This window comes from Papaver somniferum, chromosome 9, assembly GCF_003573695.1.
Source record: "Papaver somniferum cultivar HN1 chromosome 9, ASM357369v1, whole genome shotgun sequence".
NCBI lineage: Eukaryota > Viridiplantae > Streptophyta > Magnoliopsida > Ranunculales > Papaveraceae > Papaver > Papaver somniferum.
The window spans coordinates 80,611,095-80,683,183 of NC_039366.1; the positions used below are offsets into that span (position 1 = coordinate 80,611,095).

The window sequence follows — 72,089 nt, forward strand, 5'->3', positions numbered from 1 at the left end:
GTCGATCAGGCACCTTTGGCTTTCCTGAGACCTTTTGTAGATTTGTCAGTCGATCAGGCGCCTTTGGCTTTCCTGAGACCTTTTGTAGATTTGTCAGTCGATCAGGCGCCTATGGATTTCCTGAGCCCTTTTGTAGATTTGTCAGTCGATCAGGCGCCTCTGGCTTTCCTGAGACCTTTTGTAGATTTGTCAGTCGATCAGGCGCCTTTGGCTTTACTGAGACCTTTTGTAGATTTGTCAGTCGATCAGGCGCCTTCGGCTTTCCTGAGACCTTTTGTAGATTTCTCAGTCGATCAGGCGCCTTTGGATTTCCTGAAACCTTTTGTATATTTGTCAGTCGATCGGGCGCCTCTGGCTTTCCTGAGACCTTTTGTAGATTTTTCAGTCAATCGGGCGCCTTTGGCTTCCCTGAGACCTTTTGTAGATTCGTCAGTCAATCAAGCACCTTTGGCTTTCCTGAGACCTTTTGTAGATTTGTCAGTCAATCAGGCGCCTTTGGATTTCCTGAGACTTTTTGTAGATTCACACCATTTTTGATAACTTACTTTTATTACTTAGGGAAGATTTTTATACATTGAGTGACTTAAGCGTGAAACTTTTTCAGCCATTTGCCGTTGATGGGCGATTTGACCTTGGTTCCATTCATTCGCCTGAGCTTGTAGTATCCGTTGTATGCTATCTTCCTTATCTTGAATGGGCCCTCCCAATTTGCTGCTAACTTACCGGCACTTGCATTCCTCTGCACATGAGGGGCAATTTTTAGGACCAAGTCGTCCACTTTAAAGGTTCTCTCCTCCACGCTTTGGTTGTAGTAATTGGCAGTGCGCTTCCTATAGGCTTCTGCAAATCGTTCTGCTCGTGCTCTTCTTTCTTATATTGTATCTAGGTGGGGGAAACGACTTATTTCATCCGGTGTTGTATGGCTGGCCATCGCCACTCTCGCAGATGGGACTGCTATTTCTGCTGGTAGTATCGCATCTTCTCTATAGACTAGGGAATATGATGATTCTCCTGTAGAAATGCGCTTCGAGATTCTATATGCCCATAATGCCAATGGTAACTGCTCATGTCATTCTCTCTGATGATCATGCACGATTCTGCTGACGATTCGGATGAGTGTTTTGTTCGTTGCTTCAGCCTTCCCGTTCCTCTGAGGGTAGTAGGGAGTCGATGTGTGCAATATTATGTTGTACTGGCCGAGTAGATCGATCACATCTTTGTTTACGAACGACCTAGCATTATCTGCTCTAATTATCATAGGCGCGCCGAACCTATAAATGATGTGCTCTTTGATGAATGCGGCTACGGTTACTTCGGCGTAGTCTCTGAGAGGTATCGCTTCGACCCACTTTAATGCATACTCGGTAGATGTTATGATGTATTTATGGCGCTTTGAGGACGTGGGGTTGATTGGTCCTATAAGGTCAAGCCCCCAACTATGGAATGGGCACGGGGTTACTATGCTGCGTAGTTGAGTGTGGGGAGCCCGAATCAGGGTTCCGTGTGTCTGGCAGCTTAGGAATTTTCGGACATGTTCTGCGGTGTCACTTTCCATGGTTGGCCAATAGAATCCTCCCTCGTAAAGTTGTAGGAATAGATTTCGCATCCCTTGATGCTCCGCACCGTGAGACCGAGTCATTACTTCTATTGCTTATTGGTCAGACAGGCATCGTAACATAGCATTGTTGTAGCTTCGTCGATAGAGGACACCCTCGTGCATGAATAAACATCCCCCTTTATTTTGGATTTTTAGATCCGCTTTCCTTTCGTTGGGTAGCTTTTCATGTTGGATGAAATCTATGTAGGGTTGTCTCCAATCCACCTCCTCGATGGTACAGACTTCTGCGAGTTGTGCCGGAGCTTGGCAGTCGATACAGCTGTCTTGGAGGGCTTCTGCTTGCGCTGACATGCTTGGCCAATATACTCCTAACCTCTAGAGTTTTCTGTAAAGATGGACGGCGCCATCCTGCCCGCATGTCTCCTCGTGCAACTCCTGGAGTATTTTTTCTGCTTCCCTTTTATTTACACATCTTGCGAGAGACCCTCCAACAGCTCTATAGTATAAAGCCTCCTGGATCATTAAAAATTGCTTCAAGGTTTGGGTCGACATCACTCGATCCTCATCCATCCGAGTCAGGTCTTTAATATATACTCGTCTCCAGTCGTCTGCTTCCTCGAAGGCTAAATCCTCTTTCCACATGCTGGGTAACTCCCTTCTTCGTATCGTGACCGTGCCTTCTTCTTTGTCATTTAACCGCACCTTACTTGCGAGGGTTGCTAGAGCATCCACTGATGAGCACGAAAGTGCGACACATTTTGACCCATAAATACATTAGCCGGGACTCATTTTATCACTAATAAACTTGTTTGTAGGTGTTTTTGTGAAATAAGATCTTATGGAGAAAGTTGCTCGAAAAGTGATTTTTTTACCCCGGATGATGCGTGTTATTCGGACTCTCATCGCTGGTTAAGGGGCACCTCAATTACTAAGGGGTAACCCAATTACTATTCGCACCCCAAGAATTACTAAATATACCCCAAATTGCTAAAGGGACGCTGGATCTGGATAAGGGGCAGTCATCTTCTTCGTTTGAATTTTGAATTTTGGCGGGGAAATGGCTGCAGAATTAGGGTTGAAGATTTGAAGCCGTTAGGAAGAGACTAAAGCGCTGAAATCAAATGGGTTTGTTCCTAGGGCCTAAACAGAGGTGGTAATGTGCTTTGTTTCAGTTAAATTTGGTTGGATAATCAACGATTGATGGATATAGCAAGAACAGTTTTGGCGGGAAAATATGGCAGTGAAGAATATAATTTAGGGTTTGATTTTTGGGCATTCTAGGGAGAGATTCAATCGCTGATTTCTTTGTGGTAGCCTTATTAGACCCAAACAGGGTTGGTAAGGGCTTTGGATTGGATTAACTTGGGCTATATCGTCGGAGAGAAGAAAACAGGGAAGGCTTAAAAACCCGAAAGTTTCTGTGAAGGATTGTGGGGAGTTCGAGAGAGACTAAACCTCGGATTTGGATTGAAACCGGTTTGTTTCTACTAAACAGGGATGGTATGGTCGATAGTTTCAATCAGTTTGGGCCGGATATCGAACTTGAAGATAAAACAGGGAAAGCGGTGTGTCACCTGCGATATTCCCTGTATAGATTTTGTGAAGATTTTGGAGAAGCTCGGTGGAGATTTAATCGCTGAAATCAGTTTAGAATATCCTGTTTGACTAAAACAGGACTGGTATATGAGTTGGAATCGAGAAAAGTGGGATGGTTACGTGGATTGGTGAAAACAGAGCACGAGAGTTTCACGGGGTTCTGTTAAGAAGATTACATGAATATACCATGCTTGCATGAGTTTTACTCTGCCTTGGAGTTGTATTCAGCGTGTAAGGAGTGTGCTGAGTTGTAGAAGACGCGTGAGAAGAGAAGAAAGAAGAAGAATGGAAATAAAATATCTTAACCATGCAGCAAAGTAAAGAAAGAATATATGGAGTTACTACAAAGATTTTCTCGACCTGTGGAGTATAAATAGAGTGGTTGGGAGCAGAAAAAGGACATCAAGAGTTTGGGGTAGAGACCGAGTGTAAAATAGGAGGTTGCATAGTGAATCATCACTTGCAGGAAGAATAAGCCACGAAGAAAATAAGACTGCAAACTGCAGTCGTTATTTCTAGTGTCTTAATTTTCCAACATCCTAGCGTCTTAAATTTTGTAACAGCCCATTGTAACAAGTAGCTTCAGTTTGCAACAAATATTGTAACAATGATTTCTGTAACGCCTATATAGCGTTGCAGATTCATTGTTTTATTAATAAAAATACCATTTGAGCTATAAATCACATTTTGAGTGTGTTTTTATCATGAAAAGCTAGACCCCAACACTGGGTCGACGGAGGAAGCCGGACTTCATACATGGGTGAATTTGTTTTATTTTCTATATGGCTTTTGCACTTAATTAAAATAGAATTATGATTTGAAATATTAGTTATTATTTTATTAGATGGGTCATGCTTGCTTAGCTGTTCGATGTCCCATGCTTACGATTTATAACTAATGTTTGGAGAATCTACCTTGGCAAGAATAAGAGTCGATGTTGTTTTATTTGTCGAGCGATAATTGTTTGAGAATTAATAATTGAACCTATTGATATGAGTTTGGCCGAATCCTAGACCCAGTAACTCTCTATTTTATTCCTTTAAAATTATTCTTAACAAGTCTTAGAGTTCGAATCCTATTTACTAAAAATACAACGACAATCAAAAATCTGATTCATTTTGGCGCCGCCGACGCGTATTTGTTTATAGGTTTTATTTTATAGATTTTGTACAGTATTTTAATTTCATTTTAGATTATCTTTTTTTCCTTTTTATGCGTTTCTTTTTGTATTTGTTTTTAGGGACTTTTTGAGGATGATGACTTCTTCTGAGGAGACGTCATCTACGATGACGCTGGCGGAATATATGCGTAGAAATTCAAATTATCAGGAAACCTCATCTGCGATGACGCTTGGTGAATACATGCATAGGCAACGGTATGGATTTTTTGATCCACATGCGGTAAGTGAAGAATCTCCTTTAGAGATATACGAGAAGTATTATAAACACACACCACCTAGTTTGGAACAAAGATTGAGAGTTCTTGAATGTCAAAAGATTATTTGCTGCTGATGATGATGAATCATGTAGTGACTCTCTTTCCCATAATGAATATATAGATGACCCTGTGGATGATTGTGCAGAGGATTTGCTTAATTCTTTAGATGAATCTATCTCGCAAAAGCATTCACCCGACTTACAAGTTGTTTATAGACCCCTAGACTTCCAAAAATTACCTAATTTAGGGTTATTGTGTGCTTCTAAAATTTTATTGGAGTACTTTGCATCTAAATACCCAAAGGAATTGCCTATTCCTGATACAGTGCATGAGTCAATTGATAATTCCCCAGTCTCAATAGAATCCTCATATTTTGTTCTTTACGCACTTCCTTATGTAGTAAAAACATGGTTTAGGGGTAAATCTTTGTTTTTGATAGTTTCAGTGTCTCCGCATCGTTATAACATAAGTGTGAAGCTGTCATTTACAAATGTTGTATTTTGGGTCGATCCCCAAATTTTCAGGTTGTTAATTTTTGGGGATCCTTTTTTGTACATTCCAGTAGGTGTATTTTATTTTTATTTTTATATTTTCGTTTACTTTTTTCATCTTATGGATTTCCCATCTTAAATTTTGCATTGGATGACTCAATTACATTGAGGACAATGCAATGTTTAAGTGTGGGGGAATGGTTAACGTTTTACTTTTCTTTTTCAGGAATTTCTTTGCGTTTTATGACCAGTTGTGTAGCGGGTCTCCAAAAAAAATAAAAAAATAAATAAAAAATAACAATAATCAGCTGTGTAGCGGGTCTATATATATATAAAAAAAATGATTGTTAGGGTTATGACCAGCTGTGTAGCGGGTCTTTTCTTTGTTCTTGCATTATATGACCAGCTGTGTAGCGGGTCAGTTTTCTGTTTTGCTCGAGGGCTAGCAAAATGTAAGTGTGGGGGAATTTGATGAGCACGGAAATGCGACACATTTTCACCCATAAATACATTTGCCGTTGATGGGCGATTTGACCTTGGTTCCATTCATTCGCCTGAGCTTGTAGTATCCGTTGTCTGCTATCTTCCTTATCTTGAATGGGCCCTCCCATTTTGCTGCTAACTTACCGGCACTTGCATTCCTCTGCACATGAGGGGAAATTTTTAGTACCAAGTCGTCCACTTTAAAGGTTCTCTCCTTCACGCTTTGGTTGTAGTAATTGGCAGTGCGCTTCCTATAGGCTTCTGCAAATCGTTCTGCTCGTGCTCTTCTTTCTTCTATTGTATCTAGGTGGGAGAAACGACTTATTTCATCCGGTGTTGTATGGATGGCCATCGCCACTCTCGCAGATGGGACTGCTATTTCTGCTGGTAGTATCGCATCTTCTCCATAGACTAGGGAGTATGGTGATGCTCCTGTAGAAATGCGCTTCGAGATTCTATATGCCCATAATGCCAATGGTAACTGCTCATGTCATTCTCTCTGATGATCATGCACGATTCTGCTGAGGATTCGGATGAGTGTTTTGTTCGTTGCTTCAGCCTGCCCGTTCCTCTGAGGGTAGTAGGGAGTCGATGTGTGCAATCTTATGTTGTATTGGCCGAGTAGATCGATCACATCTTTGTTTACGAACGACCTAGCATTATCTTCTCTAATTATCATAGGCGCACCGAACCTATAAATGACGTGCTCTTTGATGAATGCGGCTACGGTTACTTCGGCATAGTCTTTGAGAGGTATCGCTTCGACCCACTTTGATGCATACTCGGTAGATGTTATGATGTATTTATGGCGCTTTGAGGACGTGGGGTTGATTGGTCCTACAAGGTCAAGCCCCCAACTATGGAATGGGCACGGGGTTACAATGCTGCGTAGTTGAGTGTGGGGATCCCAAATTAGGGTTCCGTGTGTCTGGCAGCTTAGGCATTTTCGGACATGTTCTGCAGTGTCACTTTCCATGGTTGGCCAATAGAATCCTCCCTCGTAAAGTTGTAGGAATAGATTTCGCATCCCTTGATGCTCCGCACCGTGAGACCGAGTCATTACTTCTATTGCTTATTGGTCAGACAGGCATCGTAACATAGCATTGTTGTAGCTTCGTCGATAGAGGACACCCTCGTGCATGAAGAAACATCCTCCTTTATTTTGGATTTTTAGATCCGCTTGCCTTTCGTTGGGTAGCTTTTCATGTTGGATGAAATCTATGTAGGGTTGTCTCCAATCCACCTCCTCGATGGTACAGACTTCTGTGGATTGTGCCGGAGCTTGGCAGTCGATACAACTATCTTGGAGGGCTACTGCTTGCGCTGACATGCTTGGCCAACATACTCCTAACCTCTAGAGTTTTCTGTAAAGATGGACGGCGCCAGCCTGCCCGCATGTCTCCTCGTGCAACTCCTGGAGTATTTTTCTGCTTCCCTTTTATTTGCACATCTTGCGAGAGACCCTCCAACAGCTCTATAGTATAAAGCCTCTTGGATCATTAAAAATTGCTTCAAGGTTTGGGTCGACATCACTCGATCCTCATCCATCCGAGTCAGGTCTTTAATATATACTCGTCTCCAGTCGTCTGCTTCCTCGAAGGCTAAATCCTCTTTCCACGTGCTGGGTAACTCCCTTCTTCGTATCGTGACCGTGCCTTCTTCTTTGCCATTTAACCGCACCTTGCTTGCGAGGGTTGCTAGAGCATCCGCTGATGAGCACGAAAGTGCGACACATTTTCATTGTTTTATTGATAAAAATACCATTTGAGATATAAATCATATTTTTTGAGTGTGTTTTTATCATGAGAAGCTAGACCCGAACACTGGGTCGATGGAGGAAGCCGAATTTCATACATGGGTGAATTTGTTTTATTTTCTATTTGACTTTTGCACTTAATTAAAATAGAATTATGATTTGAAAAAATTAGTTATTATTTTATTAGATGGGTCATGCTTGCTTAGATGTTTGATGTCCCATGCTTACGATTTATAACTAATGTTTGGAGAATCTACCTTGGCAAGAATAAGAGTCGATGTTGTTTTATTTGTCGAGCGATAATTGTTTGAGAATGAATAATTGAACCTATTGATATGAGTTTGGCCGAATCCTAGACCCAGTAACTCTCTATTTTATTCCTTTAAAATTATTCTTAACAAGTCTTAGAGTTCGAATCCTATTTACTAAAAATACAACGACAATCAAAAATCTGATTCATTTTGGCGCCGCCGACGCGGATTTGTTTATAGGTTTTATTTTATAGATTTTGTACAGTATTTTAATTTCATTTTAGATTTTATTTTTTTCCTTTTTATGCGTTTATTTTTGTATTTGTTTTCAGGGACTTTTTGAGGATGATGAATTCTTTTAAGGAGACGTCATCTACGATGACGTTGGCGGAATATATGCGTAGAAATTCAAATTATTAGGAAACCTCATCTGCGATAACACTTGATGAATACATGCATAGGCAACGATATGGATTTTTTGATCCACATGCGGTAAGTGAAAAATCTCCTTTAGAGATATACGAGAAGTATTATAAACACACACCACCTAGTTTGGAACAAAGGTTGAGAGTTCTTGAATGTCAAAGATTATTTGCTGCTGATGATGATGAATCATGTAGTGACTCTCTGTCCCATACTGAATATATAGATGACCCTTTGGATGATTGTCCAGAGGATTTGCTTAATTCTTTAGATGAATCTATCTCGCAAAAGCATTCACCCGACTTACAGGTTGTTTCTAGACCCCTAGACTTCCAAAAATTACCTAATTTAGGGTTAGAATTGTGTGCTTCTAAAATTTTATTGGAGTACTTTGCATCTAAATACCCAGAGGAATTGACTATTCATGATATACAGTGCATGAGTCAATTGATAGTTCCCCAGTCTCAATAGAATCCCTAGGGCTGTCAATGGATATTCGATATCCGGTATCCGTTTCCGAACATCCGGATTCCGTTAGGTTAATATCCGACATAACGGTTATCCGATATCCGATAACCTTAACGTAACGGATATCTGTTTATTAACATAACGGTACCGATTAAGGGAGTTTCCGTTAGGTTAATATCCGATACCGTTAGTGTATAACTATATCATAAAATTTTTGGAAATTTTCGATACCTAATACCCTTTAGATTTACTCTTTAGCCATTTGATTACGTCTCTCTTAAGTAAATATCAGAAATTATCGAATATTAACGAAAATTATCGGAAATTATTGAATATTAACGGAAATTATCGGAAATTATTGGAAGTTTTTTGTATCATGAGTAGATAACGGAAATTAACGGAATAATATCCGATATCCGATAGCTTATCCTTAACCTTATCAATATTGAATTTTTGAATTCCGACGGATATTATCGGATACCGGATATCCGATAACCCTTAACCTTAACCTTATCGGTATTGCCAATATCCGACGGATTTTTATCCATTGACAGCCCTAAGAATCCCCATATTTTGTTCTTTACGCACTTCCTTATGCAGTAAAAACATGGTTTAGGGGTAAATCTTTGTTTTTGATAGTTTCAGTGTCTCCGCATCGTTATAACATAAGTGTGAAGCTGTCATTTACAAATGATGTATTTTGGGTCGATCCCCAAATTTTCAGGTTGTTAATTTTTGGGGATCCTTTTTTGTACATTCCAGTAGGTGTATTTTATTTTTATTTTTATATTTTCGTTTACTTTTTTTCATCTTATGGATTTCCTATCTTAAATTTTGCATTGGATGACTCAATTACATTGAGGACAATGTAATGTTTAAGTATGGGGGAGTGGTTAACGTTTTACTTTTGTTTTTCAGGAATTTCTTTGCATTTTATGACCAGCTGTGTAGCGGGTCTCAAAAAAAAAAAAAAAAAAATAATAATAATGATCAGCTGTGTAGCGGGTTTTTTGTTTGTTCTTGCATTATATGACCAGCTGTATAGTGGGTCTTAAAAATAAATAAATTATGACCAGCTGTGTAGCGGGTCTCTCTATGTCTCTTATTATATGAGCAGCTGTGTAGCGGGTCAGTTTTCTGTTTTGCTCGAGGGCTAGCAAAATGTAAGTGTGGGGGAATTTGATGAGCACGAAAGTGCGACATATTTTCACCCATAAATACATTTGCTGGGACTCATTTTATCACTAATAAACTTGTTTGTAGGTGTTTTTGTGAAATAAGCTCTTACGGAGAAAGTTGCTCGAAAAGTGGTTTTTGTACCCCGGAGGACGCGTGTTATTCGGACTCTCATCACTGGTTAAGGGGCACCTCAATTACTAAGGGGTAACCAAATTACTATTCGCACCCCAAGAATTACTAAATATACCCAAATTGCTAAAGGGACGCTGGATCTGGATAAGGGGCAGTCATCTTCTTCGTTTGAATTTTGCGGGAAAATGGCTGCAGAATTAGGGTTGAAGATTTGAAGGCGTTAGGAAGAGACTGAAGCGCTGAAATCAAATGGGTTTGTTCCTAGGGCCTAAACAGAGGTGGTAATGTGCTTTGTTTCAGTTACATTTGGTTGGATAATCAACGATTGATGGAAATAGCAAGAACAGTTTTGGCGGGAAAATATGGCAGTGAAGAATATAATTTAGGGTTTGATTTTTGGGCATTCTAGGGAGAGATTCAATCGCTGATTTATTTGTGGTAGCCTTATTAGACCCAAACAGGGTTGGTAAGGGCTTTGGATTGGATTAACTTGGGTTATGTCGTCGGAGAGAAGAAAACAGGGAAGGCTTAAAAACCTGAAAGTTTCTGTGAAGGATTGTGGGAGTTCGAGAGAGACTAAACCTCGGATTTGGATTGAAACCGGTTTGTTTCTACTAAATATGGATGGTATGGTCGATAGTTTCAATCAGTTTGGGCCGAATATCGAACTTGAAGATGAAACAGGGAAAACGGTGTGTCACCTGCGATATTCCCTGTATAGATTTTGTGAAGATTTTGGAGAAGCTCGGTGGAGATTTAATCGCTGAAATCAGTTTAGAATATCCTGTTTGACTAAAACAGGACTGGTATATGAGTTGGAATCGAGAAAAGTGGGATGGTTACGTGGATTGGTGAAAACAGAGCACGAGAGTTTCATGGGGTTCTGTTAAGAAGATTACGTGAATATACCATGCTTGCACGAGTTTTACTCTGCCTTGGAGTTGTATTCAGTGTGTAAGTAGTGTGCTGAGTTGTAGAAGACGCGTGAGAAGAGAAGAAAGAAGAAGAATGGAAATAAAATATCGTAACCATGCATCAAAGTAAAGAAAGAATATATGGAGTTACTACAAAGATTTTCTCGACCTGTGGAGTATAAATAGAGTGGTTGGGAGCAGAGAAAGGACATCGAGAGTTTGGGGCAGAGACTGAGTGTAAAATAGAAGGTTGCAGAGTGAATCATCACCTGCAGGAAGATCCGTGTGTCGATTCCCTCCTCTACCTGTATGGTCTAATGTTGACCCGTTTGGTTCATTAGCCTCTGGGCTTCTGCTCGATAGGGATCCAAGTGCGGTTCTTTGACGTGAAAGTCGCCGTTTACTTGGTTTGTCACCAGTTTTGAGTTACCCTTAACTTCTACGCCTCCTAAATTGAGTTCCTTCGCCATCCTGAGTCCTAGAATTAGCGCTTCATATTCAGAAACATTGTTACTGCACGGGAAGTCTAACTTGAATGAGTACGAGAGCAGATCGCCTCGTGGGGCTTCGAACACTACCCCTGCTCCTCCAACTGTGTCGTATGATTATCCTTCAAAGAACATAGCCCAAGGATTGACAACATCCACGGCTGCCACTTCGCCAGGTATGTACTCATGCACTTCATCGTCTCCTTCTCCTGGGAACATGGCTATTAGGTCGGCGATTGCTTGTCCTCTTACTGCGTTCGGTCGTTGATATTTGAGCTCGAATTCTGACAACTACAACAACCATCGAGCAATTCTTCCTGTAAGTAAAGGCTTGGAAGCCAGGTAGGCTATAGGGTTCTCGCGGCTACCACGATGGTCTCGTGCGTCAAGAGATAGGGGCACAATTTTTGTGTTGCGTAGATGAAGGCTAAACATGCTTTTTCTACGCGTGGATACCTTAATTCTGCGTCTCGCAAGACTCGGCTAACATAATAAATAGGTGATAATTCGTTCCCTCACATGTCTTGCGCGAGGACTGCTCCTATCGCCTAGCTAATGAACGTCGTATAAAGATAGAGGGGGATTCCTCTTACCGGAGGTCTGAAGATCTTAGGGCTGACCAGACACTGCTTTAATCTTTCGAATGCGGTGCCCTTCTCCTCTCCCCACACAAAATCTACACCCTTCTTTAGTAAAGGAAGGAACGCGGTCATTAATTGCGCTAGGCTAGGTACGAAGCATCGTATATATGATATGTTTCCTATGAAAGCTTGCAATTCCTTCGCATTTGCTGGGCGCGCCATGGTTGTGATCGCCTCAACCTTGTTTGGGTCTACCTGAATTTCCTCATTGGTCACCACGAAGCCGAGGAATTTTCCTGACGTCACCCCGAAAGCACATTTGAGGGGATTCATTCTAAGCTTAAACTTCCTGCATCTTTGGAAGGCTGTCTTTAGATGAGAGATGTGATCTTCGGCCGCTTGTGTTTTGACCATAACGTCGTCGACATAAACCTCCACCGTCTAGTGTAATAAATCATGAAATATGGACGTCATGGCACGCTGGTATGTGCCGGCGTTTTTCAGACTTAAGGGCATTACCACGTAGTAGAAATTCCCGTATGGAGTTTGAAAAGCGGTCTTCTTTGCGTCAGCCTGAGCCATTTTTATATGGTTGTACTCACTGAAGCCATCCATGAAGGAGTAGCGCTGCTTGCCTCCTGTCGCGTCCAGCATCATGTCGATATTAGGTAGGGGGAAGTCGTCTTTTGGGAAAGCTCGGTTTAGGTCCCTATAATCCACGCAGCACCTGATCTTTCCATTTTTCTTCACCATGGGTAAAATGTTAGCTATCCAACTTGGATGTTGGATATATTTGATGAACTTGGCCTTGAGCAACCGTTCTACCCCTTCTTTTATCGCAAGATCCGTGGCTCTAGGGAACTCCCTACTTCTTTGCTTTACAGGTTTGAACTCGGGTGACACTCCGAGGTTGTGGGACACAAGCTTGCTGTCTAGTCATGGCATTTCGTCGTAATCAAAGGCGAAGACATCTTTATAGCCTCTGAGTAGTGCGATCAGCGCTTCCCTTTCTTCTTCGTCTAGACTTTTGCTTATCATGATGGGGCGCCTGTCCTCCCGTGTTCCTATATTGATTTCCTCTATGCCTTCTGCGGTGAGATCTCCAGGTACTCGTTCTCCCATGGTCTTAGGGGTCTCGTCTGCGAGATGATCTCGTAGTTCCTCATCATCGATTGTGTTATAAGGCAGCTCAGCTAATCCTTGCTCATTGATTTCAGAGGGAGTCTCCGTCTCGCTTATCGACACATCGGCGCAATCTTGCGCATCTGCGGATACTCCCTCGGTTAATTGCTACAAGCGATATACGTGTCATCCATACGGTTTAGAAAAGCTTTGAAACCTGGGTTGCTCTTCCTGCTTCCTTTTTTTGTCAGCGGGGAACACCATCCATGATGGGCTAAATACAGACTTGGTCGGCTCTGGTTTTTCTTCCTTCCCCATTTTGGGAGTGGAGTGAGTTGTACTTCGGGTACTTCATCCACCTCCTTTGGTTCATCGTAGAAGATGGCGTCTTCCATGTACGCTTCCTCGGGATCGAAAGGGTTGCTTTTGGCTGGTATCCAGTACTGCTTTCCTCCCATATTGGTCTTAACACACTGGTGGTATGTCGACGCTACTACCTTGTGGTTGAGTAACCATCCTCGTCCTACCAACACATGGAATGTAGTATCATCTTCCAGTACGTAGAATGGTGTGAAGGCTCGGATCAGTCCGATCTTCATGATTAGGTTGATGATCCCGATGGTCGTCTGGGTATGACCGCTGAATCCCCTTACTGTAGTAGTCCGCATCCTGATCGCGTACCGCTGTACCCCAAGACGTCTAGCGTGTGCATCGAGATCAGATTTAGGGACGCTCCCCCATCTACAAAGGCTCTCTTCAACAACTGCTTGTTGATGTATGGGGTACAAAGGCCTAAGATGTTCCCCTGGGTAGCATATGTCTTCATCGGTAAACACGATTGCTTCCTTGGGGAGGGAATCACAAGGTTTTCCCGCCGCGATAGATGCTATATCCTTTGACGCCTCTTTGATTTGATTCTCGCTGAAACCAAGGGAATCAAAGAATTGCTGGGCCAATACTGTTTTTGCAAAATTGCTTGCTACTCCAACGGTGTTTGTGAATGCAGGGTTTTCCATCTCGACCTCGCAAGTCTCTTCCTCATTGTCATCCCAGGGTTTCCAAACGTCCCCGCTTGGGTCATGAGTGAGCATCATGACTTGATGTTGGACCACCTTACCATTCTCGGGATTACCCATCTCAATCTCGCCTATTTCCAACTTCTTCTGGAACATTCTTCGGAGGTTGTAGCAATCAACAGTGGGATGTTGTATCCTTCGATGGAAATGGAAGTATCTTGCATCGTTTTGGTCGATGGCGCTGAGGTCCGTCTTTGTTCACCACCCATTGTTCCAACAGACCCACAATATGCTCATTACTGCAAGGCAAGGTCGGAGGGAGCGCTTGTGTGATCCAGCCTTCTCTGTTATTCTTCTCGCGGATGTTCCTAGGCGCGGTTGATACTGTATTAACTGTATTTCGCCAAATGTAGTCCGAGTTATGCTCCTCAACACAGTCGAAGATCCTTGCTGCCGCTTCTTCCAGCTCGACGAACGTTGGAAAGCGGAGTTGACCAAGCTTTTCTTGAACGACGGGGTCATTCCTCGTACACGAATCTCCACTAGCGCTTCTTACTTAACGTCTTCGTTACAATCCATAGTGAGGAGGCGAAACCTGGTAATATATTTTCCTATCTCCTCACCTGGGCGCTGATTGCACTTGCTCAGGTCTATAGTCGTAACCTTCCTTTTTGCTGAATAGAACTTTCTTAGGAAGAGAGTGGACATGGTCGCCCACGAGCTGATGCTTCCCGACTTTAGGCTGTCATACCAAGTAAATGTTGTATCAGTTAGCGACTTTGGGAATTACCTCAGGCATAGTTTCCCATTAGCTGTGTGATCGTTCATAGTAGATAGGAATCGGCTGAGGTGTTCTCGCGCATTTCCTTGGCCATTGTAGACCTTGAATTTTGGTGAAGTATAATCCTCCGGGTATTGGTATTATGTGATTTCGGAGGAGTACGGGCTAGCCATGAAATCGTAGTTATCTTGCTTCACGACTCTATAGTTCATTTATAAGTACTTGGCCATCGCTTCTTGCGTCCTCTAGTATTTTGCTCCTTTTCTTCCGTGTCCTCTATTGCTCCTCTAGTGTTTTGCTCGGCGCTGGCAGCTTTCGGGAGTTTTCTCATTTCTTGCTCCCTACAGGCGTGGTCCTCTAACTCCTTCCGCATCTCTTTTAGAGAAGGATGTGAAGGTGACATGTTCTCGACTTCCTGCTGCTTATCCTTATCACGCGGGGCATCTGGTTTCCTCGCTTGTGTGATTGGGTCTGATAGTATCCCTACTCTCTCGCCTTCTGGGTTAACTGGCGGGATGTTAGGTTGGTTCTCGTTCGCGCTCGGACTAGCGCCTCCTGAGTGTGTCATAGTGAGCTAGGCTCGTGGTCGCCAAATGTTGAAGGGTGATTTCGGATTTAGGTTCTACCCGTCCTAGCCACACCAAGTGACCTCGCTATACCAAGAATAGTAAGAGAGAGAGTTGTCCTTCCATTGTACCTTGTCCTTCTTTATATAGATTTTCCAAAAGCCCCTTCTTTTTATGATATCGTGCCATGTGTCCTAAACTTATTTAATTACTCCTAATGCCACTCCTTCCTTAATATAACCTCTTTCTTATTTACTAATTCCTTTCTTATCCTTCCTTTAAATGGGTACTTTCTTGTTGGACTTGGGCTTAGTCCCAAAGTCCCTACATTTCCTTCTTGACATAGGCATCCCTCCGGGGGCACCCCAAACCCGTTAAGGGGTATTATTTTTCATGTATCAACATATATGAACAACCTAATCAAAGTAGGACAACATATGAAGATACCGGTTATGATAAATCGAGACAAGATGCATGGTTGGACCACGAAACCGTATAATCGAGACGTTTTAACGGATTGTTTTTCCCATTTCTTAACGACTTGTTTTCTTCATAACAGCTAGTTTTTTTTGTTTTATATATGATGGTTATTTTCACTGTATGACGGCTACTTTTTTTGTTTTATATATGACGACTATTTTCATTGTATATCGGCTAGTTTGTCGAATGTAAGATGCTCTTTTCGTTTCTCTTTAATTAGGAATCATTTTCGAAACCAGAATCATGTCCATTCGTTCAAAAAAATATGACGAGATTGAGAAAAGAAGAAGATGTTGCTCTTTTTCAAGCATGGATTCATATTACAACTCAACCTGTTGCTTCAGATCAAACCCGCGACCAGTTCTTGATTAATGTTTTTGAAATATTCGATACGATATACGGAAATCAAAATGGACATACACAATCATGGAATGGCATATGAAGATCGGGCGATAATTTGGTAAGTAATTTCATTTTTTCTTATATTTGAACTATGCATATCCAACTTATGATGACCGTCCGCCCATCTATTTCCTCGACCAATCACATCACTCCTAGCCTACCTGCTCCGCTCCAAATCATTGGCCAAAGCAGGCTAGTCGAGCTGCTCGTTTATATAAGAAAATCAAATCTAGACCGTCTAAGAAAGTCGTGATAGGCACATTTTTGTGTCTTATATAATCTCAATTGTATATATTATTAGTGCTCGATTTTATATTTATTATGGCTTTTTATGTCCCTGTAGGTATTCTTGGAGAAATAAGCTTTTGCGGCCAAATTGGCTAACAAAAGTGGTTTTTGCGCTCGTGGGAGAAAATTACTATACGGACTCTCACTTTGGATAAGGGGTAACCTAATTACTAAGAGGTGACCCATTTCCAGGCATCTTCTAAAGGGAGACCAGCACAAGATAGGCGGACACCCTTCTTCTTCACGTTTAAAACGGTTTTTGGACGGGAAAAATGCATGCAGACACTGTTGATTTTGGATTGAAGATTTGAACGAGTTTCAGAGTGATTCAACACTGGAAATCGATTGGGATGGACTTGATAGAGCAAAACAGGTTTAATACATGCGTTTGGATCGATCGAATTGGGATGGAATTGCCGAAAAAAGGAAACAGAGTAAAAAAGGAAACATGGTCCCTGCCGAGTTTGTTTTTGGACATTCAGAGAGATTAAAGGCAAGAAATTCGTTCCAAAGATACATATTATATCTAAGGAATAGTTTGAGATAAGTGGCAAAGCTCAGAAACGCGTAAAACAATTTCTAGAAGGAATTATTGTCGTGACTGCCAAGGAAGGAAAGAAGAGATTTCGAAGCGATTTGGGAGAGATTTAATCGCCCTGTGGTGTATAAATAGGTTTCCTAGGGTCTCAAGAAGGTGTGTCGAGAGTTTGGGTCGAGAGGAGAGCTCGGGAGGCGAGAATCAGAGATTACAGGAAGCCTGTCTCTGCTACTGCTGCTGAACAAGCGCTGCAGAACGAAGAACAGCGTCTCAAATTCGCAACACTGCTACAGTGTTCTCTCTGTAACAGCTGAAAAGCCACATTTATCTTCAGTTAGCCACACCTCCTGTAACAGTGAACTCTGTAACGCCAGTACGTCGTTGCATATTCACTGAATCATATCATCTCTTCAATAAAAACAACTTTTGAGCCATGATTTATTCTTTTGAGCCTGTTTTTAATATGAGGAGCTAAACCCAAACACTGGGATGACGGAGGAATCCCTATTTCACGCGTGTGGTAATTCTAATAATTCTTTTATGACTATTTGCATTGATTTTTAATCGATTTATGATTTTTATTGAATGGGTGTGATTTCGTTTGATGGTGTATGCTTGGTCTATGTATTTTTGATACATCATGCTTTTGATTTACAGTCGTTGCTTTTCAAAAATCTATTTTTGGCAAAGAACAAGAGTCTATATTTTTATTATTTGAACTATAATTGATTGGAATTATTATTCGAGTCGCATGAATGGAATTTGGTGGAATCCTGAGTCTCAGTCTCTCTCGACATTGTGACAAACCTTTTGTATATATATTTTCTATTTTTATTTTAAGTCTAGAACCCAATCTTATCGAGTCCGAGTTGAACGAACTTTACTACCACTTTCAAAACTACATCAATTTTTGGCGCCACCGACGCGGACTTGTATTTAGATTTGTTTTAGGTTTCTTTTTATTTTTGTTATTTTTTGTTCTCTTTTACGCGTTTTGGTATTTTTCGATTCTTTTCAGATTTGGAGCGAAGCTACAAGGGAAGAAAAAGTGTTATAAAAGGAAAGCATCACCAAAGAAGGAAAGCAAAGAGGAATCCGAAAGGAGTGAAAAAGAAGATTTTGTATATAGTTATTTTGTTTTATTTTTAGAAACTGTAAATAGGGCTTTGTTTTTGTAATTTTTCTTTTCCTTTTTGGACATTTTTTATTTTTTTGGACATTCTTGGACATTATTTTTTTAAACCCTAAGGAAGGGTCAAAATTAAATATCAACTGTTTGCAGGGAAGGACGACAGTTACGATAATGTCTCGGCCCCTCGGGTTCGCACACTGACATCGGAGTCGGTGGCCTGAGTCGACTTCAACGGTTCATCGCCCGTCTGGTACGGGAGGTAAGACTTTATCCACCCACGAATCCCCTGTCAGTGGGTTTTATTTTGTGATAACTCACACCCCTGCAAAAGAATGTCGAACTGGTATCACAATAGCCAATACAACGAATATCCGACTGAGTTTCAAAATGGACGTTACAATTTTAACCATAGTGTGAATAGTGATTGGGAACATCAACCTTTTCAAGGTTACGGCTCATACCATGGTGAGCCCAATTACTATACACACACACACCGGTCATACGAGCAAGAAAATAAGGATTATTATAGTACTAGTTCCTCGTCTTTGGACAATATAATGAAAATGTTGAAAACTAGTCCCTATTATGATCCTTCTGAACCTGTTCTTCCTCTAGAAGAGTCTCTCAAACAATTAACTGAGAATACAAATAGGTTTGTGTTAGAAATGAATAAACAAAATGCACCCATGAGTGAACCTTCTATACACGATACCATAAGGAAGTCTTGTGAGTCGACTCAGAAAATGTTGTTAGAGGCCCAGAACAGAACTGCTCAAGTAGTCTTAATTTCCAATATAGTGTTTCCAATAGTACCCTTGAAAATGAGGATAGTTATTTGCATAATCAAGATGCCGAGGTTAGAATTGGTAACACTACTTTTTTAGACGAGGTTCAACCATTTTCATGTTATTATGATGATTATGACGAGGATAGTGTTGATGAAGAATTTGAAATAAGTAGGCATAGCGATCAGGAATTTGTTACTCCAGTTGAGCTTAATAATAATATTATTTCTAGTTCAAATCCAAATAATTTTAATAATTATTCACCTATTCAAAAGGACGAGGATTTGATTAGAGATACTCCCGTTTTAGACGATGTAGTATTTCCTTATGATTACGAAGCCAACGATGGTTTAGAGGAACGAGTTTTTTCTGAGAATATTGTTTTAGAGTCTAGCGATTTAGAAACATTAGTCTTAGACAAAGAAAGTGAACTCGTAGAGATGAGTGAGGATGAACCATACTTAGAAGAATCAATTGACCATTTTCAGGAATCTAATGACCTTGAAATTAGGGAAGTTGTGACTAGTCTTTCTAGAGACACTGAAAACTCTAAGTTTGGGGGTGATTATCATTCTCCATGTGCTTTAACTATTAGAAAGGTCCCTCACTTGGGACTTGACATATGTGCCTCAACCATTTTACAAGATTATCTTCATACACGTTTTCCTGAACCTAGTGATGTCCATAAGGAAGTTCAGTTGTTAGAAACCCATCCTCTGGTTGATGAGGTTAGACCAGGCTATGATACTGAGATCGACTTTGTTTTCCCACCAAATATTTTTCGACCAATTGTGGGAACGTATAGATTTCAGATGTGTCAATTATTTAGTTTTCAGACTAAACCTAATTATTTTAAGAGATTAGGGTCGATACATTTGCTTAAGATTGACCACCAGTTTCATCGTGGTCGATTGTGTGAGTCAAAACTGATTGACTTTAAGGATCCTCAATTATTCAGGTTATTATTATGTGCTTTTAAATTTTTACTTGAGTTTCTTCAGACTCTAATACCTGAACCGGATCTTAGCTTTGAGGAATTCCAAACCATGAAAATATTTTATTTGGACCCAGTTATAGAACCTGAACCTGAACCACAGCTAGATGTAGTTGTCTTAAACAGGAAACTAGACAAGGGTGCGCTTTATTTGTTAATTTTCTTGGCAGGTTGCAGATTCCTTTTATTTGTGATAGCTCTATTTGGTTTTGATGACCCACAGAAATTTCGGTTATTACTTTATTATATGAGGTGACTAATCCTTTCTTAGTCTGGCTGAAGACTTTAAACTTAGCACTTCTTGGGAGGTAACCCAATATTCATGCGACACGGTAATATCGTTCCTTATCTCTTTTGCTTCAAGTGGTAACAGTTTCTCCTTGTTCATGCTTTTAATTTCATCTTTAGAACATTGAGGACAATGTTAGATTTAAGTTTGGGGGTATGGGAGAAAATTTTTAGTTGTAGTATGAATAAATAAACTCCAGAGCTCAGAAATTTATGCCTATTTAGGATTGCACTAACCAATCTAAGTGGATGGAAGCATTTTGGTTGTAGGAGTTGAGGAACCAATATGATTAGATGGAAACATCTAAAGAGTCTATTCATAAAAGCACAGAGCTCAGGTGTTAGAAATAACATGATAGTTTCACCATATCTCGTTGAGTCCTTTTCACTTCTATTTTTATTTTATTTTGTTTTTAAACTATGTTTCTCTAAGTGATAGGTGGGGCCCACGATTCAAGTTTTTACCAATGCTAGGGTGAATTAGAGTGATTGAGATACCATGAAAAAAAAAAAGAGATGCAAAAAAAAAAAATGGTAGTTACCAAAAAGTTGAAAAAAAAAGAAGAAAAAAATTGAGACCAGACCATTTGACCAAAAGGAATAAATTCAATAAAGTCGACCACTGGTACCCTTGTATATGCCAGTTGTGTTGACCTAAAGTTAGGTTATCGACCACTGGTTCCCTTGTATATGCCAGTGTATTGATATTAGTCAGACTAGTATCTCAATCCATTAGGATAGGTTCATTTTGGCGGAGGCCTTCAGATAGATATGGGAAACGCCGTTCACTTAGTAAACATCAAAACCATCTATGTTTTTCTATATCCATCTTCTTGATCTATCCATGTGATTAGTTTTGACTCCGAATACGATGTCCATAGTGCAACTATATGAGTAGAGATCTGTCACTTTATATGAATTTTAGTATGCTTGAGTGAAAACTCGTGTACAACAATTGGAATTTCGCATCAGGGTACTTCCTCCTGTAGTCAATAAGTATGCCAACCAAGGAGATTCTTTAGTGCCTTCCAAGGTTCGTTGTAGATAGCTAGGGTCTGGAGTAGTAAAGGTTTTGTGGGTATATCTCTTGTAAGCCCTCCCGAGACTATAACTCGGCCACTAGAGCCACCTAGGGGTTTAAAGGCTTATTGCATACGCTAAATGCAATCGACGATGCCTGCGACAGTGAGTTAGGATTTTATTTTCTATTTGGTTTACTCGAGGACTAGCAAATAATAAGTTTGGGGGTATTTGATAGGCACATTTTTGTGTCTTATATAATCTCAATTGTATATATTATTAGTGCTCGATTTTATATTTATTATGGCTTTTTATGTCCCTGTAGGTATTTTTGGAGAAATAAGCTTTTGCGGCGAAATTGGCTAAAAAGTGGTTTTTGCGCTCGTGAGAGAAAATTACTATACGGACTCTCACTTTGGATAAGGGGTAACCTAATTACTAAGAGGTGATCCATTTCGAGGCATCTGCTAAAGGGAAACCAGCACAGGATAGGGGGACACCCTTCTTCTTCACGTTTAAAACGGTTTTTGGCGGGAAAAATGCATGCAGACGCTGTTGATTTTGGATTGAAGATTTGAACGAGTTTCAGGGTGATTCAACACTGGAAATCGATTGGGCTGGACTTGATAGAGCAAAACAGGTTTAATACATGCGTTTGGATCGATCGAATTGGGCTGGAATTGCCGGAAAAAGGAAACAGAGTAAAAAAGGAAACACGGTCCCTGTCGAGTTTTTTTTTGGACATTCAGAGAGATTAAAGGCAAGAAATTCGTTCCAAAGATACATATTATATATAAGGAAGAGTTTGAGATGAGCGGGAAAGCTCAGAAACGCGTAAAACAATTTCTGGAAGGAATTATTGCCGTGACTGCCAAGGAAGGAAAGAAGAGATTTCGAAGCGATTTGGGAGAGATTTAATCGCCCTGTGGTGTATAAATAGGTTTCCTAGGGTCTCAAGAAGGTGTGTCGAGAGTTTGGGGTCGAGAGGAGAGCTCAGGAGGCGAGAATCAAAGATTACAGGAAGCCTGTCTCTGCTGCTGCTGCTGAAGAACAAGCGTTGCAGAACGAAGAACATCGTCTCAAATTCGCAACACTGCTACAGTGTTCTCTCTGTAACAGCTGAACAACCACATTTATCTTCAGTTAGCCGCACCTCCTGTAACAGTGAACTCTGTAACGCCAGTACGTCGTTGCATATTCACTGAATCATATCATCTCTTCAATAAAAACAACTTTTGAGCCATGATTTATCTTTTGAGCCTGTTTTTAATATGAGGAGCTAAACCCAAACACTGGGATGACGGAGGAAGCCTTATTTCACGCATGTGGTAATTCTAATAATTCTTTTATGACTATTTGCATTGATTTTTAATCGATTTATGATTTTTATTGAATGGGTGTGATTTCGTTTGATGGTGTATGCTTGGTCTATGTATTTTTGATACATCATGCTTTTGATTTACAGTCATTGCTTTTCAAAAATTTATTTTTGGCAAAGAACAAGAGTCTATATTTTTATTATTTGAACTATAATTGATTGAAATTATTATTTGAGTCGCATGAATGGAATTTGGTGGAATCCTGAGTCTCAGTCTCTCTCGACATTGTGACAAACCTTTTGTATATATATTTTCTATTTTTATTTTAAGTCTAGAACCCAATCTTATCGAGTCCGAGTTGAACGAACTTTACTACCACTTTCAAAACTACATCAAGTCGCGGAACTATCATGACCACACGACTTGGCCGGTCGATTTAACAATCTTAGCTCCCTTCTGGCCTGACCGAGCGAGCTCCATGATGCCCACCTGCGGGCCCCTACTATTTTAACAAATCAAGTCGCTCCTAGCCTGCTTACTTTGCTCTAAATCATCGCCCAAAGTAGGCTAGTCACGCTGCCCATCAGGGTCTTAATTAGGTTAAGCGATAATTAAAAACTGCCACAAATCATCTCAACCATCCAACTTGGATAGCTGATTTGACCGGCTTAGACTTGATTTGGGTCAACCAATGAGATACCATGATGGATACCGGTCATCCCTCTCCTATAAGGACCGATCACCTCATCCCCCAAACTTTTCAGTACGACCCCAACAATTGCTCAAAGACAGTCGTCATGCTCCTTTCAAGACCGTGAAATCCGCGACTAACTCGAGCAGGCTCTATACAACGATGCTTTACGTGCATCGATTATTTTTGAGCTGCTTGCTTAAAATCGATGCTTTACATACATCGTTTACAAACGATATTTTACGAATATCGATTTCATAAATAATTTAATTATTTATTTAACCTAAGAGCACCATATGTTATTTTTTAGCGCTGACTCACGGCAAGTCTCATTCATACGACTTGACTTGTCACTTATGACCACCTGTTGCCTAGGCTGCACATGATTAGTCGAAATAATTAGGTCTTGCAAACAAGACCCACTCAGCAACTACCATACATGATTTGTTCCATTCTTCATGAGACTTGCTCCATATTTTCTACAAAAATACTCGAGACATCAAACATGTCGCAAAACTGGGGGATGTTCATCAATGTATTGTTCTGGCGGTTTATAGCGTGTGGCGTGCAACACGCCCATTATGAGAAAATATCAGGAAAGGCGGACAGTTGACAAAAGTAGAGGAGTAGTAGATGTAAAACCGACCAGTTTGCTCTTCACAATAGGGACATGATTCTCACCATTTTTACACGATCACCATCTCTCCACCACTCAACTACTTCCACTTCCTATGAGATCAGGGTGTTCGATTATGACTTGATATGAATAGATTTTCAATATATTCAATGAAACAATCAACGCAAGTATCCGGAGAACACAGAGAATTGTAGCTTACCATCTTTTGCAACAAGTTTCATTTTCTAAGATAAGTCATAAACAACCACACCTTACAGAGTCTATCTCTATGATCTCAACACTTCCTCTGTTTCCCTCCCTAATATCAACCCTTCTCCTTCATTTTGTGACCGAAGCAAGACTGGAACGACCATTTCTTGGTTTAGGCCAGAATTATACAGATTGATCTCTTGAATCTAAAAGTACTCCTGTGTAGTACATTTGTTTACGGTCTAGACTCGTTTCTCATCAACCTACCCACTTTTACTCTTTTCTCCAGAATCATTTTTTACCCTACTACATAAATATAACCTCGCATGTTATGTTTTCAATATTAAATGACTTGAAAGCAACGATAGGAATGGAAACAAGTCAAGTCAGTATCACTATACCTCAAGTGGAAGGATGGTATCTTCATTGTAGTCGATACGTCTTCACGATCTTCGGGTCTTTAGAGTAATACTTGTATGTCTCAAAATTCCTAGAATTTCTAGTCTAACCTAAACGAAGTTGACTCTAGTACATTTAATCAAGCTACTCTAATTGAGTTTTGATTCTAAAATATGACAACCAAACATGACATACCAACGCTTGGTGGGTTCAACCGGGAAATGCTCTAATACTATTGATGTCCATAAACCCAAAAGATATTTATACTTTGAAGACCATATACAACACAAAAGAAAAACCGAGAAATGAAACACGAGAAGAAATTGACCAAATACAACAATTAATGTATTCAGGGAGAAACATTATTACATGGCTTTCAATTTCAAAAGGTGACTTACCCGTAAATCGATTCACAGAGGCGTTGAAAGCAAACTCCATACGAGTAAGAAGAGTGTCCCATTTTTTTTCCTTATTACCATCAATATTTTCTCTAATCAAATTATCCAAGGAACGGGTGATAATATATGTTTTTTCCATCGGTTTGTGGATGTGTATTAATACGATACTGTAACTTAGTTCCTAACCTCATCCAAAGGGATTTTCCAGAAATAGTTTTAAAATTTGGTGTCCCTATCATAAGTTATAGATTTATGAACACCATGTAGACGAACCACTTTTTAGAAAAACAAATAAGCTACATTGGAAGCATATGTTGTCTTCTTACAAGTAAAAAAGTGGGTCATCTTGGAATAGCGATCAACTACTACCATCACAAAATCATCGCCTCTAGTAGTACGAGGTAATCCTAAAATGAATTCCGTACTAACATTAACCCAATGAGATTCAAGAACTGGTAATGGAACGTAGAGACCAGTATTTTGAATTGTACCTTTGGAACATTGGCAAACCATGTATTTTTGAATATTTTTTTTTTATACATCACGTTTCAAAGAAGGAAAAAAATGTTCTTCTACTAAAGCAATAGTTTTATCACTGTCAAAATGTCCACCAAGACTACTATCATATAATTTATGAATTAAATAAAGACGTAATGAACCTTAAGGAATACAAAGACGATTACCTTTAAAAAGAAATCCATCTTGAATAAGAAAATCATTTACTCCATTAGCTTTAGATCCACATTGGTCCGATTCATTTAAAATTATCATCATTAACATAAACGTATTTAATATAGTCAAAACCTACACTTTTATTGCTAAGAGTAACAGGAATGTGAGCACGCCTATTTAAAACATTTACAACTTGGTTCAACTTACCACTCTTATGTTTTAAATTATATTGATTAGTTGTAGATAACCAACGATCATGCATTATATTCACCTTAATTAAAGTTTTTAAAAATTTCAAAGCTTGCTTATCAGTGTTAACCACGAATTCAATGTGAACAATATGTGGATGCTACTCTTTCAAATCTTGAACTAGAGATATCAATTCCAGTTCATATTGAGGCCATTTTCTTCTAGCATCAGAATTATTTTCACTATGGTAAGCAACTGGATGACCATTTTGAGAGAAACAACACCAATTACCCACAACAAAAACATCACATTTCAAAAGGCTTGTCAAAATCCCGCATAGCGAGAACTGGTGTACTACAAAGTTTTTCCTTGAGAATATTGAAACTCTTATCTGGATCATCAGTCCAATTTTTTTTTGTTCTTAAACAATTTGCGAGACCTGCATCTATAGTACTAAAATTCTTTACAAAACCTCCATAGAAAGATGCCAATCCATGAAAGCTTCTTACATTCCTAATACATGTAATTGTACGCCGTTATTTATTTTCTTTTACCTTTGAATCATCAACTGTAATACCAGAGTCAGATAGTATATATCCTAAGAAATTGACTTTGTTTGAAAGAAAATTACACCTTTTGAAATTCACATATAGCAAATTATCAGCAAGCACTTCGAACACTTGAGAAAGATGTACAAGATGTTCTTATTTAGTGCGACTATAAATTAGAATGTCATCAAAATAAACAATAATAACTAAGGAAAGGTTGTAAAACACAATTCATGAGTCGCATGAAAGTGCTAGATGCATTAGATAAACCAAACGATATTAAAATCCATTCATATAAATGTTCACGTGCTTTAAAAGTTATTTTCCATTCATCTCATTCTCTAATACGAATCTGATGATAACCACTGTACATACCAAGTTTAGTAAATACCTTTGAACCAACAAGCATATTAATCATATAACCAAATCTTGGAATTGGAAACCTGTATGAAATTATGATTCTACTTAAGGCTCGACAGTGAAAACACATTGTTCACCCCCTATCTTTCTTATAAACTAAAAAGGCCGGGCTTGCACAAGAGTTTTTCTTAGTCGGATCAGACCTTTTGCTAATAAATCATCTACTTGACCTTGAATTTTTTTATGTTCTATTGGACTCAAACAATAGTGAGAATGATTCGAAAACAAGCTCTCTGAATAAATTCAATTTAGTATTGAAGATCATGTAAAGGAGGTAATGAATTAGGTAACTCATTAGGAAATAAAATATCATATTGGTCAAATAGAGGTTGTACATGTTTAGGAATCTTTACCAAAGGTTTAAACACTTCATGATTATTTGATGTATGAGAATGCAATGATCTGACTTTGGTAGCTATCAATACACCAGTCTTCCCTTTACTGTGCAGTTTGAAAATGGCGGTAGCCTTAGAAGGGCACAAATTTTCTTTTTACCATTCTTGTAGAAGGCGTATGTGTTCTCAAAATAATTGTGAACAACATGCATATCATATTGCCACGTTCTACCAAGAAGAAGATGTGTAGCACTCATGTTTATCACATCATGCATAACTGAGTCCTCTTATCTAGGAAAAGAAAACTTGACTAGACATTGATGAGTAATTTCTTGAGAATAAAAAATATTAACTCATCTAGCTGAATAAGGATAGGGATGTGGTGTAACTTGCAGGTCTAATTTTTGAACTACATTAGCAACGATATAGTTATCCATGTTACCACTATCCATGATCATATCACATACTTTCCCTCCAGTTAAACACTTCGTCTTGAAAATACTACTTCTCTGAGAATAAGAAGGTTGAGAAAGTACTAGAGGACGAATCATTCCCATAATATGGTCAACGTAAACCTCGTGTATTTCTTGATATTCTTCATTATTCCCGTCTTACTCTGATTTATCCAAGTCATGTGAAATCTTATCAACCAAATCATTGGATTTATGTGTCTCATGTTGACTTTCGCAAACTAAATTTTCGACATTCAGAAGAAGTATGTCCAGGTTGTTGGCATTTGTTGCATTTATCACCTTTAAATTTAACACAACGGTTATGAGATTTGGGTTAAGGAGGAAAGATGATTGGTTTTTACTGGAAAAACGAGAATTAAAATTGTAGGTTGGTTGAGAATAAAAGGTTTGTGATTTTAGCATAGTTTGAGCCTCAACATGACTAGGAAGAATATGAGAGTTATTCTTTGGAATGATGACCGTGATTTAGTAAAAGTGGGTGTTTGATGTTGTTTGCAAAAAGAATTATAAAAATTCATCTCCGTGATAAGAACTGTTGTTATAATTAGTAATTGAAGTACAAGGTTTGTAATTACCTTTAAAACGACTACCTTGTCTAGGTTGTTAAGCTCTTGGAGAACGAATAATACAATGTTCTAGTTTGAGAGCTTGTTGAACAACCTTCACCGTAGTGTAAACAGATTGAGTCATGCTAGAAACTGATTCCAATTCCTCCTAGTATCATAGACGATTGTTCTTTTCACTCTAAATTGTCCACCAAATGGTAAAAGGAAGCATCCCCCAAAGCTTATGCTTCATTTTCTTACCCTTCTTGTTTTGTCGTTCCCATAGAGTTGCCTTAACAGAATCTGTAAAAGTCACTTCAGAACTACTGATTTTTTTAGAGAGCTTTTAACTATTAGCTGCATGATTATATTAAAAGCAATAAAAATTCTAAACAGATACACACAAACAAAAAAAACAAAATAACTGGATCAAAACCGGCTTTCACATCATTGCAAAAGCCATAACTTGGTGCTTCAGTGGAGTCATGACGGATTGTTTCGAAAGCAATCATTTGGTTACTACACAAGAGTTCAAAATGTATGAACACGAACGCAAATTGTAAGTTGGAATCTTATTGAATTTGGCTTGAGGACAACTCGGTCACATAATTCATTATAATTCATTCCTTTCACACCATTGACATTTCCATTTCTTCTAAGTTTTCCTCTCAGATATATCCGATAAAAACGGAACTCGGAGATGACGTTAACGATATGATAGATATACTAACGTGACGAAAAGAGGAGAGTGAATAGTGATTGAGAACTTTCTGGAACCCTGTTATTCATTCTCGCAATTAATTCGATGTCAACCGTTGGATTGGAATCCTCTGGCTTGAACTTCCACGTGGCGTATTTTCACTGGGAAGTAGTGCACATTCGGATATTACAGCTGTTATAGTGGAAAGCGCTTGGAACAACTAACCGTTTTGGGTAATGGAGCGCAGAGCATTACTAATTCTGTTACGCTGCCACTCACCTTTATAAACTCTTCTCTCAACTCTCCCTCTCTCTCTTTCTTAACCCTACTCTCTGAACCGACATTGCATCTCACCGTCTCCGTCTCCGTCTCCGTCTCTCTCTCTTTCTCTCCCTCTCCCAACTCTCGAGGTGAAACCCTAGATTGTAAGTTTCTTTAGTTGAAGAAGTTTCTCGTGTACGACTGGTTTCTTGAAGAACTTCAAGTCTGGTTCAATTAGAAAACTCAGGTACGAATTTACAAGAAATATTTTATGTAATTTTTGGGTGTTTTTGATTCGTTTTTATCTTTCTTGGTTGCATTTTCTCTGGATTCTCAGTTACTGCTTTAAAGATTCTTAGTTACCACTTCAATTTTGTGTGTGAATTCTAGGTCTCCGTTTGATTCTTCAAGTATTTGTAATTAATGGATTGCATTCTTGTTTTCTTGTTTGTTCTTGCAGTTTCTTGAATTACTGCCTCTGTAATTCTGAATGTTGAAGATGGATAAACACTATCTGTGGGTTTTACTTGTTACAATTCTCTTCTCGACAATTCTGATATTTCAAGCTTCTGCATTAACTGATCCATCTGACGGTAATTGATACTTTCATCTCCTATTTTCGTTTTATACTCTTCAGTCTTTCATGCCTTTTTCAGATGTTTCTTTGTGATGATTTTTTTTGGAGGGGAAGATTCCTTTTCTTGTATGATGTCAAAAAACAAGGTTCATGTAGCAATTTTTGGTTCATTAGTTTTCTTGGTGAAATTTGTGAGGAACATACAGTTTATATGCTTATAGTTGCTTAGAATTCATAGTGGAAGATTGGTTTGGTGTCTACCATAGCTTTAGCCAAAAACTGGCCCTATAATTTTGTTGAAGAAACTCACTGTTTTAAACTGCTTTTACAATTTTCAGTCACCATTCTCCAAGATCTGTATAAATCACTGAACCAACCACCACAGTTGGATGGCTGGAAACTCAATGGAGGGGATCCCTGTGAGGAGTCATGGAAAGGGATCTCATGCTCTGGATCCTCCGTTATGTTCATGTAATGCTAACAACTCTTTCATTTTAATTGTATGCCCTTTCAAACTAACATTTGCCTGGATCTTTCATTTTAATTGTATGCCCTTGTAGCTTTTGGTATCTTTTTGGTTGAAAATAACATTTTCCTGGCTACTGTCAAGCAGTAAAATAAATGGACTAGAGCTAAATGGGAGTCTAGGAGGGAATCTCTTCAGCCTCTTTAATTTGAAGCAGTTGTGAGTAGTTTTCATAGAATATAAAATGATAGCTGTCTTTGAGTTATATTAACCTCCATGTAAGCTTACATACTTCTCTTATCTGGGTTTTTTCCTACAGGGATGTTAGCTTCAATCACATAGAGGGAGAAATTCCTTCATCTTTACCTCCAAATGCCACACATATGTAAGACTTTTTACCTCTCATTTCTTGCATATCCATCTTTTCTTCGTAGTTGACTCATCTGTTTACTAAACTCGCAGAGACTTGTCGTTCAACAATTTCAATCAGAATATTCCTTTCTCCCTGACGTCAATGAAATATCTGCGGCATTTGTAAGTTGTTGACCTATTATTGCTTCAACATTTAAGTTTACCCATATGGCAGTCCTAAATGCTGTTTCTGTGTGCAGGAATCTATCTCACAATTCCTTATCGGGGCCAGTAGGCAATGTGTTTATGGGTCTTCCGAATCTAAAACAAATGTATAGTCTCTTAACCTTGTCATTTTGGTGCTTATATGAAACTGAACAAAAGACCTGTGTGTGTGGTCCTAAATTTGTAGTGTTCTTTATACAACATATTTGAGCTTAGTGATATACCCTTGACTCAAATTTTCACTGTGCTGTAATTACAGGGATCTATCATATAACAACTTCACTGGAGATCTCCCAAGCTCCTTTGGAAGTTTGACGAATCTTACTGGATTGTAAGTAGCAAATAATCAAACTTAACTTAATTCACTTTTTTTCAGATTGTCTTCGTTTTCCACTCTTATAAGAGAGTTCTTGTATGCTTGCAGATTCCTACAGAATAACCAATTCACAGGATCAGTAGTCTTTCTAGCTTATCTCCCACTCACTGATCTGTACGTGACAATCCCAGTTGCTATTACTTAATCTTTTACCTCTTCTTAAGCATTTTCTTTTCTTATAGCAATTTTAATTTAAAATTTTTATCTGTTGAATTTCAGCGACATTCGAAATAATCACTTCAGTGGTGTTATTCCTAAGCAATTTGAAAATATACCGAATTTATGGTAAGATTTACGAATTTTAAATTCTATTTCTTTTTGTATGTCTTTTAGTACTCTACTAAACAACATAGCATAGCTATATACAAACTTAGTATGTACTCGGTGCCCTTTATTTTTACCAGGATTAGCGAAAATGCATTCCAAATAGGAGCTGACTACCCTCCATGGAGCTTCCCAACTGACACTATCCCAACTGATCAGAATGTCGAGAACTTCCCGAAAGCTCAGTCAAATGCCATTCAGAACTATCCTGCTCCCAGAGAAGGTAAACAGAAGCAAAAAAAATTGACTCCTGGAGCAATAGCATTTACAGTCGGTGGAGTAGCTCTAGTGGCAACCTGCGCAGCAGCCCTCCTTGCAATCCAAATCAAAAGATCTCATCTTCGCAAGCTTGAAAACTTGGAGAACAACCATAACGGATATCATACCCCAGTCAGTACAGCCACGGTAATAGGTGAGATCTTACTTTCAGCTTTTATTCTTATGCATTTTTAGTATTTTACACTTTCCTTGCCTACAACCCATGCATAATATAAATGAGTACAACTAGAAGTATATATAGATACACGAATAGAATGACGTGCACCATTCCTTAGAAAATCTTCAGTGTGTTTGACCTTGTCTCTGGATTTTCTAAGTTCATTATTCTTGTCTTGCTTGTCGTTAATCGTTTTTAGCTAGTCTTGTGATGGCTTGTACTATGCAACAAATCAAAAATATTAAATTTAGTGGTAATAGGATGGCCAATCTCTCTTTGATATCCAATAACTGTTGCTAGGCATAATTGAGGATTTTGGAAACTCACCCTCACCCTGACCAGCAGGGAAGTTAGTTCACTTCACTGAGTTACCTTCTGCATTCCACTTCATCTATACTCACTTAGTCTCTTCTTTATGCACTTCTATCCAGAATCTTCCTTTGCTGACTCAGAAGAGCACCTAAGCTTGATGATGGTTGCATCTCCTCCTGTTGCCCGTCTAAGGCGTGCGGCATCTGTTCATTTTAACCAGACAGAAGATTTTAAGAGAAGAAGACAAAGCAGAAATCAACCAGTTGCTAAAACGTACACTTTGTCAGAGCTACAGTTGGCTACAAACAGCTTCTGCAAAGATAATCTTCTAGGAGAGGGCTCCGTTGGTTCTGTCTACAAGGCCCAGTTCACTGATGGCCAGGTAAATTTTACAGATTTATAATATTTAGGATAAGGTGATACTCACAGGTTCTTATGGATTTACACAAATGATGAGACATCATTGCTGGTTTTCCACAGATTTTTGCTGCAAGGGTTGTTGATACAGTAGCATTATCTCTTCACGAGGAGGAACATTTCTTCAATATTATTCAGAATGTTGCCCGTCTTAGACACCCAAATATTGTAACGCTCACTGGCTATTGTATTGAAAACGGGAAACATATTCTTGTTTATGAGTATGTAAAAAATTGGTCACTTGAGAATGAGCTTCACTACAATGACCAACATCGGCTTCCATGGCATGTTCGCTTGAATATTGCACTTGGTATTGCCCGTGCCCTGGAGTAAGTATTCCCTTCAGCTTGTTTGTTTCGATAAAGTAGTCTTTCCTCAAGTATTATGTTGTAGGTTTTGATGGTTTTTCCTTTGATGTGCTGGAACCAGTTACTTACACTCTACAAGTTCCCCTCCTGTTGCTCACAACAACTTGAAGGCTGCAAATGTCTTGCTTGATGATGAATTCATGCCTCGTCTATGTGACTCTGGTCTTGCTGTTTTAAAGCCCTTTACTGGCAATAATACTAAGCTTAAGGCAAGTACCTAATTTTTAGAAAATCCAAGTTTTCATACTTATTATTATGATAGATATGGCATTGATCAAGAATGTGTTTGCATCAAATATAGGCCTCTGAACTGGCAATTAGTTACTTGGGCTATAGTACTCCAGACAACGGTCCAGGGAGGGTGGATAACCCGAAGGGTGACATCTTTGCCTTTGGGGTGATTCTTTTGGAACTTCTGACCGGAAGGAAACCTTTTGACAGGTGAGGCCCAAGAACTTACTCCTTTCTTTTCTTCCTCTTTACATTTCCTTCTCACCTTCTGTGGCATGACTGTGGGGTGTTTTGCTGTGTTTGTTATGATGTAGTACAAGAACAAAAAGGGAACAATATCTGGTGAGATGGGCATCGTATCGTATGCACAAGTATGAAGATTTGGTAGAGATGGTTGATTCCAGAATTGTCTGTGACTTGTCTTCTAAGGTTCTCTCTCAGTTTGCTGATATAGTCACTCTCTGTATTCAGGTACAGTTTATCAATTCCCGCAGATTTTTATACATAAACGTTAACATGAACATGATCTATAAGAGGAACTTCTTTGTGCTTTTTGTACATTCTATAAGATATAAAACATCGTGCGAGAGCTTCCTTCTGTGTTTTTACTCTGAGAAGAATTCGATTTGCTGAGAAAAATGACCCTGACCCTCCCAATTTATGATTCCATTGAGCTCCTCATGTCAATAATCTACGAGTCTTAGATGTCAAGCTATGGTTTCTTTTCTGTTAATATATTCCTTTCTTGCTTGTATTTGGATGTCTTCTGTATGCGTGGTCATGACTGTGGCAACTTAAACATTACAGCCAGAAGCAGGGTTCAGGGCCACAATGTCAGAGATTGTAGAGAGTTTAGCTTGTTTGGTCGGAAGGAACTTGGATGATGCAGAGAGTGTTATTGCAGGAGGTGGTATTGGTAGCGTTAGTGGTAGTGTCGCTGGTGGTTATGATGGCGGTGGAGTGGATGACTATGCACTACCAGAGATATCCTACCACACCACTTACACAGGCTTCCTTTCTTCCCCTGTACCTAGCTATGTTTCTGCAGTTTGAGCTTTGGAAGTATCTAAAATGGGTGGAGGTTTAAAGTTTGTTTACTGTTGTGTCACATGCTACACATTTTCTGTAGTCTTAATTCATTCATCCATTACTTACTTTTTACGGTGCCTGTAAAACTTATATAATTCAACATTTTGTTGAGTTATTTCATATGCAATCACTCTATCTCTGATGATGTAACTGTACGAACCAACAAGTATCCAGTTTGTATATCCGTTGTTGATAATATGATCAAAAGGGTTATGTCTGTCCATCTATTTCTCCTTCTCTTAAAAGTTTAGTTGGCACCATGTTCTCTGGCTTTTTCTATATGAAGTAATTCTCTTTTGATTTTCAATCTGACACGAAAAATGATCAGATAAGTGGAAATCTCAACTGGGATAATGAACCTCAGTTTGTAGTGGGTAAAATAAAGAAGGCTATTATTGGGGCGTCGCACTCCAATAGAGGGGTTTTATTTGGATTCTTAATGTCCAAAAAAGTGGTTATGGGATATCCTAACACATATACAAAATGTCTAGATTACCCTTTAACTAGAAGTGATTTTACGTCCAGGTTTGGATTAATTCCAACCATAGAATTTTATTTGCATGTAATTTTACGTCCAGGTTTGGATTAGTTCCAACCGTAAAAGCTCATTTTACGTCCAGGTTTCTTTTAAGTCCAACCGTAGAATCCGATTTTACGTTCAGTTTTCTTTTAATTCCAACCGTAAAAGTGCATAATTCATATGATTTTAGTGTTTGGGGAAGAAAAAATGAACTTCATGATAATTGTTTGGGGAAAGCCACTTCCTATAGGGAAAGTTGGTCTTGACTTACTTGACTGCGGAAAAAATGAACTTTCCCCTGTTGAATATTAAACTTACAAGTCGATGAGAATCATCAACCAATTTTTTCCACATGATTTTGTTATAGAATGTTGCCCTAATTCGAGATATTGATATTGATATCTTCAAGAAACCTAATATAGGAGCTCCACGTTCCAATAGAAATACTGCAACTCGAATATTAAATTCTCGCTATTGTATTCAACAATGCTTGTTCCTTGTAGGTGACAATCACCTTTGGAGTATATCCCTCCGCCTAGAATAAATTCACTTGTTCTATGATAAGTGCATAATTCATATGATTTTAGTGTCCATTCCATACTTGCTTTAGTTGTTATTCTTGCATATTTTCATATTATTACTCTTGTTTTCTCTTATGTGTTTATATTAGGTGAATCATCCAAAAAGGAGCTACAAAGTGCTAAAAAGAGCTAAGAAGAGAAGTATTCCAAGTATCCAAGTGCACAAGTCCAAGAAAAGTGGAAGAGGTGCAACGGAAAGGAGCAAAACGCTCAAAATCAAGAGACGGGACAAAGACCGAGATTAATTCATTCAAATTTAGGATTTCTTATCACCATATTGAAGATAATTGAAATCGTAAAAGAATGCAAAAAGAATGAGGTCATTCTAAGTTCGGACGAAGAAGTTGTGGCTAAAACAAGCTTTTTATCGAATAACGAAGACAAGAAAAGTATGCAAACGGGTATGCAAACAGACTACTTTTTGGAAACTTTGCTGTTTGGTCCTAGGCCCATATAGTTATTTATAGCAGGGTCCAACCGGATTTTATCCTTATCCTAAGGTCCAAAGTTTTTTGAATCAAGAAAATGACTATTATACCCTGCTACTAAATACGTGTGAAACAACAAATTTCTCAGTATTCCATATATGTACTGCTGACTTATAATCTAAAAAGCAAATGCATGTTAAAAACAAGTAATAAGTCTATGAAAAACATAATCAAACACTTTTATTTCAGTATTCAAATATATATATATATACTCGTGGATCAAACAAAAAAAGTGATAAAACTATAAACAATAACAAAACCAAAGCAGTATGTTTCAGTATTCCGTATATGTATTGCTGATTCATAATCTAAAAATCAACTGCATGTCAAAAACAAGTAATGAATCTATAAAAATACAGTAGTGAAACACTTTCATTTCAGTATTCCATATATGTACTTCTAGATTATACAAAAAAATGATAAAACTATTAAAAAAAAAAAAAAACTAGCAATAGACTTGTATCCCACACTCCCATTTCTCCTTTAATTTCTCATACAAACACCACCTGCAAAAAAAGGTTCAATATTTATTAGGCTATAACATTCAGAAATCGATTTCAGAGAATCCAAAACCAAATCAAACCAGTATTTTTCAGTATGTCATATATGTACTACTGCATTCATAATCTAAAAATCAGTTGCATGTCAAAAAAAAGTCATGAATTATGAAAAAGCAGAATTGAGACACTTTTATTTCAGTATTCCATATATGTACTTCTGGATTAAAAAAAGAAGAAGAAGATAAAACTACAATAATAGCAAAACCAAAGCAGTAATTTTCAGTATACCATATATATACTGCTGATTCATAACTTAAAAATCAATTTCCTGTCAAAAATAAGTAATGAATCTGTGAAAAACAAAATTGCACACTTTTATTTCAGTATTCCATATATGTACTTCTAGATCAAACAAAAAAGTGATAAAACTATAAAATAAATAAAAAAATCAAATCAATATTCTTCGGTATGCCATATATGTACTGCAGTATTTTTCAGTATGCAATATATGAGAAAGCTTTAAGATATTATTGATAGAAAAGATAATTCTTTAAAGAAGACAATCATTGGTATTAATACAAAACCAATGTAATGTTATTCACACGAACTCCTCACACACTTACACTACACAGATAAGTCAAGCCACTATTGTTGACTTGACAGACATACACTCTGTCTAATACACCCCCTCAAACTGATAGAGGCACAATAACAGTTTGAAAACAGAGCACCATCAAAAAGAAAAAGCTAAGTAATTGGAGAGGACTGTAAACTGTCCTGAGAAGAATCTGTAATAATATGAGACTGCAACTGTGTATCCATCAGAGATTGTAGTAATCTGGAATATGTAGGAGAGCACAACCCTTTTGTGAAAATATCAACAATTTGGTCTTCACTATCAATGTGTTGAAGTTGAAGAAATCCTTGCTCCACCAGCTCTCTTATTGTATGGTACTGAATCTCTATATGTTTTGTCATGCCATGAAAAACAGGATTAGAAGCCAAGGACAAAGCACTTGTATTGTCACAACAAAGCAATGTAGGAGTATGAATTGTAACTTTCAATTCAGACAGTAAATCCACAAGCCATTTTAATTCTGCAGAGCAACAAACATACACTTATATTCAGCCTCAGCTGAAGATTTAGACACAGTGGGTTGCTTTTTTAGAACACCAAGAAATCAAATTATTTCCCAAGAAAACTGCAAACCCTGAAGTGGACCCTTCTTGTATCTGGACACCCTGCTCAGTCTGAATCTGAATAGGCTTTCAAAGTTTGTAAAGTATCTTTCTTCAATGTAATACCTAAACCCAGTGTACCATTCACATATCTCAAGATTCTTTTTACTATCTGGAAATGAATATCTGTTGGAGAGTGCATAAATTGCGAAACATAATTAACTGAAAAACAGATGTCAGGTCTGGTGATAGTCAAACATTGCAAACTACCAACAATAGTTCTATATCCACTGACATCATCTAATTTAACACCATCATGCACAGAAACTCTTGCTCCTTTTGTAACTGGAGTACAGGGTTTACTATCAAGCATATTTGCTTTTGATAACAACTCTAAAGTATACTTTTTCTGTGTTAAAACAATTGTATCAGACCCTATAACTGCTTCAATTCCCAAAAAATAACCCAATCGACCCAATTCTTTCATAGCAAACTCTTTCTTAAGAGAACCAATCAAATCATCAATTAACACAGAAGAACTACCAGTCAAAATAATATCATCCACATAAAGTAACAAAACCAGCATGCCATGTTGAGAAGAAAGAACAAACATTGAATTATCTGAAACTTCTTTATGAAAACCATAACTGATCAAGAAAGAACTGAATCTATGAAACCAATCCCTTGGAGCTTGTTTCAATCCATATAAACTCTTTTTCAGTTTACAAACAAAGTGAGAGGGAAAATCTGGATTAATAAATCCTTGTGGCTGTGTCATGTACACATCTTCATCTAAATAACCATGTAAAAAAGCATTACTAACATCCATTTGTCTTATTTGCCAACCATAAGCTAAATCCATGCACAAAACAACTCTCACAGTTGTAGCCTTAACCACGGGACTAAATGTCTCATTATAGTCTATACCATCTTGTTGATAATATCCTTTAGCAACTAGTCTAGACTATAATCTTTCAATAGTACCATCTGGCTTTCGTTTTATCTTATACACCCATTTGGAACCTAAAATATTCATGTGTGATTCTGGTTCTACATAATCCCATGTATCATTTTTCCTCAAAGCCACATATTCATCTTTCATTGACACTTGCTGATGTAGTTTTGAAAGTGGTAGTAAAGTTCGTTCAACTCGGACTTGATAAGACTTAAAAATAAAAAAAAAGAAAACATATATACACGATTGTCACGATATCGAGAGGTACTGAGACTCAAGATTCCACCGATTCTCATATTCATGTGGTTCAACTATCAATTCCAGACAATTATAGCTCATAACATAATAAATATTGACTCTTTATTCTTTGCCAAGGTAGATTTTATAAAAGATTGACTGTAAATCACAAGCATGACGTATCAAAAATACTAAGACCAAGAATACGTCATCAAACAAAATCACAATCAATTAAAAAAAATCATGAATCAATTTAAAATAGTGCCAAACTCATACAGGAATTAAATAAATTTACCACATGCATAGAGAATGGCTTCCTCCGTCATTCCAGTGTTGGGTTTTAGCTCTTCATGGTGAAAACACACTCAAAATAATAATCCATAGCTCAAAAAGGTGTTTTTATTGAAGAAGAGGTATAAAGCAGTGTGTTTGTAACAGTTATAATTGTTATAGAACCACTGTTACAGAGAACCCTAACAGAACTGTTGCGAACTCAGAATAATTGTTGGAAAAACTGTTACAAAGCTATTGAGATTGAAAGTATAGGTCACGATTTCTGCGACTGTCCAACTGGGTCCTATGTTCTGCAGCTCGTCTTCTTCTTCACCATCAGAGAAGATACTCTGCAACTTCTCCTGCAGATCCGACGTCTCCTCTGCTTCACCCCCAAACTCTCGATCCCCCTTTTTGGGACTCCTAGCAACCTATATATACACAGCAGGGACAGAAAATCTCGATACAATCCTCTCCTTTCTTTTTTCCCAAGTTCCAGATATTTCCTTCATTAGACTTCTTCACGCGTCATCTGAATCATTCAATTGCTCCTAGACTGAAATCTCACATAATATATTCTATTTCCTTCCTCAACGTAGATACCAAAAACAAATCAACTACCCGTGATATTCTGCGTACGCTGTTTAGTTGAGAGAAGTAGGTAAAATTCCCTTTTTTTTACGATCTGTAAGCACCTCCGACCCTGTTTCAATGTAACAGGATCACACGTATCCAATTCAGAGAAAATCTCTCTACCAAATACAACCCAGGGATCCAAACAAACCCGAGTATTACCCAACTCCCTGTTTAACTCCAAATCGATGTGTACCTCCTCTTTTCTCGATTCAAATAGTGTTACCAACCCTGTTTTGTCGTATAATATTGATTCCAGTTAATATCCAAGACAAACTCCTCAAAAATCTCTTCCAAATACCGATCTACAAAAGCCGAGAATATTTATAGCTCGTCCCCTGTTATATCGTACATGACCATAACTTCCTTCTTTTTCAAGCTGAAACCCTTTACCCATCCTGTGTTGTCCTAACATGACTAAAGCAAACCAAATCGGGGATTGAGTCTCGTTAAAATCACTCCCGAAATCCGATCAAACTTCCATGCAAGTGATAGCTTGTTTTCCCGCCAAATTCCTTGTTTGAAAGGTAGAGGATGGATTGCCCTTAGCCAATCCGGGGGTGCCAATAGCCGTGAGGTGTAAATAGCAATTAGGGTACCCCTTATTAGTAGAGTTCCCCTTATTAATTGAGTTCCCCCTATCCAAATGAGGGGTGTCTTTAGTAATTTTCTCCCACGATCGCAAAAAAACCACTTTTCGAGCCAATTTCGCCGCAAAAGCTTACTTATCCAAAAACACCTACTAAGACATAAAATACCAAATAAACACAAAATCGAGTACTAACAATATGGGTAATTCAGTTCAAAATATACACATACATGTGTCTATCAAATACCCCCAAACTTATTATTTGCTAGTCCTCGAGCAAATCAAATCTAGAAAATAAAATCCTAACTCACTGTCGCAGGCATCGTCGGTTGCATTTAGCGTATGCAACAAGCCTTTAAACCCCTAGGTTCCCTAGTGGCCGAGTTATAGTCTCAGGAGGGCTTACAAGAGATATACCCACATAACCTTTACTCCAGACCCTAACTATCTACGCACAACCTTGGAAGGCACTAAAGAATCTCCTTGGTTGGCATACTTATTGACTATAAGAGGAAGTACCCTGATGCGAAATTCCAATTGTCGTACACGAGTTTGCACTCAAGCATACTAAAATTCATATATAAGTCACAGAGCTCTACTCAGATAGTCACACTATGGACATCAATATCCGGAGTCAAACTTATCACATGGATAGATCAATAAGATGGATATAGAGAAAAACATAGATGGTTTTCGATGTTGACTAAGGTGAATGGTGTTTCTCATATCTGTCTGAAGGACACTGCCAAAATAAACCTATCCTAATGACTGAGATACTGGTCTGACTAATATCAACACAACTGGCATATACAAGGGAACCAGTGGTCGGTAATCCTTAATCTAGGTCAACACAACTGGCATATACAAGGGTTCCAGTGGTCGACTTTATTGAATTTATTCCGGTTGGTCTGGTGGCCTGGTCTTTTTTTTTCCTTTTTTCCTTTTTTTATTTTGTGGTATCTCAATCACTCTATTTCACCCTAGCAGTGGTAACAACTTGAATCGTGAGCCCCACCAAATCACTTAGAAACATATTTAAAAAGAAAAATAAAAACAGAAGTGAAAAGGACTCAACGAGATATGGAAAAACTAGCATGTTATTTCTAACACCTGAGCTCTGTGCTTTTATGAATAGACTCTTTAGATGTTTCCATCTAATCAGATTGGTTCCTCAACTCCTACAACCAAAATACTTCCATCCACTTAGATTGGTTAGTGCAATCCTTAATATGCATATATTTCCAGGCTCTGGAGTTTATTTATTGCAACTAAAAAGTTTCTCCCGTACCCCCAAACTTAAATCTAACATTGTCCTCAATGTTCTAAAGATAAAATTAAAAGCATGAACAAGGAGAAACTGTTACCATTTGAATCAAAATAGATAAGGAAAGATATTACCGTGTTGCATGAGATTGGGTTACCTCCCAAGAAGTGCTAAGTTTAACGTCTTCAGCCAGACATAAGAAAGGATTAATCACCTCGTATCATAAAGTAATAGCCGAAATATCTGTGGGTCATCAAAACCAAATAGAGCTATCACAAGTAAAAGAAATCGGCAACATTCCAAGAAAATTAACAAATAAAGTGTACCCTTGCCTAGTTTCATGTTTAAGACAACTACATCTAGCTGTGGTTCAGGTTCAGGCTCTATGAAAGGGTCTAGATAAAATATTTTCATGCGCTGGAATTCCTCAAAGCTAAGGTCCGGTTCAGGTATCAGAGTCTGGAAAAACTCAAGTAAAAACTTAGAAGCACATAATAATAACCTGAATAATTGTGGATCCTTAAAGTCAATTAGTTTTGACTCACACAGCTGACCACAATGAGAGTGGTGGTCTTCCTTAAACAAATGTGTCGAACCTAATCTCCTAAAGTAATTAGGTTTAGTCCCAAAACTTAATAATTGACACATATGAAACTCATACGTTCCCACAATTGATGGGAAAACAAAGTCAATCTGGATATCATAGCCTGGGTAAACCACATCAACCAGAGGATGGGTTTCTAACAACTGAACTTCCTTATGGACATCACTAGGTTCAGGAAAACGTGTATGAAGATAATCTTGTAAAATGGTTGAGGCACATATGTCAAGTCCCAAGTGAGGGACTTTTCTAATAGTTAAAGCACATGGAGAATGATAATCACCCCCAAACTTAGAGTTTTCAGTGTCTCTAGAAAGACTAGTCACAACTTCCCTAATTTCAAGGTCATATGATTCCTGAAAATGGTCAATTGATTCTTCTAAGTCAGGTTCATCCTCACTCATCTCTACGAGTTCACTTTCTTTGTCTAAGACTAATGTTTCTAAATCGATAGACTCTGAAACAATATTCTCAGAAAAACTCGTTCCTCTAAACCATTATTAGCTTCGTAATCAAAAGGAAATACTACATCGTCTAAAATGGGGGTATCTCTGGTCAAATCCTCGTCCTTTTGAATAGGTGAATAATTATTAAAATTATTTGGATTTGAACTAGAAACATTATCATTATTAAGCTCAATTGGAGTAACAAATTCAAGATCACTGTGCCTACTCATTTCAAATTCTCCATCAACACTATCCTCATCATAATCATCATTATAATAACATGAAAATGGTTGAACCTCATCTAAACAAGTAGTGTTACCAATTTTATCCTCGTCATCTTGATTATGTGAATAACTATCTTCATTTTCAAAGGTACTATTGGAAACACTATATTGGAAATTAAGAGCAGTTATGTTCTGGGCCTCTAACAAAATATTTTGAGTCGACTCACATGACTTCCTGATTGAATCCAGGAAAGAAAGTTCACTCGTTGCATTGCTTTCGTCCATAACTAAGTTATCCATTTCTGCTAACTTACGTGTCGACTCAGCTAACTTACGTGTTGACTCTAGTAGAGAGGAATTTTTCTCGTATGACCGGTTGGCGTGTGGATAGTAATTGAGCTCACCATGGTATGGACCATAACCTTCAAAAGGCTGATGTTCCCAACCATTATTCACACTATGGTCAAAGTAGTAACGTCCATTTTGAAACTCAGTCTGATATTCGTTGTATTGGCTATTGTAATACCAGTTCGACATTCTATTGCAGGGGTGTGAGTTGTCACACAAAATAAAACCCACTAACAGGGGATTCGTGGGTGGATATAATCTTACCTCCTGTACCAGACGGGCGATGAACCGTTGAAGTAGACTCAGGCCACCGACTTCGATGTCAGTGTACGAACCCGAGGGGCCGAGACAGTATCGTAACTGTCGTCCTTCCCTACAAACAGTTGATATTTAATTTTGACCCTTCCTTAGGGTTTAAAAATAATGTCCAAGAATGTCCAAAAAGTCCAAAAATAAAAATGTCCAAAAAGGAAAAGAAAAATTACAAAAGTAACACCCTATTTAAAGTTTCTAAAAATAAAACCAAATAACTATATACAAAATCTTCTTCTTCACTCCTTTCGGATTCCTCTTTTCTTTCCTTCTTTGGCGATGCTTTCCTTTTATAACACTTTTTCTTCCCTTGTAGCTTCGCTCCAAATCTGAAAAGAATCAAAAAATACCAAAACGCGTAAAAAAGAACAAAAAATATTAAAAATAAAAAGAAACCTAAAAATATCTAAATACAAGTCCGCGTCGGCGGCGCCAAAAATTTGATGTAGTTTTGAAAGTGGTAGTAAAGTTCGTTCAACTCGGACTTGATAAGACTTAAAAATAAAAACAAAGAAAATATATATACACGATTGTCACGATATCGAGAGGTACTGAGACTCAAGATTCCACCGATTCTCATATTCATGTGGTTCAACTATCAATTCCAGACAATTATAGCTCATAACATAATAAATATTGACTCTTTATTCTTTTCCAAGGTAGATTTTATAAAAGATTGACTGTAAATCACAAGCATGACGTATCAAAAATACTAAGACCAAGAATACGTCATCAAACAAAACCACAATCAATTAAAAAAAATCATGAATCAATTTAAAATAGTGCAAAAGTCATACAGGAAAAAAATAAATTTACCACAGGCATAGAAAATGGCTTCCTCCGTCATCCCAGTGTTGGGTTTTAGCTCCTCATGTTGAAAACACGCTCAAAATAATAATCCATAGCTCAAAAAGGTGTTTTATTGAAGAAGAGGTATAAAGCAGTGTGTTTGTAACAGTTATAATTGTTACAGAACCCACTGTTACAGAGAACCCTAACAGACTATTGCGAACTCTGAATAATTGTTGGAAAAATTGTTACAAAGCTATTGAGTTTGAAAGTATAGGTCACGGTTTCTGCGACTGTCCAACTGGGTCCTATGTTCTTCAGCTCGTCTTATTCTTCACCGGTAGAGAAGATACTCTGCAACTTCTCCTGCAGCTCCGACGTCTCCTCTGCTTCACCCCCAAACTCTCTATCCCCCCTTTTGGGACTCCTAGAAACCTATATATACACAGCAGGGACAGAAAATCTCGATACAATCCTCTCCTTTCTTTTCTCCCAAGTTCCGGATATTTCCTTCATTAGACTTCTTCACGCGTCATCTGAATCATTCAATTGCTCCTAAAGATAGACTGAAATCTCACAGAATATATTCTATTGCCTTCCTCAACGTAGATACCAAAAACAAATCAACTACCCGTGATATTCTGCGTACGCTGTTTAGTTGAGAGAAGTAGGTAAACTTCCCTTTTTATTTACGATCTGTAAACACCTCCGACCCTGTTTCAATGTAACAAGATCACATGTATCCAATTCATAGAAAATCTCTCTACCAAATACAACCCAGGGATCCAAACAAACCCGAGTATTACCCAACTCTCTGTTTAACTCCAAATCGATGTGTACCTCCTCTTTTCTCGATTCAAATAGTGTTACCAACCCTGTATTGTCGTACAATATTGATGCCAGTTAATATCCAAGACAAACTCCTCAAAAATCTCGTCCAAATACCGATCCACAAAAGTCGAGAATATTTATAGCTCGTCCCCTGTTATATCGTGCATGACCATAACTTCCTTCTTTTTCGAGCTGAAACCCTTTACCCATCCTGTGTTTTCCTAACAGGACTAAAGCAAACCAAATCGGGGATTGAGTCTCGTTAAAATCACTCCCGAAATCCGACCAAACTTCCATGCAAGTGATAGCTTGTTTTCCCGCCAAATTCCTTGTTTGAAAGGTAGAGGATGGATTGCCCTTAGCCAATCCGGGGGTGCCAATAGCCGTGAGGTGTAAATAGAAATTAGGGTACCCCTTATTAGTAGAGTTCCCCTTAGTAATTGAGTTCCCCCTATCCAAATGAGGGGTGTCTTTAGTAATTTTCTCCCACGAGCGCAAACAAACCACTTTTCGAGCCAATTTCGCCGCAAAAGCTTATTTATCCAAAAACACCTACAAAGACATAAAATACCAAATAAACACAAAATCGAGTACTAACAATATGGAGAATTCAGTTCAAAATAGACGGATAAATGTGTCTATCACTTGCCAGTCAGGATTAGTCATTGCTTACTTAAAAGTTTTAGGCTCAGAAACTGTGGCTAATGAAGATGTATATGCAGAAGAAATTGGATATTTGACTGAAAAATGGGAAACATGATCTGGAAATTTTTTTGGTTTGGAAATACCCCTCTGTGACCTAGTAACCATAGTAGTAGAAGAAGAAATACTAGTAGAAGAGGTATCAATAGGTAAGGAAGCAACAGATGTAGAGGAATCATTATTTGTTACTAAAGATGCTGAAAAATAAAACTGTGTTTCATCAAACACCACATTTCTAGAAATGTAAAACTTTTTAGTAAGAGGATTATAACGTTTATACCCTTTATGAAAAGGACTATAACCTAGAAAAACACATTTCACAGTTTTAGGAGATAGCTTATCAGGCCTAGTATGTGCCAAATTTGGATAACACACAGTGCCAAAAACCCTGAGAAAAGAATAATCTGGAGTAGTTCCAAAAAGTAACTCAAAAGGAGTTTTAAAGTTCAAAAGCTTTGTTGGTGTTCTGTTAATTAAGTAAGATGCATTTAGAAAAGCATCATACCAAAAATCTTTTGGGCAAAACGCATTAAACAACAAAGAATTACCCATTTCAGTAATGTGTCTATGCTTTCTTTCAGCAAGACCATTCTGCCCTGGGGTTTTAGGACAAGAAACTCTAATAAGAATACCACTTTTGTCAAGAACAACTTTAAAAGGACCTTGAATAAGTTCAGCAGCACCATCCACTTGAAAAGAAATTATTTTAGCAGAAAACTGATTTTCAACATGTTGTTTAAAGTGAATAAAACACTGAGTGGCATCTGATTTTAGCTCAATTGGATAAATCTAGTTAAATCTGCTATAGTCATCAATAAAGACAATATAATACCTATAGCCTTTCAAAGAAGTAATTGTGGGACCCGAAACATCACAATGAATTAGTGATAATGGTTTTGTTTCATGGGAAGGAGATAATTGAAAAGGCAATCTCTTGTTTTTAGCAAGCTTACATGGATGACATAAAGAAGTTGGAAGAGAAGTAGATAAAACAATTTGTTTGGATGTTTGTAATTTGTGAAGAATAAGACTAGAGGGATGCCTTAGACTACAATGCCAGACATGAGAAGGAGCAGAAACAGATGCAGTAAAAGATGCAACATGAGTAGAAGAAAAACAAGAATGAGACAGGGGATACAAATTATTAATCACATTTCCATGAGCAAGCAAAGCATGAGAACTTAAATCTCTAATTTCATAACCATAAGGGAGAAGCTTAAAATAGCAATGGTTATCTCTTGTAAATTTGGCAATAGAAACTAAATTCTGCTTCATATCTGGGACTAATAAAACATTCTGCAACCTAAAACTAGTTTTAGGAGTGTGAATAGTAGATGAACCAATAGAAGAGATGATAAGTGACTTACCATTACCAACTTGGACTGTATCTTTGCCATTGTAAGTAGAAATATGTTGAAGAAGATTATCACTGCCAGTCATATGAGCAGTAGCTCCAGAATCAGCAAGCCATTGAGGTGTCTCAGAAGTAGAAGAAGCAGAATATCCTTGAACAGATATTTCATCTCCTATGGAAGAAAAAGCTTGTTGTTGACTGTTCTGTGTAGAAGATGGAGGTGGATAATACCTGAAGTGACACCTGCTAGCATAATGCCCCTTCTTTCGACATATTTGACATTCTACCTGTGAATAATCCCTTCTCCCATTACTACTATAAGCTTCAGAAGAACCAATAGCTTTCCAAGACTGAGTATTCTTGTTGTTATTATTATTATTATGATAATACCCATTGCTCTCATTCTCTGAACTTCTATTCTTACCTCTTCCATGACCATTAAAATTGTTCCCACTTCTTGAATAAAGGGCAGAAGGATTTTGTGCATCAAACATAGCAGTAGTATCTTGGTGCTGATCAATGATCCATTGCTCATGACTTAGTAACCTTGGCTTGATCTCATCAAAAGTAAATGGAATTTCTCTATTCTGTGCTGAGATTACAAAATTATCAAACTCCCTTCCTAAACCATTGAGTACATACATCACTATATCTGATTCACAAATCTTTTCCCCAATGGAATCCAAGGAATCAGCTATTGATTTAACACTCTGAAGATATACAAGAATCGAATTATTACCTTTCTTACAGTTATGCAACTGATTTCTCAGCAAATTTTTCCTTGCCATAAATTGACTCTTGAAACTCACTTCAAGATAAGACCAAATCTCTCTAGCAGTTGATAAACCTAACATATCTCCAGCCACAAAAGATGTCAAAGTTGCTTTTAAACAACTCATTACAAAAGAATCTGCTTTCTTGCAATACACCCACTTAGGATTCAAAGAAAGAACATCATTCAATAAAATTTCCTTCTCCGGTTGAACAATTCACCATTAACATACCCAAATAGAGATGCAGAGTATAAAATCGACTCAAAATGGTCACGCCATAAAAGAAAATTTGTAGAATCTAACTTTGAGGAGACGAAATTACCAATGTTTGTAAATGGAATTGTAAAATTACTCTCAGCAGCAGCGGAAGTAGATGCCATATTTCGTCTTAGCGTGTAAACAATCACAGACATGAATAATTTTGATGAAGAATTATGTAACAGGAACCAAGAACCCTAATTGTGTTCTTGATAGGAAATTGTAAATCTGAATATGGAAAAAGATATTGGAGAAAAATTTGTATGGGAGATTCAATGTTTCTGCGTTAAAATATTGTTTGCAGGTACAATTTTAAGAACCTCAGGATCAGACCCACTGATACCATGAGAAAGGTTTAAGATATTATTGATAGAAAAGATAATTCTTACAAGAAGACAATCATTGGTATTAATACAAAACCAATGTAATGTTATTACAGACACACGAACTCCTCACACACTTACACTACACAGATAAGTCAAGTCAACTATTGTTGACTTGACAGACATACACCCTGTCTAATAATATATGTACTTCTGAAACTCTTGTATTTCAGTATTCCATATATGTACTTCTGGATAAAACAAAAAAAGGCAATAAAACCATAAAAATTAACAAAATTTTCAGTATGCCATCTATGTACTGCAGTTTTTTTCAGTATGCCATATATGTACTCCTGAAAAGTGAGAAAAACAAAAGCAATATTTTCCAGTATGACGTATATGTACTTCTGAAAAACTTTTATTTCAGTATTCCATATATGTACTCTTGGATTGAACAATAAAAGTGATAAAACTATATAAAAAAACAAAGCAGTAATGAATGTATATATGAAAAATCAGAATCTGAACACTTTTATTTCAGTATTTCATATATATACTTCTGGATCAAACAAAAAAAAGTGATAATACTATAAAAAACTAACAAAATCAAAGCAGTATTTTTCAGTATGCCATATATGTACTGCTGATTCATAACCTAAAAATCAGTTGCGTATCAAAAACAACTAACAAATCTATGCAAAAACAGAATCCAAACACTTTTATTTATATATTTCGTATATGTAATTCTGAATCAAATAAATTTTTTTTGTAAAGCTAGGTTTTTGTCATTACTGCAGATACTTACTGTCGGTTCATACACAAAAAAAAAACTGAAACAAATTTAAAACCAACAAGATGAACTCTGAACTATTATCATAAAAATAAAATAAACAATCAAGCATCCATAAAACGATTAGATATTAAAAACCCTAAAAGAACAATCAAGCATCCATAATACGAAGATGAAAACGTCACAAAATGGATCAGATCTTCATGATTCGGTTGAGAAACAAAAAAAATAAATGGAGAAGATTATCCGGAAACCACGAAATATCTTCGTAAGCAATCTTCATAACAAAAATGAATTGGAGAGAATATTTCGTAAGCGGCAGTAGCAGAGAAGATGAGAGGGAGGGAAAAAAACGGATCAGAGAAACGCATGAAAACAAAAAATGAAAATAACTAGATTATATTTGTGTTATAGTAGAAGGCTATTTCGGGAAATCTGAATATATACTTAATAGGTTATGCACGTGTACATGACCTGGGCTTAAAAAATTGGGTCCATTTTTCTTTTTTCTTTTAATTATGGACCTCCGGTTACTGGGCTTTAGTGGGTGGACCAGCCACTAACTAATACCACTATAATAGTACTTGTAGGTAATTCCTACTTTTCAGTATGCAAACGGGTATGCATACTATATTTCCCTGGATTTAACTGAAATTTAAGTATGCGAACGGGTATGCATACTTTTGAAGGCCAAAAGTCCCGAACTATGTTTAGGGTCTTTCTTTACTACTTTTCGGGTCGGTTTCCTTAACCGATTAGGATACTTGGAGGCCAAGCATTGTAAACCTATATAAATAGGTATTAGGCCTTCCAAAGAAAAATATCATCTCATATCACAAGCTAGGGTTTATTCTATATCAAAAACCTAGGGTTTACCCCTTTAGGGGGAAACCACCATTATTCATCTTCTTTGTAATATGAGTAGCTAAATCCTTTGTTGATTAAGGATGAATTTAATGTTCTAAGCGTGAAGCCTTATTATTAATAAAAATCTATTGAGAGTTTTAATCATCACCGTTTGTTTTCACTATATTTAGGGTTTATGATTGATTTCTAAATTGTTCAAGTGTACAATTGGATTAATCTTTTGATCATTCTATTGCTAGTAAAGGGTTAGGATATTCGTGTAATTGTTGAATAACCGTTACACAAGTAGAGAACGTGAGACCTCATAGAGGGATTCTATGGAGGAATCGTGTGTGAAGATAACACTAGTAAGTGGACCTTCGCTAAGAGTCTAACTGCTAGGATCAATCTAAGTTCACATAAATTAAAGCTTCTGATTGGGTTACACCTTGTGTGCGCTACTATTAGGTGGTTCGCTTGGATAGAACTTGATATGCGAGCGCTTCAGTATCCGGTTACATAAGGAACTTTGGGAATAACACTGCTCTAGCTGCTATTCTACGGTTGGTGATGAATGGTTATAACTTAAGATAGATAAGTATTCTAATCCTATTAACGCTTGGTAACGGCGAAGGATTCCTTAATCATCCCTTTCTTCTTATTGTCTTTGTATTTATCTTATAACCAAAACCCCCTTTGTTGTTTACTTTATTTTGCTGATTCAATTAACATATCAATTACACATCTCTATGTGGGAACGATCTCTTACTACCGCTATATTACTAGTTAATTAGTGGAAAATATATTTATTAATTTGTTGCATTAACGACACGCAACATTTTAGTGCCCACACATAACTCTCTTCAAGCTCATCTTCCAAGAAGAAAAACGCGACACTAAACGGAGAGTTGGTGGAAGTTTGTCCAACAATGTTTAACACCGATATCTCATACTTGTTGGTCTTGTACGTGCAATCCATTAAAAGTACTTGATTGGAGCACCGCATCAACTTTATAAACTCAGGATGAGCCAATATGAGATGCTTTACTTGTTTATCCTCATCTTCATCATGGAAAACCGAGTAATTATACTTCTCTCCCAAATGCCTTAATTGCTGCATATGATTCCTATTTTCCCATTGTTGATTTTTCAATTTCGTTTTGGCGTTGTAGATGGTTGGCAAAGTAGAAACATTCAATGGGTTTAGGCGCTTTATATGACCGAGTATATCAATGGGTTTCATGCGGTTTTCGATCATGGAACTTACAATCTTTTTTTCTTCATCATTAAGCCGCGCCGCATAAGGATGGGTTAGCAAAGTCTCCGGTATTAGGTGGTTATGACGACCGCATACAACTTTCTCCAAAAACCACACATCACTTTCCTTGTTGAATTTAAATTGAAGCTTGAACGGGAATTTAGTCTTCTTAGTGAAAGTAATATTCTTCCTCTTCGTCTTTCCTTTATATTCGATACCCTTTTTCACATGACTTTTACTTTCTCCACTACACTCGCAAACCATTTGAAAGTGACGGTCATTTGTTGATACATTACAAACTATAACACGCATAATTAACTAGCCACGTTCTCTATCCCATTGCTTTGCCTCATCTTTCGTTTTCCATGTTTACATGTTCCAACAACTCAAAGTTAGTCAAAAAAACATAGTGATATGGTCCAAATGATTGAGTAACATATCTTTCCACTATTTTCAAAAAAAAAACACCTACCAAGTCATTCAAATAGTGATGGGAAGAATCTTCAGTTAGAATTTCGTTTGCATCAGGTTGAGCAGGCATTGGTCTAGGTGGAAGCACGATCTATCAACCAAAATGTCACAATATTAGTCCAAATGAAGAAGGAAAACTACACTTACGTCTAGGTTTTAAGAGCCACAAACCCAACCGCAGGTCCCAGCCGTAAAATTTGTATTTCCAACCGTAGGAACAAATTCCAAATCACATGATTATTTACGGTTGAAATATAAAAAACCAAACCCAACCGTAAGCCAAATTACGGTTTGGATTTATGTCAAACCCAACCGTAGAAAGTGCAATAAATACCCATGCACATAATGTGTTACGGTTGGTTTCGGAATGCCATTTACCCAACCGTAATACTTCTACGACTGGGTTTTGTCCTATTGAATACCAGTTACGGTTTGGAGTTCATCCAAACCTAACCGTAAACTGTGGTTACAATTGGTAACGAAGCTTAAACCCAACCGTAATCTGGTCTGTAAGGCGAAAAATCTGATTTTTTTACGTACTTTAGCTGATTTTGAGCGAAATTGAACTCATGGGAGATAGTTTAGAGGTATACCTGTTGATTTTCAACCATTGGTTCTTCACTTTGTCGATTTATTTCTTCAATTGGTTGAGATTCACCATCACTTTGTGCTAAACCCTCTCTACCATCTAACAAAATCAGCCATCTCTTGATCTCCAATATGAGGTATGTAAAACTTGTTTTCTCTATTATATCAAGATTCACCCACCTCGAATTGGTATCTGGTTTCATTCATTTTGGTTGAGTAAATCAAAATCTAGGTTTTGAAAGAAATCTCCAAAAAAAAAATAATTCTCTCTAGTTGTTCTTCCCACAAAAACTTACTTCCAAAGTTCACAAATATATAAATTTAATATTTAGCTAATTAAATAAAGTTAACATTAACTAAATAAGGGTTATTTAGTCATTATAAAATTATTTTAGATAAAGGGTTTTTGAAATTACTTATGAGTGATTCATTTTTTGTCCTATTAGGTGAAACCCTTTTATTGGAGACGCCCCAATAATAGCTTTCATATAATAAAAGTTTTTCTAAATATGGAATAATTCATAAAAGATCCATTTTGTGGAGTTTTATAGACTAAACCCACATTATATGGGGGTTTTCACTACAACTACATATACTAGTATGATACAAAGTATTGTTTCCCCAGAAATGTAACTTTCCAGCATGTGCTATCATTCCCAAAACCAGCAGGCTAAGACCACCTTTATGTACGACCATTGCCTCCCTTTAAAGAACCATACAGAGGCTGTGACCTCCTGAAGCTGAAAATATCCTTGATTGAGACAGATTGAGATTGGGAGGAGGATATTTCTTTAGTAGACGCTTCATATTTGGCTGAGTGCAATCCCCCATATACTTGTACCAATAGTGTCTTTTTTGCCTCGCGTTTTTAGGGGCCACTCGAAAGGATTTAGGGGCCAATAATAAAACAAAAAAGGTCACCCAAAGGGAAAATGTAGCCAGCCCTTATCTCGCGTAATTCGTAATGGCGAAATTACCCTTATATATTCGGAGGATATGATAACATTGTTATCCTCCGATTTCAATCGGAAGCCAAAATATTTCCCAGACTTCGGATTGTGGTCGGTGCAGTATTAGAATGATTTTTGTTTCATTTTTTCATTTCTTTTACATTTGTGAGTTATTAGAGTTATAGAGAAGAGGTTGAAGGAAAAAATGGTTTTTCCCTTTTTTTAGATTAAACTTACAAATATAACACACTGAGTACCAAATATGTATATTCGGTAGTTCCAAGATACTAGTTTACTGCCGAATATGAGAAAAACCCCAAACTGGTTTTCCAAAAATATCTACATTCGGTAGTTATGTAGAGTTATTTACCTCCGAATGGCCCCAAAAACGAATTCCTCAGAAAATTTCAAAACTCAGTATTCTTATCCTTTACAATCGGTAATAGTTTAACATTATTTGACTGCCGAATATAATAGTGGCCTCAAAATAAAATTTCCGAAAACTTGAAAATCGGATGTTTATCGATTAAAGTTATCTCCCGGTTATTTATATTCGTCTGGTTTACTATATATTTTAGCTTCCGATTATATCATTTTTTGCACTCAGTAAACTGTGTACATTCATTTGCATAAATCGGATGTTTTGGGTAACCGATAGGATTCCGAATATAAAGTATTTGAAAGTTTGACTTATTTAATGACCTCCGATTATTGTATAATAATTTGTTGCTTTCATATGCAGGCCGTTGAAGAGTTTGTTGATGACTTCTATTTGAGGCCCGACACTTCCCTATACTATGCAAACGATTTGGTATACTCATTACTACTTTTTTCTTTTTTTCAAAATTTATATGTTAAATGGTTATGCTTATTAGATTTGTTTTGTTTTATGCACGTTTAGACATTTCAAGTTTCATGGCTCAACAGCCTATTTATATTGTTCACAAACTTGACGACCACTCAAGGCACTTTCCTAACTAAGATCAAACTCTAAACATAGACACTTTCCTAATATAACTCTCACAACTTAATGTGCATATCTCCTAAATATAGACTCTCATATATTATTTCCTATATAAATAGGATGTTGAGCCATGAAAGTTGACACACCAAGATTATTATCAATGTAGTCTTTTATGCTTCCGCGTTTATGCTCTCCTCTCTCTTGCTCGATCCTTAACATGGTATCAGAGCAAGGAGAGAGGAGAGGGAGAGAAAGTTAGAGAAGTTTTTCCATGTTTTAGGGTTTAAGAAAAAAGTCGTTGTTTGGTGCTGCAATAAAATAGTTTAGATGAAGAAGAGAAAGACTTGTCAAAGCCGTGTTGCTGTTTGTCAGAAGAAGAAAGATGCTGTCATGAAAGCAAGGTCTGTCAAATTGTTGCTGCGTTGGTGTGTCTTCACCATGGTTCGTGAGTTAAAAAAAGAGAGGAGAGAATCGTATTAAGTTTGAAGATGAGAAGAAGGCGTGAGATCAGGTTATTGTTCGTGACATATTGCTTACCAAAAGCTGTTTAGGGTTATCACATGAAGTTGATGAAAAAGAAAGCCGTGGAGTCTGTTGTCATTGATGTTGCAGAGAAGGTTGGATGGATGCTGTCTGGAGATTAAGTTTTGCTGTGTTCGAGGACAAGAAGTAGAACCGAGACCACTGCCCTAGCTTGGTTCCATGGCTGGCTCTGGGAAGTGTTTGCCAGTGAATTTAGTAGTACACGGTAGAAGAACAGGAAAACAAGGTGGGGTTGATCTGTTTGTTTCCCTGTTGCGTGAGAAACAAGGGTATAAAACATGTTTACCGTATCTTGCTTCCGAAGAGGTTCAAGGGATTAAAGAAGATGGTGATGGTTGTAGTTAAGGGTTACAAGATCTCGCTGTAGTTGAGTATGCTGCTGTGAAGATTGATGATGATTACGATTTTCTGGCATGTTAATGGTGAAGAAGACTTATGTCCTGTCATGTTTCGTAGCCATGGTTTAATGGTTGTTGAGTATTTTTTGATCATCAGTGACAAGACATGGAGATTGAAATCCACGGAAGTGACAGAGAATAGGAGTTCGAGACTGCGATGATCATGAAGATCAACAATGGAAGAAATAGAAGACCAACAATGGAAGAAACACGAACTGAGTTCGTAGCTGCTCGAGTTTAAAACAAAGAAGGAGTCTGTGGTCAAGACCAGGGACGTACCATTACTGCCCTAGATGGTCACAAGGTCCGTGTAAAAAAAAAAAAAAAATTATTGAAGGTTTGTTGCATTATGTGATATGTTACAAAGAACAATCACAGTAATGAATCGTTACAGAACAGTTACAGAAGAATTGTTACGAAAGAGTTGTTGCAGAAGAAGTTGTTACAGTGGAGTTGTAACAGATAACAGAAGCGTGACAAAAGTATGGTCACAGTTTGTGACAGAAGATGACAATAAAAACGTGTGATGTGTTCTGTCAGAGACGTTGCAGATAGCAGATTTGATGTTTGTTGAGGTAAGAAGTTTTTGGGTAAGTGGTTGGTTCAAAGGGTTAAGTCAAGAATCGAAATCAATGAGGATGGAGGATCAAAGCTTGTATTGCAGTCAAGAAGGATTGGTACAGTTTGATGGCGGATCAAAGGTATTTCAGTAAAAAAGAACTGGTATTGTTTGATTAAATTGACTAGAATTTATAAACTTAGAATGATAAGGTAAGTTGAGTGGTTATGTTTGAACTCAAGGGAGGATGGTGTCATATTAAGCTCAAACATGGTGATTGAAGAGTTTGTGGCAGAAACTTGGAAGTCTTACAAAGTGTGGCAGACTTTGTGTTTGTTATTGCTTGTGACAGAAGCATAACAAGAGAAAGATTGTGAGAGAATCTTGAAGAAAAAAAAAATAAAGTGTGAAAGTTTCGACTCTAAAAAAAAAAGCGTGACTGGAACAAGATAGAAGAAGAAACAACATTCATGTTGTGAAAAAAAAAAACAATCACCAAGAGGTGATGAGAAAAAGAACAACAATAGTAGGTTCAAATCCTATGAGTTGTCGAGAGAGTACAAAAAGTATTCTATCGAAGAAACCAAGAAACCAAGAGTACAAGAAGTATTCTACGAAGATGGGACCGCAATGTCCTTAAACTTGCATTGGGACCGAAATGTCCTTAAACTACGAAGAGGACCGAAATGTCCTTAAACTACGAAGATGGGACCGTAATGTCCTTAAACTACGAAGGGGACCGAAACGTCCTTAAACTACGAAGATGGGACCGTAATGTCCTTAAACTACGAAGGGGACCGAAACGTCCTTAAACTACGAAGATGAGACCGTAATGTCCTTAAACTACGAAGGGGACCGAAATGTCCTTAAACTACGAAGAGGACCGAAACGTCCTTAAACTATGATCTGAAGATTTTTTTCGCAAAAGCGTTGAAAAAAAAAAGAAAAAAAAAAAAAGAAAACTGAAGTTAAATTTCTTTGGTCCAAGATGGGCATTCGTGATCTACATGCTCCATCTTGAGGGAGGGTATTAGGAAATAATATATGAGAGTCTATATTTAGGAGATATGCACATTAAGTTGTGAGAGTTATATTAGGAAAGTGTCTATGTTTAGAGTTTGATCTTAGTTAGGAAAGTGCCTTGAGTGGTCGTCAAGTTTGTGAACAATATAAATAGGCTGTTGAGCCATGAAAGTTGACACACCAAGATTATTATCAATGTAGTCTTTTATGCTTCCGCGTTTATGCTCTCCTCTCTCTTGCTCGATCCTTAACAGATGCCCATTTAAGATTGTCTTCTATAAGCCCGATGGTATTAAAGGTAAAGAGTATAAAATGTATAAAGTTGATAACGGTTGTCACAACCATGATGATCCGTTGGATTTAATTGGACATGTAATGGTTGCCAAGTTAAAACCACATCAAATGCAGACGGTGAGGTCTATGCGGATCCAAAAAGCGAGTGCGATCTTAAGTAAAATAAAGGCGGACGATCCCGACAACTTGTCTTCTTTGTCTACAATTAAGTTGGCCCTAGCTACGATCAAAAGGACTGATTGGGATGGTAGAACGGTCATGCAACAATCGGAGTGGTTAGCGGAGTTACACGGCTACACCTTGAGAAGGGAAGAAAAGGATGGTATAGTGGTTCGTATTTTCTTGGCACATCCCGAAATGATCCAATTGGCTCAATGCTTTCATCAAATTTTGTTGATAGATGCTACTTATAAGACAAACAAGTATAACATGCCGTTGTTGAACATTGCTTGCCATACTTCGGACAAAAACACGTTTACGATTGCATGCGGTTTAATGGATCATGAGAACAATGTGAGTTTCATTTGGATGTTGGAGACGTTGAGGTCCATTTATAACGGTGATAATTTTCCAAGGGTTATTGTAACGGATAACGATCAAGCCTTAATGCATGCAATAGCGGTAGTGTTTCCGGAAGCCCAAAACTTGCAATGTACGTGGCACATTCAATGCAATCTCAAAACCAATTGCCATCATCATTTCCAAGCTAAAAGACCAAGGAAGGGTACCAAGAGGTCAAAGGAAGAGGATGAGCGCATTAGTAAATTAACCTTGGAAGAACGTAAGGAAGAGGATAGGCTATTTGAAGAAAAGTGGAAGGAGGATGGAATAATTTGGAAAATGTTCATAAAAGCATGGGACAAAATCATTTGGTCGATGACCGAGGAAATTTACGAATGTAACTTGAAGAAATTTGAGGATGAATACGGCACGGACTACCCAAAACCGGTTGAGTATTGTAAAACACAATGGTTAACGATTAAGGAGAGGTTTGTGTTTGCATGGACATACGAATATCGTAACTTCAAGAACGAGGCGACAAGCATTGCGGAGGGGTCTCATGGTCGACTAAAGAAAATACTAATTGGTAGTCAAAATGGAGTTGTGTCGATCCAAGAAGCAATCCATGAATTCACCAATCGTGATCTCGTAAAGATTAGGAAATGTATGCAATTTAGTGTACACCAATTCCCGATGGAACATATTAAGGAAAAATTGCTTCTAAGGGGAGTTGTTCATAAAGTTTCAATATGGGAAATAAATCGCATGATGAAACAATTGAAGTTATATAAAACTTATGATGACGAGAATACAGTTTGTGTTTGCAAGGATATGATAGGTATTGGACTCCCATGTCGTCATAAGTTGGGTAGGTATGTTGAAGTGATTGACATCGATGATATTCACCCATTTTGGAAGCAATTAAATTTCACTCCGAACACCCCGGTAGTTGATGGTCCGTCTTTCTTCGAGTCGGAATTGTATGCACGAATAGCCGAGCGTTACGCTACATCAAACGGCACCAAAAAGCAAATATTGATGCATAATTTGGAGGAAGCCCTTCACCCTTGTTTAAGGGAGGTTGATGAACCTATTAAGCAAAAGAACACCGGTAGGCCGAACACCGAAGTGTCGAGGACCATCCAAAGAAAAGAGTTGAAGGAGTATTTGTCTAATAAAAGAATATTGTCTAGGCACGAGTGTTCGGAAGCCGAATTTGAAGATGAGCCGGAACCTAAGAAAAGAGGTCGTCCAAGAAATGATCAAAGTGGACCAACCACCCGACAAGTAAGGCCAAAGATCTCTACAGAGCCTTCTCAAGTAAGTCAACCCAATGTTGTCGAAGAAGTTGTTGAGCAAATGAACGCCTCGCAACAAACCCAACCAATGGAAATTCTTACTATAAAAGAGGACAAAGGTACTCTTCGTTGCCCTAGAGATCTTAATGGAAGACCAAATCGATCCACATATACAATATACAAAGAGTATTTGGAACAACTCCCTCCACTTATCATTCCATTTGTTTTGTCGACCGACGAGGTTGATGGGGATGGAAATTGTGGGTTTCACGTTGCTACGGAACAAATGGGTTACTTTAGAGAGGCGGATATCGAAGATGTCACCCAATGCCAATATTTAAGAAATAAGATGGCGGTACAACTAGTGAAGGACAAGGGTTTTTATATGGAGATGATGAGGCGAGGAGATAGATACGACAAAGAACAAGAGTTCAAAGACTTAGTTGCGCGTGTGAAGTGTCGAAAGGGATTGAAGACAATCGGATCCAAGTATTGGATGACAATGCCTAAATTTGGATATCTCCTAGCGGACGTTTTGAATTGCGTGGTACATTTTTCGTTCCTCCTATGTATGGACTTAGCATGACGTTTGCACCCACAAGAACGGCTTGCGACGAGTCGGTTAAAGATAGAAGAATCGTAATGGCATTTGTGAATGAAATGCATTTTATCGGTTTAAGAGTAAAGAAAGATTGTCCGTTACCTCCGTTGAGTAAGTGGCACGATTACTTCCCGATGAACCATTGCAAGGATTGGGTGAAACAATATGAGTCCAACATGGTTGATTGGGATCGTGTTATGGACAACAACTTTCCCGCTGAGTTACTCGAATTGATCCCCTCGGATGATGACGATGTTTGATCGTTTTTTTTCGAGGCACGATTATAATTTTTTTTGAAACTATGTAATCGGAACAACAGTATTATAACACTTCAATACGATTAATCATATTCGGGAATTCCATATTTTATCAAACCGCCGATTAATATTAAAAATTTGAATTTACAGCACTCAAACATCACATGTTATTCTTTTTTCCCAGTCCGAGATGCAACAATCAACGCGGCTTCGAAATGTAGAAACGACTCTCCTCTCCACTTGGAATAAGCATCTTGTGCCGCAAACCTGTCGTCTCTGTGCCTAGCAAGAATACGGTTGTACTCGGTGCACAATTTTATAACATGGTGCACCCTTGAAGAAACATGGGATGGTTCATAATTGTGGCGTGGCTTCTTGTACTTACCAACAAAAGGACCCAATGAAACGTTAATCCAAAATATACGATCGTCTGCTGTTCTTTGGGTAGATCTTTCACAATGTAATAATTTTTTATCCATTCGGTCTCTTCCTCAACTTGTTTTAATCTTTCTCTATGATGGAATTGTTCTTGACCTCGCTTCTTAGCCTTGATTTCCTCTTCCTCCTCCTCCGTTGCCACTAACGATGGTTTAATTTTTTTGGGTTGTTTGTTCCTTTTTTGTATTTCTTCTTCCCTTGCTGCAATTGATGTAGTTGTTCGCTTGCATCTTCGAAGTATGTTGTCGATTGATGATGGACTTGCCATTGAAAAGGTTTTTCATTCAGATTTGTTACTCAATAATAACTGAGAGGGGTTACCCTCCTTATATAGATTAGAGTTCCAACGGATCTAATTTTTGAAAATATGGCCGTTGAGGTTTCTGAAAATATGGCCGTTGAGGTTTCTGAAAATATGGCCGTTGAGGTTTCTGAAAATATGGCCGTTGAGGTTTCGTATCATTGGTGCACTACAATCGGTTGTTAACGATACACGTATTCCCTCCGAATAAGACATTCGGTGGCAAACTTAAATTCTTATCTACCGATTAAGTTGGTATTTCTAAACACGACTATATTATTCGGAGGATAATTGTTTTGTAAAGTCCCGAATGTACGATGGCCCAAAAATCAGAATTTGGGAAAAACTTATACTTTTCAAATTTTGAAATTGAAATAATCGGAAGTATAATTAGTTACCCAAACTTCCGAATATGGGCTGTCTAACATTCTATATTGGCCCTTGGAACCACCTAGAGCCAAGGCGTGGTTTGTTTTGAACTTGCTATATTCGGAGGATAATTGTTTTGTAAAGTCCCGAATGTACGATGGCCCAAAAATCAGAATTTGGGAAAAACTTATACTTTTCAAATTTTGAAATTGAAATAATCGGAAGTATAATTAGTTACCCAAACTTCCGAATATGGGCTGTCTAACATTCTATATTGGCCCTTGGAACCACCTAGAGCCAAGGCGTGGTTTGTTTTGAACTTGCTATATTCGGAGGATAATTGTTTTGTAAAGTCCCGAATGTACGATGGCCCAAAAATCAGAATTTGGGAAAAACTTATACTTTTCAAATTTTGAAATTGAAATAATCGGAAGTATAATTAGTTACCCAAACTTCCGAATATGGGCTGTCTAACATTCTATATTGGCCCTTGGAACCACCTAGAGCCAAGGCGTGGTTTGTTTTGAACTTGCTATATTCGGAGGATAATTGTTTTGTAAAGTCCCGAATGTACGATGGCCCAAAAATCAGAATTTGGGAAAAACTTATACTTTTCAAATTTTGAAATTGAAATAATCGGAAGTATATAACATTATATTGTCTTCCGAATAAATACTGGCCCCAAAATGGGATTTTTCCTATATCAGAAATTTTGAGATTTTTTCAATATATATATATATATATATATTCGGTAGTGAGTGTACTTCCGAATACTGTGTGTCTACTTAAATATATTCGGGAGCCAAAAAATTCATTAAACTACCGATTATTACCAGTTTGTATCCAGGAAGATATGACCAACAATATTCGGCCGATAACCATCAAATATTTCTCCCGAATACTGTCGATGTTCTTGAGAAATGAAGAACACGACTACATTCGGAAGTAAAGGAGCATGAATATCGCCAGAATCTGAATAAATAACCGAAAACCCTAGAATTATTTTTTCTCGATTCGTCGAATTAAAGCGAAATAAACCCCAAAAATGATAGATTCTTACCTAATTGGGGCCATTTGACTTTGGAGTGGAAATTTTTTTTTTCTTCCACAATCGGAAGATAATAGGAAACTGGAAGAAGAAGAGTTGAAATGAGTAGAATTGTTTTTGATTTGGTTTTTATACAGTTTTACCATAAGGGCATTTATGTAACTTCAATATCATATAGGGTACCCCTTAACTAGAGTCTTTGGCTGGGTATAAATTGATGGCCCCTAAATCCTTTGGGGTGGCCCCTAAAAACGCTAGGCTTTTTTGCGGGTGCACCCACTTTAATGTATTCATTGAAAAAATCAATTAGATCTTGATGCCGTAGGTTCTTCAAAGCTGCAACTTAAAATTAGAAAACTTTTAGCATGCTAGCATATGTGTAGTTGCAGGAAATCCCACACTACACCCCTCATATGATTTCATTATTAATCAACTCATTTTAGGTTTATACTCTTAATTTTATTGATCAATCTTAGAAAATTCTTACAAGAAAAGATAAAGAAATTAAGAATGATCTTTGTTCTAGACTTTCTCTCTCCTATTTACTTGTTTCTTACTCAAATAAATCTCTTTCCCTTTTTACAACTCGAACGACTATTTATAAGGAAACATATAGTGGATGACAGCTAATTTGTCCTTTATTTTCGGGTATGGTATGCGATATTCCCGCAACCTTACAAATGTTAATTTCGCAAACTCTCTAATTTTCGCAGGACTATCATATCTTTCTCGTGATCTTAGCTGACGTTATTTATTTTATCATTTCTGAAATTGTTTTGCGACGCTGTTGTGCTGTGCCATTGATAATTTCGCTGAAACATTGTCATTGCGAGATTCTGATCCTACAATATGAGTGGAACCTACATGTCAAAGGGAAGACCATTCTGTGTCCAAAATGCATTTTTGGAACTTGGAAAGGCGCGCAACATAGTGGTTTACCATAGAAAATATAAATTCAAGCTTGGTTTTAGTCACCAAGATACCATCATGCAAATGCAATAGCAGAGTAATGAAGTCATTCAAACCACATGTTTGAGTAAACTACATTGAAGTTTGAGACTTAATATTCTATTATCAGATGTGGAAAGTGCCTTCATTTTATGAGGATCATAGCAGGATGTTGATCTAGTTTGTAAACTGGATACTGTTTAGAAGGTAACAGTTTGGAAATTAACAATTACATGCAACCATTGATCAAGCATAAAGGTAACCTAATTTTCACAGTTGCATCATGCAAGTTTTCACAAAATACAAAGCTCAGGTTACTAGTGAGAAAACTTTCTCGCATTGCGGGTTTCAGGAACCAAAACATTCACTTCATAAAGAGAAGAATGAAATTTGCTTCAGCTAAACATCTGAGTGAAATCTACATTAACTGAACATCGGAGATATTTATCGAAGTTGGATAGTTCCATGAAAAAGAAAAACCCTCAACCTCTATAAGGCTGGTGTCCCTGTTGTTTTAAATGAAATTATAAACGATCTAAACAACGTGATCAGTATTATCCAGAACACCATGATTGATATTTTCCAGAAACTACTATGAAACACAAGTGCAGCAGCATATATAATTTCGGAAATAGAGGGAACAGGTTTTAGGTTGTTTCTAGGATTGTAAAGCAATTAGTAACAGTAACGTTGTAACCAAACATATCTGGACAATGTAATTCTTACTTAGAATGGTTCCTGACCGATTTTTTAGTTATTTGTATGTAACCCTAAACAATAGATTAAAATTGTCGTTTCACCAATAAGAAAAGGGACTCACCTCAATCTCGCTCCTGTCAAATTTTAGGGTGCCATAAAAAATCTCTCCCCAATAGAATGAAGTTTCTTCGCTCAAATTTTTGGGCTTTTCAAGCTTCATTTCAATCAGCGCATTTACATTACTCTGCAATAAAATCAAATTCAGTACATTTAACAAACACAAGTTTAACCCCAAAAGGTTTCTGTTTTCATCATTAGAAAAATCGCACAAGTACTCTTATGTCTTACCATGAATTCATCAGCAGGCATCTCATAAAGCTTATTCTCAAACTCCTTAAGGAAGGATTGGACTCTCAAATCAATCTCTCCTGGATCCTGCCAAGCTCAACAGATTAAATTTCTTTTTTCAGAGACAGAAGAACTTAAAACACATTCCAGGAAGAAGCATCTTATGGTGGGTTTTAAGTTACCTTCGCCGTTGATTGGACAATAAAATGCAAGCCTCGGATGCCAGAATCATAACTACATACATGTTAAATTGTTAAGATTTTTTAAGATATTTTAGAACCTAAGTCATTCATGTACGGAAGAAACTTAGAAGACAGAAAAAAGCCCTCCACAAACCTCTGCGTAAGCATTGTTATGTATCCAAGTTGCTCAACTGAGCGAAGCTGGTGGAATACTGGTTGCTTTGCAATAAGAGCAAAAAGCTGAAGTTTCACATTCAACATCGTACTATCCTGATGAACCTGAAACCAGCCACAAATTAAATCAGGTCTGTTAGGGTATGTTCTCCTACAAAAAGGCACGTTATACATATTGACAATTATACAAATGCAAGTAACCTGAATATAGTGGACCAAAGCAGAATTTTCATCACTTAGGTTTAAAACTTCTGCTGAGAAGAAGTGACTAATTCCACTTTCAAGCTCAACGATTCGTTTTGTCAAATGCTCGGAAGGGAAAAGAGGTCTGGCTATGGGTTGGAGACCCTTGAAAAAAATGTCTTCAATATGGATGACCATTTCCTCTGCTTCCTTTGGTTCAATGCTTCCTAACGTCAAATGGTAATTGAATACAAAATATTAAGTCAAGATTTCAAATTTGTAATATCTGATCAATCATGATGAATAAGATAAATATGTGAACCTGCTGCATAACACTCTACAAAGGCTTTCGAGAGAAGCACTTTTGAAAATTTTGCAAGATCAGCAGCTTCCAGAAGAGTAAGAACTTCCAGCTGTTCGGTCCAAGGCCACGATGCATTCGTCAAAATTAATGAGCAGTAATACATAGCTTGTTCATACGGCTGCTGAAACTTGAAATTTTGGTACTCCTTCAAAGCGGTTTCCTGATCAACAAAAATAGAGGATTGAGAATCTAGTCAGGACTTCAAGTCAGGGGGTTAGTCTGGGTTACTAACACAGTCTAGATCACACACTTAAGAAGAAGAAAAATTTAAATTAGTCCTCATCAATTAATCAGTAAACCATCATTTTATTCACATTATGCAATATTTACTTCTCTAGCGATTGGTCTGGGTTATTACGCCATTTTAAATCATACTTACTACATTGATCGAAAAACAATCATAATTTCTAAGATTACAATACATACGGGGGTGGGATCCGTTGACATGGTTATATTGACATAATCTTCACATTTTAGCGCTATTTTTTCTACTGATCCCAACCGGCAATGAATTTGAAGCTAATTTTTTGGTGACATGTTCCTCATATAAAACTCTACATTCCTATCAAAAATGAGCGTATTCCGAAATACGAAACTTCATCATCCACAAATTTTAATTTCAACCGTTAATCTCCAACGGTTAATATTCAAAATCGTAGATGGTGGTTTTATACATCTCGGAATGCTCTCATTTTTGACTGGAATGTAGAGATTTATAAGTAGAACATGTCACCAAAAAATTAGTTTCAAATTCATTACCGGTTGGGATCAGTAAAAAAAACTATAACCATGTCAACGGATTATGTCAATATAACCATGTCAACGGATCCTACCCCATACATATATAATGCTTATTGTTAATGTGGCTAAGAGGTCAGTCGCCATGAATTAAAATCAGCAAACAGATTAAGTTTAACAATCACTTCACGTGTAGCCATTTTACCCAAGAGTTCACTATTTGCTTCTCTCAAATTATGAACCAAGTAAAACCAATCATAAGCTCACTGGCGGTTGTGCTCAAGTTTGTTACAGAAAGAAGCCAGATCCTTCTTAATTAAACCAGAAATCCCCAGGCCTCTGTTTGTTTTCACTCCAAAATTTTCACGTAAGCAAATTTAGCAATCACAAGAACATACTAGTTTATGTCTTCTCAGTGTTTGACAAATAATAGCTATGCGAAGAATCCAAGGAAAGAATACTAATTTAATAAGAGTTGGCTGAACCTTGAGGTCCAAATTCAATGTTGAAAATGCAGTTGCTGCTTTATATGTATGAATAACCTGTGCTTGTACAGGCTATAGAACGGATGTGTCATGTGACATTTACTTGAATAGTTCATTATATAACAAGTTTTTCTTGCTGACCCTAATGTAGGGGTTCATCTGGGAGCAGAAAATCTTTCCGGCTTTACTTTGAACTCCTGTATTTGCTCAAATATTTTGTCAACTAAGATCCTCATTTTGTGATTATAACCAGTCACAATAACCTAGCCAGGAAGACAAAAGAAATTTATTAGTTAATAAATTTACTTAAAATGCTGATAAGTTGTCAGACCATTGTCAAACTTGTGGGCATCAAGCTCAGTTAACGGGAATAGTTTGCGAATTAGTGGCTGTATGTTTGAGAAGGGCTTGTGCACAAGAATAAACTGAACTAGGAGTTGTTGGGGTCACATGTGACACTATTAGTGACAAATATGCCTACTTTAATACCATGTTAATTTTGTGCACGCCCAAATCAAAATCGATTGGCAAAGACTGAAGCGGCCAAGGATCATTTGCTCAAGTGATCTATGTGGGATTATTTTCCACAAGCAAAAAATATTCCATGGGTTTAAAGCCTCGCCAAAGGGGTATTAGTACAGATGGTTTTAGCATATTAAGAGATCACATGGATGAGTTTTAACCTCGATTGTTGTCCTCGTATGCATGTAACTCAGCATACACCACTAAGGTGAACCCCATATAAGGAGATGGAAACCAAAAACTACCAGAAACTTATCATTTTCCAATTAAATTTGCCACCCATCTCATCGAGGGGTTGATGAGGGCGAACTGTCCATTACCCATTACTACTTTATCTTACTTTCGACTAAACTCTTGTCTTATTGCCGTGAGAAATTTATAATAGAAGGTTAAACCAAAAAGATGGCAAATCAGAAGTCTCCTTGATTAGCAACTTGTATAATACAGTGAGAAACATTTTATTGTGTGATTCAAAAACATTAAACTGTGCTAAAGATTAATGGCTAACCTGAAACCCAGTATGAGTGCAGCTTATCCCATAGTCCAGATCAGCAACCTGAGCATCATAAGCTGAAAAACAAACAGATAAAAGTTAGTTCTTCTCGAGTAAAAGAGTAACGGCAGAACTCCATTCATATTGGCAGGTGACAATCTGAACTGTAAAGATGAATATAAAAGACGACCTCACTCTCAGGAAAAAGCTGTTGTTCCCAATATAAAACTATTTCAGAGGAAAGTTAATGTGGAACAAGGTAAAAGAAAGCAATACTAGATTGCTATAAGCAAGAAGAGAAGAGAATTCAAGCAAAAAGAGAAAGATAAGTTTTGTGTTTAATAATTTGATTGAGTAATAGATAGCTCTTACAAGACTTAATCTAGCCTTTATATAGGCTTGAAGAATAACTAAACTAGGAAACAGAAAACTAAAAGGAAATCTAAAAGAATCCTAAAAATAAGAAAGACTGAAACTAGGAAACCATGGAAGCCAAACCTCTAAGCGGAATCTTCTGGAATTGTAGTATGCCCTGCATCAGTCCCCCCTTCTAGAGTAAAGCTCGTCCTCGAGTTGTCCAAACAAACCAGAAGTTCATTGTCACCATGAAACGTAAAAAATCTCTTGAACATTAAATGTGTTGGAGATATTCCAATCATTTGGTAGATCAATAACATAAGCATTATCATTGATCTTCTTTAAAACCTTGAAAGGACCATATATTTCTTCATCTTGGTTTTGTTATAAGTACCCACTGGAAATCTCTCTTTTCTTAGATGTATCATCACGAGCTCCGCTTCCTTGAAGGTTTTAAACCTCTTGTGTTTATCAGCATCCTCTTTATATTTAGAATTAGACTTCTCCAGTTTAGATTTTACTTCATTATGTAATTCAGTTGCTTTGTCTACAAAAGAGTCGGCTGCAGTGTTTGTACTCTGTGTGGTGGGTAAGGCTACCAAATCAAGAGTATGATTAGGTACTTTAGAGTACACAATCTCAAATGGATTTTTCCCAGTAGAACGATTCACAGAAGTGTTGAAAGCGAATTTCATATGTGGCAATAACACATCCCACTGCTTACTATTATCCAGGCACTTAGCTCTAATCAAATTCCCAAGTGATCTATTAACAACCTCAGTCTGTCCATCAGTTTGCGGATGTGAAGTTGTGCTGAATTGTAGAACTGTGCCTAAGCGCATCCATAAACTTTTCCAGAAATAACTCAAAAATTTGGTATCTCTGTCAGAAGTGATAGACTTTGGAACCCCATGCAATCTTACTACTTCTTTAAAGAACAAAGAAGCAACATTAGAAGCGTCAGTTGATTTCTTACAAGCCACGAAGTGAGCCATTTTAGAGTAACGATCAACTACGACCATAACAGAATCATTACCTCTAGCAGTACGAGGTAAACCAAGTATAAAATCCATACTTATATCAACCCAAGGTGCATCAGGAACTGGTAAAGGAGTATACAACCCGGTATTTTGAATTGTACCCTTTGCTCTCTGACAGACCATGCATTTTTGTACGAACTTTTGTACATCACGTTTCAAAGATGGCCAGAAATATCTTTCTTCAATCAGGGCAATGGTTTTATCTCTCCCAAAATGACCACCAAGACCACTGCCATGTAATTCTCGCATAAGATGTAAACGTAAAGACCCTTGAGGAATACATAATCGATTCCCTTTAAAAAGAAAACCTTCTTGTATAAGAAAATCATCAACCCCATGAGTTTGAGAACTGCATTGATCCCATAGTTTGCCAAAATCTTCATCTTCTGGATAAATGTCTTTGATATAGTCAAATGCATAACTCTCATTACGAATTGTAGTTAATAGATGACTTCTTCTACTTAAGGCATCAGCAACTTGATTCAATTTGCCACTTTTATGTCTCACGGAGAAAGTGTATTTGTTGAGTGTGGAAAGCCATCGATCATGCATTCTGTTAACTTTAGCAGAAGTATTCAAAAACTTCAAAGCATGGTTGTCAGTGTTGACAACAAATTCCCTATGTATAAGATAAGTATGCCACTGCTTAAGAGATTGAACAAGAGCCAATAACTCTAATTCATATGTAGACCATTTCTTTTGTGCATCTGAATTCTTCTCACTGTAAATAATTGGATGACCCTCCTGATAATACTGCACCAATACCAACAACAGATGCATCACAATCTATTTCAAAAGGCTTGTTGAAATTCGGAAGTGCAAGAATTGGTGCCGTACAAAGCTTTTCTTTAAGAAGAATAAAGCTTTTATCCATTGCTTCCGTCCACTCAAACTTCTCCTTCTTGAGACAGTCAGTCAAAGGTGCAGAAATAGAGCTAAAGTTCTTCACAAATCTTCGATAGAAAGAAGCCAAACCATGAAAACTACGAACATCACGAATAGAAGTAGGAACTGGCCAATCTTCAATTGCTTGAACTTTAGAAGGATCGACATGAATACCATCAGTAGAAATCACATATCCCAAAAATGTTACTGAAGAAGCCATGAAGGTACACTTCTTCAAATTAACATATAAAGAGTTGTCAGCAAGAACTTGAAACACTTGTGAAAGATGTTGGAGGTGTTCTGGCTCACTGCGACTAAAAATTAGTATGTCATCAAAATAGACAATAACAAGTTTACTGAGAAAGGGTTGGAGAACCTGATTCATGAGTCGCATAAAAGTACTAGGTGCATTAGATAACCCAAATGGCATGACCAGCCATTCATATAAACCTTCACGTGTCTTGAATGTTGTTTTCCACTCATCTCCACCTCGAATGCGTATTTGGTGGTAACCACTGCGTAAATCCAACTTAGTAAAAATAATAGAGCCCGAAAGTAAATCAATCATATCATCAATACGCGGGATCGGAAATCTATAAGGAATGGTGATGCGATTTAATGCTCTGCAATCGATACACATCCTCCATCCATTGTCTTTTTTACTAACCAAGAAGGCAGGACTGGCACAAGGACTGTTGCTAGGTCGTATCAAACCCTTTGTAAGAAAATCATTTACCTGTCCCTGTGATATCTCATGCTCAGCAGGACTCAAGCGATAGTGTGCTTGGTTTGGTAAAGAGGCTCCAGGAATAAAATCGATGCAGTGTTGAATATTCCGTAAAGGAGGTAATGCAGTTGGTAGTTCATCTGGAAATAAAACATTATATTGAAATAATAAGGGTTTCACCTTTGCAGGCAACTCAATCATAGGCTTAGAATCTTCATGGGAATGTAAAGAATGTTGTGGGTGCAAAGAACGAATAACAGTGGCTACGACAACATCAGTCTGCGCACAAGAATTTGAAGTGGAATTGGATGGACTAAGAACCTTGGTTTTCCCATTATGAACAAAAGTGTAAGTATTCTCGAATCCATTGTGAACCGCGTGAAGATCGTATTGCCAAGGTCTGCCAAGAAGAAGATAGGTTGCCGTCATATTAATGACATCACATAGAACTGTGTCTTCATAACCCTCAAAAGAGAATGACATATAACACTGAAGAGTAATCTTCTGTGTGCTAGAGGCATTAACCCATCCTACAGTGTAAGGTTCTGGATGAGAAGTTACTGGTAGTTCAAGCTTCTTAACTACGTGATCAGCAATATAATTATCCACACTGCCACTATCAATTATCATCTTGCAGATTTTACCCCCAATATAACATCTTGATTTAAAAATACTGTGTCTCTGAGACTTGCATTGTTGAGTAAGAAATAATGGACGAATCATCCCAACAAACTCGTCGTCATCACCAGGTGAGTCTTCATCTTCGAACTCATTAAGCGCACCAGTGACTTCATTAATGAACTGAGGTTCACCAATCAAAGCATTGAATTTCCGACAATCACTAGAAGTGTGCCCCGATTGCTGACATTTATTGCACTTATCTCCACGAAATTTTGTATAAGCATTATTAGCTCGCTGTTGCGGTGGAAATTGTTGTTGCCTGTTATGAAACCGATTCCCTGTAGTAGGAGGAGTTGGTTGCAGAGCGTGAGACTGCTGTCCCGGCTGAAGATCAACTGGATTGGCTAAGATAGGTGTAGCCAGAGGTGGAGTATAAGGCACAATATGGCTAGGTTATCGATGTGAATGGCTAACATCATCATAAGGAGGCCTGGGAATATTCAAAACAGTATCTGGAGAAAAGTTTTGAGATGAATTGGTACCCCTGTAAGTATTTTGATAACGCCCTTGTCTGGATGGATAAATCCTAGAAGAACGAATAAGACGATTTTCTATCTTAATAGCTTGCTGCACAGCTTCGACCATAGTAAAAACTGAATGAGTCATATACCATTTTGTATTAATCTATTCAGTCCCTCAATGAATCTTGCAACTAACTGTTCTTCAGATTCTTTGAGTTGATTTCGTGCGACCAAATTATAAAAATCTGACACATATTCTTCAACAGTTCGTGCCCCTGCTGAATGTTTTGTAATTTGATGAAAAGTTGCTGCATAAAGTCTCTGGGTAAGAACTTATCCCTGATCAAAATTTTCATACGTTTCCAAGTACTTATTTTCGGTTTGTTAGCGTTTCTACGATCATCACAGATCTTATCCCACCAAGCTGCAGCTCCTCCTTTGAGTTTGTATGTCACAAGTTTAACCTTAGAATCTTCAGGGACCTCCATGAATTCGAAAAAAGCTTCTACCTCAAAGAACCAATCAGTTAGTTCTTCAATACGAAAATTTCCAGAGAAGTTGGGAATATCAGCTTTTAGTTTATATTCTGGTAAAGAACTGTAAGGGTTGTGACCAGTTTTTAAACGTCGTTTTCCAATCCAATTCTTCTCTAGATCGTTCTCACGTTCATCTTCATCATCACTGTCAAGTGCAGGAGAAACTATCTTCTTCTTTGAATGACCTATGAAACCTTCATACGGTTTCTTAATGTTTAAAGTACGCAATACATCTTCAGGTACTTCATCATTCTGTAAAAACTGAAGTATATCTTCTTTAGTTTTTCCTTCTAAGTCTACAAGCTCAGGCATATCCAAATCTAGATTTATATGTTTTGCAACCTTCAAAAGTTGATTCTGCATGGTTTCAAGCTTGGTATCTCTTAACCCTAATTTGTCCTCCATGGACTTCTCAAGAGCTTCAGTAATGTTTTTCGCCAAAATCTCGGTATGAGATTTGATGAGAGCTTCG

The 72,089-nt window shown here is 37.6% G+C and overlaps 1 protein-coding gene and 1 pseudogene across 1 annotated transcript; one reads left to right on the forward strand and one right to left on the reverse strand.

Moving 5' to 3' along the window:
- The first annotated feature begins 29,005 nt into the window (after window positions 1-29,005).
- LOC113313599 (protein STRUBBELIG-RECEPTOR FAMILY 2-like) lies at window positions 29,006-34,286 on the forward strand. Its single transcript, XM_026562391.1, has 17 exons — window positions 29,006-29,192; window positions 29,406-29,538; window positions 29,861-29,993; window positions 30,136-30,207; window positions 30,308-30,373; window positions 30,451-30,522; window positions 30,600-30,671; window positions 30,824-30,895; window positions 30,989-31,054; window positions 31,160-31,225; window positions 31,345-31,676; window positions 32,132-32,394; window positions 32,493-32,758; window positions 32,859-33,006; window positions 33,099-33,238; window positions 33,343-33,499; window positions 33,836-34,286. The coding sequence occupies exons 2-17, from the start codon at window positions 29,436-29,438 to the stop codon at window positions 34,079-34,081; spliced, it is 2,274 nt and encodes a 757-aa protein (XP_026418176.1). The 5' UTR covers window positions 29,006-29,192; window positions 29,406-29,435; the 3' UTR covers window positions 34,082-34,286.
- A 30,332-nt stretch (window positions 34,287-64,618) lies between these two features.
- LOC113312193 overlaps window positions 64,619-72,089 on the reverse strand; it is a 15,435-nt pseudogene continuing 7,964 nt past the window's right edge.

Coding starts and splice junctions, on each gene's coding strand:
- LOC113313599 (XM_026562391.1), top strand. CDS start 29,436: ATGTTGAAGATGGATAAACACTATCTGTGGGTTTTACTTGTTACAATT. Junction 29,994..30,135: donor GGATCCTCCGTTATGTTCAT/GTAATGCTAACA, acceptor ACTGTCAAGCAG/TAAAATAAATGGACTAGAGC. Junction 31,677..32,131: donor CAGTACAGCCACGGTAATAG/GTGAGATCTTAC, acceptor ACTTCTATCCAG/AATCTTCCTTTGCTGACTCA.